General features: G+C 36.5%; 8 protein-coding genes across 11 annotated transcripts; 4 read left to right on the top strand and 4 right to left on the bottom strand.

Moving 5' to 3' along the window:
• The first annotated feature begins 6,942 nt into the window (after nt 1–6,942).
• LOC100261048 (uncharacterized) lies at nt 6,943–16,804 on the top strand. Its single transcript, XM_002284957.3, has 7 exons — nt 6,943–7,224; nt 7,422–7,557; nt 11,299–11,380; nt 11,827–12,002; nt 15,503–15,640; nt 15,729–15,868; nt 16,082–16,804. The coding sequence occupies exons 1-7, from the start codon at nt 7,107–7,109 to the stop codon at nt 16,336–16,338; spliced, it is 1,047 nt and encodes a 348-aa protein (XP_002284993.1). The 5' UTR covers nt 6,943–7,106; the 3' UTR covers nt 16,339–16,804.
• A 644-nt stretch (nt 16,805–17,448) lies between these two features.
• Nucleotides 17,449–20,646, bottom strand: LOC100266256 (3-ketoacyl-CoA synthase 11-like). The gene is made up of 2 exons (XM_002284950.5): nt 19,906–20,646; nt 17,449–19,326 (listed from the first exon to the last, which is right to left on the bottom strand). Exon 2 carries the CDS (start codon nt 19,318–19,320, stop codon nt 17,785–17,787), a length of 1,536 nt encoding a protein of 511 aa, XP_002284986.1. The 5' UTR covers nt 19,321–19,326; nt 19,906–20,646; the 3' UTR covers nt 17,449–17,784.
• A 667-nt stretch (nt 20,647–21,313) lies between these two features.
• Nucleotides 21,314–25,968, bottom strand: LOC100264696 (uncharacterized). 3 transcript variants are annotated; one of them, XM_002284948.5, is made up of 8 exons: nt 25,354–25,968; nt 24,592–24,729; nt 24,433–24,501; nt 24,256–24,327; nt 23,645–23,727; nt 23,432–23,563; nt 23,038–23,251; nt 21,314–21,569 (listed from the first exon to the last, which is right to left on the bottom strand). In XM_002284948.5, the coding sequence occupies exons 1-8, from the start codon at nt 25,771–25,773 to the stop codon at nt 21,525–21,527; spliced, it is 1,173 nt and encodes a 390-aa protein (XP_002284984.1). In that variant the 5' UTR covers nt 25,774–25,968; the 3' UTR covers nt 21,314–21,524. The 3 variants fall into 3 exon arrangements, with proteins under 3 accessions (XP_002284984.1, XP_010656393.1, XP_059596509.1); XM_010658091.3 differs by having other exon boundaries at nt 21,314–21,559; nt 25,354–25,911; XM_059740526.1 differs by lacking the exon at nt 21,314–21,569 and having other exon boundaries at nt 22,469–23,251; nt 25,354–25,912.
• Nucleotides 25,969–33,502: 7,534 nt separating this feature from the next.
• Nucleotides 33,503–37,040, bottom strand: LOC100252650 (pentatricopeptide repeat-containing protein At1g31430). Its single transcript, XM_002281683.5, has one exon. It carries the CDS (start codon nt 36,977–36,979, stop codon nt 34,991–34,993), a length of 1,989 nt encoding a protein of 662 aa, XP_002281719.2. The 5' UTR covers nt 36,980–37,040; the 3' UTR covers nt 33,503–34,990.
• A 609-nt stretch (nt 37,041–37,649) lies between these two features.
• LOC100243930 (GDP-fucose transporter 1) lies at nt 37,650–40,575 on the top strand. Of its 2 annotated transcripts, none has more exons than XM_002284941.5 (2): nt 37,650–39,264; nt 40,299–40,575. In XM_002284941.5, the coding sequence occupies exons 1-2, from the start codon at nt 38,235–38,237 to the stop codon at nt 40,322–40,324; spliced, it is 1,056 nt and encodes a 351-aa protein (XP_002284977.2). In that variant the 5' UTR covers nt 37,650–38,234; the 3' UTR covers nt 40,325–40,575. The 2 variants fall into 2 exon arrangements, with proteins under 2 accessions (XP_002284977.2, XP_019078673.1); XM_019223128.2 differs by having other exon boundaries at nt 40,142–40,575.
• Nucleotides 40,576–40,896: 321 nt separating this feature from the next.
• On the bottom strand, nt 40,897–43,398 carry LOC100257793 (pentatricopeptide repeat-containing protein At2g29760, chloroplastic). Its single transcript, XM_002281675.2, has one exon. It carries the CDS (start codon nt 43,173–43,175, stop codon nt 41,040–41,042), a length of 2,136 nt encoding a protein of 711 aa, XP_002281711.1. The 5' UTR covers nt 43,176–43,398; the 3' UTR covers nt 40,897–41,039.
• A 765-nt stretch (nt 43,399–44,163) lies between these two features.
• On the top strand, nt 44,164–45,799 carry LOC100262914 (uncharacterized). The gene has a single exon (XM_002281663.5). It carries the CDS (start codon nt 44,279–44,281, stop codon nt 45,464–45,466), a length of 1,188 nt encoding a protein of 395 aa, XP_002281699.1. The 5' UTR covers nt 44,164–44,278; the 3' UTR covers nt 45,467–45,799.
• A 2,126-nt stretch (nt 45,800–47,925) lies between these two features.
• Nucleotides 47,926–50,055, top strand: LOC100249084 (protein SLENDER RICE1-LIKE 1). Its single transcript, XM_002284916.5, has one exon. It carries the CDS (start codon nt 48,395–48,397, stop codon nt 49,991–49,993), a length of 1,599 nt encoding a protein of 532 aa, XP_002284952.1. The 5' UTR covers nt 47,926–48,394; the 3' UTR covers nt 49,994–50,055.
• The last annotated feature ends 5,652 nt before the right edge of the window (nt 50,056–55,707 follow it).

Below are 55,707 nucleotides of genomic sequence, written 5' to 3'. Positions count from 1 at the left end.
CCAACTTGCCTGTTAAGTGACACTTGTGTAGGATTCAATCAATGTACCTATCACTTTGCCTTGTATAAGTGGCAACTCACTTTCAGCTCGTTGAAGGGTAATTTTGAAATATGTATAAAATTATTATTTTATTACATGAAATGAATATTATTTTCTAAAACATGCACTCCCCATGAAAGTGACTCTTTTAGCTTCTGAATTCATCCATATTTTATACATAGTACATAGTACATATTTATATAATTCCCCTAATAACTTTTGTAATCGAGTACATGTTTATATAATTCCCCCAATAACTTCTGTAATTGAGTTTTCCTTTTTTCTTTTTTGTTACTTCATAATATAGCAGTCTTTCTTTCTTATTATCATCCGTAAAACAATGCTCTAGAAAATGTAAATTTTCAATTTTAGATTTTGCATTTTACTTTTTTTTTTAATAAAAAAACTAAGGATAAATTAAATCCACCTTGTCATGTATGACAAATATACCTACATCCTTCTCATTTTCTAAAATTACATTGATTTCTTTTATAAGTGATTATACAATGGCATATAATATCTAAAATTATCTCTCTTAAAGTTTGAAAATATAAAAATACAAAATGTTGCATTTTAATATAAAGTTATGTATGATACATGAGAACGAAGAGTGAGAATATTGTTCCCGTTTATATTTCTCCTCAAATAAGAATAAATTTGGTAATTCTAATTTTTTTGTATTTGAATCTACCAATGTAAGGTTTGAATAATTATGTATTTTTGTTTCAAAAGTTAGGTAAATGAGAATGAGAATGAGGATTTTTTTTCCTGCTAAATAATAAGACCTATTTGGTCATGTAATTTAAAAATAATATTATGTTTCTAAAAATAAAAAATTGTTTTTTGAATTTTATAAATTTATTCGGTTGTTATTTTCTATTTTTTTTTTTAATAAAGTGAAATAGAATACATGTTTTAGAGAATAAATAGAAGTTGCTTTTACCAATTGGAATTTTATCTAAATCATAATACACCTTTTAGAATTTTCAATTTTATTATGTTTGATATAATTCTAATTTTTAAGAATGATTTGGAATTCAAAAAATTGATTAATTAATTGTAAACTAAATAAAAAATTTAAGAATCTTCCATGGCTATGTTTAGTTGGCAGATTAGATAAAATAGATTAATATGTATATTCAAATATATCATAATATTTATATTCAAATATATCATATCCCATTAAATAGAAAAAGCATATCTTAGGATATGATTTTCAATTATATATGATATTATTTGATATCCTAAGATAACATATCTTATGAAATATGCTAAGTTATTATAATATTATAATTCATTTTTTATTAAAAAAAATATTTATTTTTAGTTTATTTATAATTATAAAATTATTTTCATTTTTAATAAAACTTGAATTAAATTTAGTTAATATTACATAGATTGAATTTATAATTTTTTTTTACAAAATCAAAATAGAAAAATTATTTTTTAAAACAATTTATCCATGCAAGTTTTTGGTTTTTTTTTTCTTTTTTAAAAACAACTTGTTGAACACCATTATTTTTATAAAATACAAAAAAAAAAAAAACTTAAAAACAAAGTTTCAAAAATAAATATGTGAAATAGATCCTTAGACTAAGAAAAATATAATATTTATTCAATAAATAAAAATTAATTATAAAAATTCATATAAACCTAATAAAAATAAAAGGGTAAACTATTAATTTTCACATATTTTATATCATTTGTTGTTCAAAGGAATCAAAATATCCCATGTAAAGATTAATTGAAATCTCACTTATGAATAGAATTTCATTACCATTGAAATATATATTTTTTTCCATTCCCTTCATCCAAATACGAGAATAGATGAGAAAATAAATGAAATATTAATTCTCACTCCTCATTCTCATATACCAAACATGATTTAAACTAAATAAAAAAAATGCAAATATATATATATATATATATATGAAACTAGTGATAGAATATCGAAAATCCCTAATCTTGATTAAGCTAATGAAATGAAAACCCTAAATTTAATTGAAAATACCTCTTTTGTATTTTTCCAATCTTTTCCCAGATTCACTAAACCCATAATTAGATTGTTGAATCTAAATCCTATATTTAGTTGTGTCCCCAATCCCACAAATGAAACCGTGGATAAGTGAAGCATATGATTTCAAAGGAAGCCAAATGGAAAATAATACACCAAATCATAAAAATCCATGCTCCCAATTCATTGTAGAAGTCTATCTAATGTGAAAAACTCTAGTTTTCACAAGGTAAGAAGATCGGTGTTACCATGATTTTCCTACTTGGTCATGATCAATCCAGACTTTACTCACTACACTAACAAATTTTTAGGAATGAAATTTACAAATCAACATTGCAAATATACAAAGAGAATTTGAAAACCATAAGAAAAGTACCACAAGAAAAAGGGCTTGTTGTTTGCATATCCACCATGATAGAAAAGGAAATGTAGATTTTGTGATCAAAATTAAAATAGGGTAATTTAGCCTAAAATTTAAAATATAATAACTAGTTAATTAGATTTTTATTTACTTTAGCAGTATTTTTAATAAAGGTCTAATGTCAAATTGAATCAACTAACTAGGAGAAAGTTTGTCATTAATATTAATTTTGGATGGCAGAGGAGGCATAAAGTGATTAATAAGGGAGAAACAACTCATCTCGAATCTTGTCACCTTAGTTGAGTGAAAATAGAGTAAACAGTTCAACCAAAATAAATTAGTTATTAAAAAACTAATGTATTAATATCATATCACGATGATGTTATGTCTATAAGAATATCATAACTATGATTGTTGCATTGTTATCACCATTGCTTTTTGAAGACATTCTATCATGATATTAATAATTTGTATAAAGCTTATTTCTATGATCCTTAGGAGTCAATCTATTTTATTAGCCAATGGTGCGAGTGAAAAAGATAAGTCTTAATTCCATTTTTTTCTTACTTTATTTTTTATGGTTCAATCTCTATATATTTTTTGCTTAATGTGCATGATTCCTAGTGCGAAACCAAAGTTTGGTTAATCTTGATTTTGATGATAACAAAATAAGGTTTAGAACTAATGATTATATTTTAAATGTGATTAGGCAAGATGATTTCCAAAGTGACAATCATAAAGACAAATCAAGCCAATGAGAAATCATGAAGAAGAAGACCACTTAAAAAAAAGTGTTTTTCAAGACCCAAACTTCATAAAATCTCTTTGTAAGGTTGTTGGTGCACTAGAATTTTCATGCATTATATTCTTTACTTATGCACCAAAATCATCCAAGAGTTATTTTGTTTTAAACATTTTAAAAATTGGATGATTTCATGTTTTCAACTAAAACCTTGTGTTAAATGTTTTTCAAACTTGTTTTAAAAGGTTTTAAGTTGAAAAAGTTGGTTATTGAGCCAAAAATGGTTCAACCGGTTGAACCGGATAAGGAACCGATCGAGCGCCAACTTAACCGATCGAGGTTGGGGTCGACCCCCTACTCAACCAGTCGAGGGTGTAAAAACTTTATCTTTCTTCCAGAACGGTTGTTCAACCGGTTGAGGTCTGGTCAAGGTTCAACGATCACCTACCAAGTATTAAATGCTAACGGCTAGTCAACCGATCGAACCCCTAACGACTAGTTTGACATTTTTTCTTCTATAAAAAGGCTCAAATCTTCATTGTTTCATAAGTTTAACTTTCCCAAACCTTTCTTGAATATATTTGAGCCTTGGAAGAGTGTTTTTGAGTGGACCATTGTTCTAAAACTTGCATATCCTTAGTGCACATTTCAATCCTAGTTTTCTTGTATCATTTGAGCTTAAAGTTTTTGTACTAGGATTTTATGAGATCATTTATTTGTAAATATTTGAGAGGAAGTTTCTCAAGTGTGGGGTATCACTTGAGGGATTGTTCAAGAGTGGGATATCTCTTAAGAAGTGTAAAGGGTGCTTGGAGCCAAAAGTTTAAAAGGGTGAATTGGAATCATAATTCAATTGTATTGCTTGAAGGTTTGGTTTGGAAGCCTTGAATTAGTGGAACCTCAAGCTTGAGATTGAAGCTAGAGGAAAGTGGATGTAGGCCGGATTGCGCCGAACCACTATAAAATCCTGTGTTTGCATTCTCTCTTCCCTACTCTTTTAATTTATATGCAATTATCTTTATATTGTTTATTATATATTTGCATATAATTATCTCTTACGTTCACATAGTTTAAATTTGCAAAAAGAGACCATCACCCTATTCACCCCCCCCTCTAAGGTGATTACCATAGGTTGGATTAACCTAATTTTTCTAACACCTATCATATTGTTTCTTGGTTGGGTGAAGGTGGTTTTTCACCTTATTGTCCATGTATTTGTCTCATTGGTTCTATTCCTTGTATCCTTGGCTTGATGAGGATTTAGTAAACTCGTTAGTTGTTCCATTAGGTGTGCCAAAACTTGGGAGTTATGTCAAAATCTTTCACCTTTCAATAAGGAGTTGTGTGATGTCGAAGGGAAACTATTGGTATGATATGTGAACATGCCAAATAATATCTAGTAATGTCGGTCTAGTTCTATAAGAGGTATTGATCGTTGTCCTTGAATATTTCAATTTTTTTTCATTGAGAGGGTGGTGCACCTAGGATAATGCTCATGTAACTTTATTTTCCTAGATGACTACTGTACATTCGTGTTGGAACTTTTTGCACATAAAAAGTTTTTTTTTATACATGAAATCAGGACTTTTATTCGACTAAGCTTGTATCAACACCAATAATATAAGACAATCATGAAGAAGTATAATTGGTTAGGAGAATAAGCTAGTTCCTTGAGGATTTCCCCTAAATCTAACACAAATTAGTTGAAAATTTTCAATCGAATTAATTGAGAGAAATTACATCAAACACATTATATAACATTGTTTAGACTACCCTGCATTGGCTAGACATCCCTTCAAAAAGGAAAGTCTCCTAAAGGCAATGTATTATACAATATTTTATAAATTGCGGTCTCTGAATTATGTAGCTTCAGCCCCTAGAATAAACCTTTATAATAATGATCAATTTTGCATTTGATAACTAGATATTTTTTTACATTAAGGTTAGCTTATTGCTCACTTTCTATTAATGTATGTCTTGGATATATCACAAAAGTGTTTTACTGAATTGATGCAACATGACCCATGTTAGGGGAGTTCTCCTATGTAATTCATTGAGTAATGATGTTAAAATAAATAGTTGAATAATGATAAGACACTTTTACAACTCGAAAATGACACTAATTTTAGCAAGTTCAAATTAAGTATAAATTGTGTCAAACAATAAACCTATTTAATAAATGTTTCATATTTAGTTTTAATTGCTTAATTCATCTAATTCGTTTAACTCATTTACTTAATCGTGTTAAAATAACTTATTTAACTCATGAATTTATTAATTTTATATATTTAAAATTATAAAAATTTAAAAACTTTTTAATTATAAAAATCACATGGTTTAAAAAATTAAATAACTAACTAAATTTTTATATATTTCATTATAAATATAAAAATATTTTATAAAAAATAAAAACAAACAAGTGTAAAATTAAAATTTTAATTTATTTTCTCCATTATAAATATATTATAATTAAAATTAAATAAGTTAATTAATTAAGATTTTAAAAATTAAATTTTGAAAACTAAAGCAACTAAAAAAGATTCAAAAATATTTATAAATTTAAAATTTTAAATAGGTTAAACTTGCTGCAATTGAATTAACATGTTTAATGGGTTATAATCATATTCATAAGGCTCAAGGGGTTAGAATCATGTTAACAGATCTAATGTTAGAATTGTGTTAAAGGACTGCATCACAATTCAATTTAACTCATTTATTAAATAAGTTATATCATATTATTTGTATAATATATATGTAATGTTTACGTCAATTTATTTTGACATGATTATTTAATGCATTTATATTCTGAGTAAATTTGCATTATTTCTTAACTTGATACAATCCAAATTGAACATGACACTACCCATTGCCATCCATCCATATCACCATTAAATTTATTTAAAACAAATTTTACTAGATAATATATATATTTTTTCTTATAACCAACTTTATATATTATTTTTTAACATTAATAACGACCTCCATTTAATCATCCTTATTTTTTTTTATACCTTTCATGGAATGACTTGAGTTGCCCATGAGTGTGTTAAGTATTATCATGGCTATGATACTATACACTCCACATCTATATGCTCATCTTTATGATTATTTCACCAATGAAATAATCTCAAATTTGTAAAAGTAATTCTTTTCATATTTGAATTTGAAAAATAACTCTCTTTTTTATTTTATTTTATTTTATTTAAATGTCTTTCAATATTTGTATTATTTTCATGTAAGTTTTGAAAGAAAATATTATTTTTACAAAAAAAGATGGAGAGATTTTTTTGCCAAAAGTGGATAATTTTTTAGACTAAAATATACGGAATGATAGGTTTATAAATTTAGGATTATTTCATCATTTTAATCAAATAGTCCCACCATTTAGCCCTCTCTTAAGGGTCTCACCTCCCAAAATTTCTCACGACTTAAAAGCCTAGCAAGCCATTTTTAGCCCATGATGATTTTTTTAAGATTATTTAATTAAAAAGATCATTGAAAACTCAGTTTTAAAAATTTAACCCTCTATAATTTTTTAACAATATTTTGACTAAAATGCCTTTATTCTTTTTTTATGACAATAATAATTTTTTTTAAAATCTTATATGTAAATATTTGAAATAATTAAAAAATTTATATAAAAAACATGAGTTATTGTTTTTTTAATGAATATGTAAATAACAATTCCATTTAGAAGCCCACCATCAATGGGCTACACTAGGCCAATAAGTTACGTTTGTACGGCCCAGTACCATGGCAAATGACGAAACAATCCACTAGTAATCCCCGTGTACACCAAAGACCAAAGCCCCCCCTACCTCTGTTGACGTTGATTGTCTGTAGATATAGCGAAATTAGGGTTTTTAAATCTTGATTTGTTGTACTCTTTTGCATATTGTGCAAACGTTTTCTGTTAGTTGGTTTTGGGAATTCTAGAATTTTCTAGAAACATGGAGAAGAAAAGGGTGGCTGTTCCTCTCGTGTGCCACGGCCATTCCCGACCGGTTGTGGATTTGTTTTACAGTCCCATCACCCCAGATGGGTTCTTTCTTATCAGCGCCAGCAAGGGTATGTGTGCATTTCTTATCAATGTCAATTTTCTATGTGAAGGGAAAAATTGTGAAATTTGATATGTATTTGCCTCATTTTTTGTTTACGAATTGATGGCTTTGGTTGATTGTTTTGTTGATATTGGAGTCAAATTATTGCTGGATTATATTACATTGCTCTTTATTGGGTATGCGATGTTCATTTATGATGTTCAGATTCTAGCCCCATGCTTAGAAATGGAGAGACTGGAGATTGGATTGGAACATTTGAAGGACACAAGGGTGCAGTATGGAGTTGCTGCTTGGATACGAATGCTTTACGTGCTGCATCTGGCTCAGCGGACTTCACTGCGTATGCATCTAAAACCCATTTTAGTAATTTATTTAATGCATTTGCATACTTTATATTATCCTGGGATGACTTGCTGGAAGATCTTCTCATAGGGGTTAAGAGAAAAAAACAGGTGTGGTATCAGGAAAGAAATCTGCATTTTGCCTTTTTTGAGAGGCATCAGGAATGAAATCTGTATGGAATGTGAATGTATTGGGAGCTGTTGAGAATTGTGTGGAGAACTTTATAATATGCTTATTTCTTATGGAGATTGTTTTCAAACTGTATGTCTCATTGTTTATGAAAATGCCTAATTTTTCCATGTTTATGTATTCTTTTTCTTAGTTTGTTCATTTTAGGTCTCTCCTTAGAAATCTCATGTCTCTCTCAGCCTTTTTGATCCTCTTCCAATTAGCAGGATGTTTGATAATGAATCTGTGGTAATTTTACAGATTGGAATCTGCTAGAGCTTGAACAGAACAGATATTGTGTCATGCAAGATTAAAATTATAAGGACTGCACTAATATTTTATAGTGGCTCAAAGCAGCAACGTAGCTCAAATCTCTGTTTATTTCAATTAAGTTGAGGGGCTAAATGGGTGTATGCAATTTTCCTGCTTCATTTCAGATTTCTTTTTCTTTTATGAGGTTTTGATTGTGGTCATAGCATGTATGCTTCCCATATATTTGGATTGAACCCTCTTTAGAATCTTGTTGCACAGCTGGTTTATCTGGAAAAGAAATTCAGACATGTTTAAGAAAGAGATGTTACTTAAGCAGTCTTGTGCTTGTGCTCTGGCTCCTGCTTTGTCTGTTTTCTACTTCATATGAAAATTTTGATTATCTCATTTGTCATAGGTTTATGGCTGTGTTTCCTTATTAATTTCTCATATGTTGTGTTTCCTTGTCCCAAGTTAGCAATTTATGAGATTGGCTCCTTGTAGATAAGCCTAAATGCTACTTTTCTGGTTTTAATCCTGTAGGAAGGTGATGTAGAGGATTGTAAGGACTTTAGACCCATTAGTCTGGTTGGAGATGTGTATAAGCTGCTGGAACCGGAAGTTTTTCCAATACACTTAGGAAAGTGGTCTCTAATACCCAATTTGCCTCTGTGGAGGGCAGGCAAATGAAGCCACTGAGATGTGTTGTTGTGCAAGTTGTACAATAAGAAAGTCTATGACCACATGAGCTGGAACTTCCTTCTATTAGTGATGGCAAGGATGGAATTTGGCTTGAGTAGGATTGATTAAATAAGTTTTGCATTTCGTCCATGAGGCTTTCAGTACTTGTACATGAGACTTCAATAGGATTTTTTTTGCATGTGAGGGGATTGAGGTAGGGTGACCCTTTGTTGGCACCTCAATATGCCTTTATTGCACTCCTCTCATCTGTGGAGCTAATCAGGAGGTAGTTTTGTATTTGAGGTGAATTCTTCTTTGGTTTGAGGTCATTTCAGGCTGGAATATTAGCTTGGGGAAAAGTAGTAGGGAAGGTTCCCTAGAGGCAGCCTTTGGCACCAATCTTGGGTTGTGGTGTGGGAGAATTACCATCCACTTACTTAGGCCTCCTTCTTGGTGCTTTGTATAAATCTACAGCAGTTTAGGATGCAGTGGAAGAGAGGTTCAGAAAAAGACTTGCCTTGTGGAAGGGTCCGCCTTTGTCTAAGGGTGGGAGGTTAATCCTTGTTAATCGCACACTTTCTAGCTTGCCTATTTATCATATTTATACTATTTCAAGAGTGGTGAGTTTGAGATTAGAAAAGGGTTTTTTTGTTTGTTTGTAGGCTGGTGACTTGGATAAAAAGCCTCATCTAGTGAATTTAGCTATTCTCTCTATGGAGAAATTTGAATTATGAGATTACAATATGGACACAACTCTGTGAAGTTACAGATAAGATACGGGGATTGGGCATTAGAAAGCTTTCGCTCATCAAGAAGGCTCTTCTTTGGAAGTGGTATTGGAGGTTTGTGAAAGTGCAGAACAACTTGTAGAGGAAAGTCATCTCAGGAACATTTGGTGAGGAGGTGGGGGGATGGTATTCTAGAGTTGGTAGAGATAGGTTTGGGTGGAAATCAAGAGTAGTTGGTAGTTCTTCCAAGCTAGGATTTTCTTAGCAATGGAAGGTGGGGGGAAGTTAGGTTCTAGTATGATGTATGTTGGAGGGATTTTCAATTGAACACCTACTTTCCTGAGTTGTTTACCTTAGTAATCTCTAAGGAGGCTTGGGGTGCAGATGTTTGGGTAGAGTTGGAGGGATCTAGGCATTGGAATCCTTGTTTTGTGAGGCATTTGCAGGAATAGGATGGGGAGAGTATGGTCTGGTTCCTTGATCAGATATAGAAGGTAGCTGTGACGAAGAATACAGAGGATGGGTGATCTCGGAGCACCAAGGATGGGGTGTTTTTTGTTAACACTGTTTATTAGCCTGTGGTCTCAACTGGAGGACAGGATCCCCCTAGGTAATTTGGGGAAATGCAACTTCCTTACAAGTGGGTTTCTTTGCTTGGGAAGTAGATTGGGGGACCAATAGATGAGAAGAGGATGACCATTAGTGAATTGCTGTTGCTTGTGTAAGAGTGAGGAAGAGTCAGACCATCACATCCAGCTCCATTGTAGTCTTGCTTGTGCTCTTTGGTATTTCTTGCTTTCTTTGTGGGCTTTCTTAAGTTCTTCCTTGGTCAGTCAAAAGAGGTTTTTATTAGGATGGTAGGACAAATTTGCTGGAAAGAATCAGAAAAAAGTTCAGAGAACAACTCCCTTTTTCTTGTTTTGGACTATTTGGAGGGAGCAACATGGGAGATCATTGGAAGACTTGGAACAGCTGGTTAAAGCTTTAAAAGAGTCATTACTTTATCCTCTTTTCTCGTGGTCAAAGAGGTCTTTGGATGCAGATCGTATGTTTTTGGCAGGTTTCATTGATCATTTTTGTCCTTACTAAGACTTCCATCATTGCTTTGTTGGTCTCCTATGAGTGCTCTTTATATGATTTTGATGTATGTGTGCTGTGCGCTCATTTGATTGGAGCTTCTTTTAATAAACTTTTTCTTGCCTACCAAAAAATTCTGGCTATGGAACTTACATCAGAATTTCCGTACTCTGGGTGATAAACTCATTAGAAGTGTGGGTAATGATAGTGGTATTCTTTTCCCAGCTTATAAAGGTCTGCTTCATCTATGTTAGAGTCATTTTTTGGCGAATGCTAAAAACATGTAATCAGTACCCACTTTCTCTCCCTGTTCCCTTTTTTCTGCTGAGGTGAATAAACTGCTGTTTTCAACCAGACTTTTCAAAACTGAGCTTCTTTGAGTAATTCATAATTTACTAGGTTCTTTTATATTTATAAAAAGCTTTATCCTTACCATTCCCTCATCCCCACTACCAAAAACACCATTTTACAGTTAATATTGTATACAACTGAGCTGGTGGTCTTCGGAGTTGGTTTGTTTGCCTACTAGGTGAATCTCTCTTTCTGAAAAGATGGATTATGGGGGATTATTTAGTTGAAATGCATGTAGTATTGCATCATGTGTTCTATTTTCTAAATGTTTTTTCCTTACTGTTAAAACTTGGTGTATGTGTGTTCCTCATTATGTGTTTTTTCCCCATTTTTGGTTGGGTATGAGGGTGAATTTTTTTGGGGGTGGTGGTGATGGTGGTTGGATTTGGTATTGGGTGGTGTTCATTAACATTTCAGAATGAACAAGTGGCATTTCATTGATTACCAATAGAGTTTGCTAACATTTCACATTTTTGTGCATGTAGGAAAATATGGGATGCTTTAACAGGGGATGAATTGCACTCATTTGAACACAAGCACATTGTTCGAGCTTGTGCTTTTTCAGAGGTAGACCTTTGGATACATACATACATATATATCTATCTATCTATCTATCTATCTATCTATATAATATATATGAAAATATAAAGAGAAAGGAGGAGGAATTAAGAACTTTAATATTAATCTACAGCACGTCACTAATTGCATTTCAACTATCTGAAGCATTCACCAAGTCAAATTTCTTGGAGTCTATCTCTATTTGATGTCCCAAGCCCCATGCTACATGCAATTTATCAAGTGTATATTTAGTGTTCATGCTATGATCCCCATAGTTCTGTCCATTGTTGCTGGTATCATTGTTTTTTAGGTGTAATGTTAATAACTTTTGCAGAAAAAGGATCATGCTGCATCTTCTTTCCTCATTACACTTTAAAAGGAAAAAAAAAAAAATTCCTTTTCCTCATTATTGCTTATTTGTGCTAATGGACCAATTTTTATTAATCTGGATACAGGATACACACTCTCTGCTTACTGGAGGAGTTGAGAAAATTCTTCGTATATTTGACTTGAATCGCCCAGATGCACCTCCTAGAGAAGTGGATAATTCTCCTGGTTCAGTCAGAACTGTTGCATGGCTCCATAGTGATCAAACAATATTAAGTTCGTGTACAGATATTGGGGGTGTAAGGTAGCATTTCTTATGAAATCACATGCTTTTACAGCTACAGTTGTCTTATGATTTCTTCATTTTATTTTTTAATATGAACTTTGTATGACTTGTTAGTGACCATTTAACATGGATTTTTGTCTGTGAGGCTTTCTAGTCATAAATTGAAACCATAATCAAACTATCCCATATATCCTGAATTCAAATAGCTTGACAATGTTTCCCATTTAATATGTCTTTTCTTTGGCAAGGGATAGAACTATTCTTTTTATGGATATTTCTGTAGGCAAGTTTGTTTCTTCCTTTCTGGATTCAAATTCTGTTTGAACTCTTGCCCTCCAATATTGAGCTTTCTCTCCATAACTGCTTTCTCGGTTAGGTATCAATTACTGGAAATTGTATTTAAGAGGATTGTTGCTGTATATGTTGCATGTATGTGTGTGGATCCTAGGATTACTGGAATATTTACAGCCTGTAAAATTTCACAGAAATATGTGACATTGTAATGGGATAATGAGTTGGAATAATTGATTAATCACAATTAGGAAGCAAAGTCAACTTAATCCCAAGTCCCAACTACTTGGTGCTGGCTGTTATTGTGGAGTATCTTGGTTTAATTAGATAACGTAATATATTTCTGAGATCTTAAGATGTGAACTGCAAATGCAGTGCTATTGTCCAAAAGGCTTTATATTTCTGGAGAAATGAAAACAATATCAATGAGAAGTTATCTAGTGAAAATGTGCACGTAGTAGAGATTAAATGATATAGAAGAAGGTAACAAAAACTGGGGGTTGACTAGTGAGAGAGTTGTTGGCTGCAATTTGAACAATTAAGTGTGGGTTAAACTTCATGGCTTTTTAATATTCAAAAGTAGTAAGATGTTGTTGATAGTTTTTTTTGGCCTTTGGTGCCTTGTATATATCTAGTATGCTTCTGTGCACCTTACATTACGTGCTTTTAAAACAATTGCTTTTTCCTATCAAAGAAAAATGAAAGTGTTGTTCCTTGTATACATTGTGTATACCTTTGCATACTCTACGTTAGGCATTTTTAATACAACTGCCTTTTACCTATCAAAAAAAAAAAAAGAAAAAAGAAAAAGAAAAATACTGTTGATAGTGGGTTCCTGCACTTCATGCTGAAAAGGTCGAGATGATGGAGAAAAGAGAGAAGAAGAAGATGAGGAGAGTTTAGTGAACCCCCTTTCATGTGTATGTGGGGAAAAGGGAAACCTTTTTCTCTTGAGGATGAGAATTTTCATGGACAAGAACAAATGCATGGGGTTGCCAGTAGGATGGAAACCATGCCCCTATGGATAATCTTGGTTGTAATAATAATCTTTGCTGAAAATTCACATTTTTGTTCTACTGAAATTTTGAAACTGGTTCATGTGGACGGGTCTTTTTTTGCTTTCAGTTTTGCAAAAAATGGGTTTTGGGGGTAAATGGATTGGGTGGATATGGTGGTGTATTTCCACGGCCAGATTCTCTGTTTTCATGAATAGTACTCCCTCTGATTTTTTCCCAAGTTCTAGAGGGCTGCGTCAAGGGGATCCTCTTTTGCCTTATTTATTTGTAATTGCAATGGAGGCTTTGAGTTGTCTTTTGAAGTGCACGATTGGGGATGGTTTTTTATCAGGTTGTTAGGTGAATGGTAGATTTGGAGCAGTAGTGCAAGTTTCTCCTTAGTCTTCATTGATGACATTTTGGTTTTTTGTAAGGCCTCGCAGGATCAAATAACTTATTTATGTTGGTTACTTATGTGGTTTGAGGCCATTTCAAGGTTGAGGATTAATTTGGAGAAAAGTGAGTTAATTTTGGTTGGATGGGTAGAGAATGTTGAGGATTAATTTAAAGAATGTTTAAACCAACGGGAGTTTGGGATGGAGTAGAAGAGTGGTTTCGTAAAAGGTTGTTTATGTGGAAGCGACAATATATTTCCAAAGAAGGGAGGGTAACTTTGCCTCGGAGTACTTTATCTTGTTTGTCTATTTATTTTATGTTTTTGTTCTGTATGCCTCGGGTTGTTTGATTGAGGTTAAAACGGATTAAGAGGAACTTTCTTTGGGGTGGTGGGGCTTTGGAGCGTAAACCTCATCTTGTTAAATGAGCGATTGTTTGTCATGCTAGGAGGAAAGGGGGCTTCAGGGTTAAAGTGGAGTTGGCATTTTGTGGTGGAGATAGGGGCCTTTGGAACTCAAGAGGGGGGTGGGTAACTCAGGAGGTCAAAGAGGGGTATGGGGTTGGGTTGTGGAAATCAATAAGGAAGGATTAGGATATTGTGAAATTTAGGTGTTCCTTTGTGGTGGGTAATGGGTGGAGGGTACTTTTTTTGAAGGATAGGTGGTGCGGGGATAACCTTCTGTGTGTGTTGTATCCTTCACTTTTTGCTTTGTTGATCTCTAAGGATGCATGGGTGGTGAATGTTTGGAATTCTTCCGTTGAAAGAGAGGGGGGGGGGGGGGGGGGGGGGGGGGTTGGAATTCTTGTTTCTTTAGATCTTTTAATGATTGGGAGGTGGATTGTGTGGCGAGATTTCTAACTTGTTTATAGGGGCAACGAGTTTGTCAAGATATGGATGTTCTTTGTTATGGACAGTGACAAAAAGTGGCAAGTTTGTAGTTAAGTCTTTTTATCATGTTTTGGAACCAGATTTGATTGGATCTTTTCCAATGAATGGAATTTGGATTTTGTGGGTCCGACCAAAAGTTAGTTTTTTTGCCTAGGAGGCAGTGTGGGGTAAAGTTCTAACTTTGGATCAATTGTAGAGATGAGGTTGGTCTTTGGCAAATTGATGTTTTCTGTGTCTTCGACATGCAGAATCTATTGATCACTTGCTGCTCCATTGTGAAAAGACAAGGGTTTTATGGGAGCTGATATTTGTACTTTTTGGGGTGTTTTGGGTGCTTTCTTCGTTAGTTAAAGATACATTGCTGGGTTGGCATGGTTCTTTTGTGGGTACAAAGCGAAGGAAGGTTTGGCAAGCAATCCCTTTGTGTTTGTTTTGAATGGTGTGGAAGACCAGGAACAATATTGCTTTCTGTAATGAGGTTTTTTCTATTCAAAAGCTGAAAAGGGAGTCTGTTTGTTTTTTGTGGTCTGAAGCTAAGGTGTTTGTCGATGAATACCCACTGACTTTAGTCAGAATTTTTGAATGGTTGGGTACGGGTTGAGTTTGTTCTAGTTCTTTTTGTAGTCTTGTGGTTGAGCCTTGGTGGCGAAGGGCAGTTTATTCTCTTGTATACTTGGGGTCGTTTTCTGGTGGTTCTTTTCTTTAATTTAATTTAATTATTTATTTATAAAAAAACGAAGTTTTGAAACTGGTTTGCTACTATTTTAATTCTTATGCTCTGTCTAAGCCATTTTTCTAAGGATGCTTGGATGCCTGTAATTATCAGATCTCATTCTTTTTTAAAACACATGCATTAAAAAAGTTGCATGTTGAATTTCCTTGGGGTTTGCATAATGGGTCAATGATAGTTTGAAGCTTTATTAATATGTTACTGGTGATTTGTACAGATTATGGGACGTAAGAAGTGGTAAAATAGTCCAGACACTTGAGACTAACTCTTCTGTAACCAGTGCTGAAGTGAGTCAAGATGGCCGTTATATCATAACTGCTGATGGGTCCAGTGTTAAATTTTGGGATGCTAATCAGTAAGTTAAAAGCAATATAGAGCATTTTCTCTTTCCAGAATTAATGCATGTGTTTATATATTGCTTTTTGTTTTTTTTCCCCTTCCAGTTTTGGGTTGGTGAAAAGCTACAAGATGCCTTGTACTGTAGAATCAGCATCATTGGAACCAAAAAATGGGGATAAGTTCATTGCTGGGGGAGAAGATATGTGGATTCGCTTATTTGATTTTCATACTGGGGAAGAGATCGGTAAGTGCAGCTTAATAATGAAAGGAAAAAAATTAGAAAAAATCTTTGGGCAGGCATAAATGCTCAAATTCGTTTTATTGAGGCAACCTGCCACATTCTTGAATATATATATATGCTTAGGGTAGATCACATAATCTATCTGGTTCCAAGAACATGCTCGTTTATTTGATTTTCAAGTGTATGTTTCATATTAATTTCAATATTTGGGTGCAGCATGCAACAAAGGTCACCATGGTCCTGTTCATTGTGTACGTTTCTCACCTGGAGGAGAATCATATGCCTCTGGATCTGAGGATGGAACCATTAGAATTTGGCAGACAGGCCCTCTGACACATGATAACAATGAGATGTTCAGGGCAAATGGATTGACTGGAAAAGTGAAGGTGGCTGCAGAAGAGGTTTCATGCAAGATCGAGGGTTTTCACATTGCAGATGAAGGGAAAGCTGGAGAGGAGGCAGGGACTGCATGAGGGTTGCTAATTATGTTTCCCCTTGCTTTGCCTATAGCATAATGCTGTCTTTTCTTGGACAATTACTCCATTACAGAGAAATAGACCATCAGATTTTGTATACAATTTCTAATGACCTAGAGCCTGGAGGGTGACATTCAGATCAACAGTGTTGGATGAGGACTCAGCTCAATTTGAATTCCCATCCTGGACGGTTTCTTAATTCTCCATTGAGCAACCTTGATAATCTGATTTTGTGAAATTTCGAATTACCGTTTGCATTGAGTGCACTACCCTGTCTGAAAGCAGCCCTCTTCCAAATAATTTATTTGATTATAGACAATGTTATGTACTTAAAGTCTCTTTAATTTTTTTTGGAACATGTCACATGTCTTCTGACTTAGCATTGTTTTATATGTATTCTACCCTGTATTGAAAATTTAATTCTATGCTAGTTCACTGCATCAGCTGGCAGAAGATTGTTAGATCCTATAGTCTCATAGCTCCATCATAGGTGGTTGATATGTCACTTTGCAACAATGCACAGCCTAATGTTCTCCCCTGAAGTAGCATAATATCAGTCTCACCACAGGGTAGGCCCATGTGTTCCATAGGGGCATAGCTGGCTCATGGCTGTGGCCCTTGGGTGCAGCCTGGCTTAATAATGTAATTCCCAAAAGTAGTATGTGATGCCAGCAGGTGATTCCACTTGAATTGCTCCAGCTGCTCCACATGCACATGCTTCTCAAGGATTCAATATGAAGCAGTAAATATTCCATGTTAAGAAAAAGTTGGCAGACACAAGTTCTTTACAAATTTTATTTGAACAGAAGTTATTTAATGAACTTCCCTGAGATGACAAAAAATCATGATCCCTGTATGGCATGCATCGCCTTGCCTGCCTCTTGTTCTCATCCATCAATTTGATGTTGTTAATCTCCTTAATGTCCTCACCATTAGGAAACAGGGGTGGACTAATGAGGCAGTGCTGAAATAATAATAGGAATAAATTAATAAATAAAATCTCAAAATAGTTTATCCGTGATGTTCTGGGTGATTATAATGCAAGGAAGCAAAAATAGTGTCCCAGTGTAAGTAGCAAAATGATCCCAACGACAGAGGCAGGAGAAATGCAAAACACCGTTCCAAAAGAATATCACTAGACAAATAGTTCAAATTCCAAATTGAATCACATTAATCCCTAGTAACGAAGACAGAACCTCACAGCAATTACTAAAACTCTTCGATGCAAATAATCCATCTCCCCAACAAGAAGCTATCTTCCATCTGCTTCAAGACCACAATTGAAAGAAAAGCAAAAGGCTAACAACCACCCTCCTCATGGTGGCCAAAACACAGTCCAATCCGAAAAATAGAAAGAATCAAAGATTTTACCATTCAAATGTCTTGCCCACATCTCGAATTACAGCTGCAAAAGAATGGGGAACAAAAATACCATTTCTGGCTTTAGAGGGCTGATACCTTTGGAACATTCACTGGAAACATGTCAATTTCATCCATCCATGGGTTCTTCTCCTGTGCTGGGTTTATGGTCCTTAAAGCCTTCCACACTGCACTATTGCACTTGAACCCAGATCCAAATGCTATCTGCCATGTTCTATCCCCCTTCTTAATTCTGCCCTTGGCTTCAGTATAGGCTAATTCGTACCAAAGAGAACTGCTCGAGGTGTTGCCAAATCGATAAAGTGTCATCCTTGATGGCTCCATATGCCAGTCAGAGAGGTGCAAGTTCTTCTCTAATTCATCCAGAACAGCTCTTCCCCCAGCATGAATGCAGAAGTGCTCAAAAGCTAGTTTGAAATCTGGAATATAAGGCTTGAGTTTCATCTTGAAAAGTTTCCTCCCAATTAATGTAGCAAAGAAGAGCAACTGTTCAGACATTGGCAGAACAAGAGGGCCTAAGGTAGTGATGTTGGTCTTTAAAGCATCGCCTGCAACTCCCATAAGATCCTTAGACAAAGAAACACCAACCTTTCCTTCGGCATCTTCTTCTTGGGTAACACAGGCAAAGCACTTATCATCAGCACCCTTGTGGGTTCGGACAGTATGCACCAATCGGTATTTAGACCTTCTTCTGTCAGAGCTTTTATTTGAAAGCAGCACAGCAGCTCCTCCCATCCTGAATAAACAATTGGAAACAAGCATGGACCTCTGGTTCCCAAAATACCAGTTCAAAGTGATGTTCTCCATGCTGATAACCAATGCATAAGAGTTGGGATGGACCTGAAGAAGGTCTTTAGCGAGATCGATTGAGATTAAACCAGCACTGCAACCCATCCCACCCAAATTATAGCTAATTATATTACCTCTAAGCTTGTAATGGTTGATGACCATAGCAGAAAGGGATGGAGTTGGATTGAACAAGCTACAATTCACGACCAGAATTCCAATGTCTTTAGGCTTCAAAGATGTCTTTGCAAAAAGCTGATCGAGGGCACCAAACATTACAGTCGCGGCTTCTTTTCTAGCTTCTTGCATTGATGGGTTTGGAGGGATATTGAGAACAGCCTCAGGAAGGTAAGTTGACTCCCCAAGGCCAGATTTCTCAAGGATCTTCCGCTGGAACTCAAGGCTCGATTCTGTAAATGAACCAGTCATCTGAGACTGATCCATAAAAATCTTCCTCGTGCATTTCCGAGATTCTTCAGGCTTGTAGCAGGCAAAATCCACAAGATACACTGGGCGAGGACGCGTGAGAAAGTAAAGGGTCGAGAGGAAAACAAGAAGAGTTGAACAAAGAATCACGGAGATGAGGTTGAATCGAAGATGGTCCCAAAGATCATGTAGATCTTGGAGAGAAAATGTCGAGAGCTGAGCGGCAATTACAACGACAAGAGGGGAAAGAAAGAGGTACATTCCATGGGTGATCAAGTAATGGTAACCAAGCTTTACGTACTTCAATTTAACAGACTTTTTGAAATCAGGGAGATTTCGTGATGATGATGGTGAGATCAATGGCGTGTCTACCTTCGCTTCTGACATTTTCCCCTGTCAAAAATTAAAGGCTTGGGTGAGATTAAATGCTAAGAAACAACACTGGAGTTTATTATTGAAAATGGCAGCAGATGTAAGATAGATATGTACTTGTCAACGTAAGGCTCTGAAAACCTAGTTTTCTCCGATTTAAGGTTGCAGACTATTTATGATAGGAAAGATACAGGAAATAGATTAAGGCAACCCAGGTCCAGAAAACCTCAAACATACAGTATGACCAAAAGGATAAAGAAACCTATTTTTCCCATTTCAATCCCTTCAAAATCTTTGTTGTAATCCTTCATAGATCAAACCAACTAAATAAAACCAACAGATCTAAATTCCCATCAACAGCAACACGTTTTTAATACATTCAAAAATTAATTATGGAAAAATACCGACAATATAATCAAATCCATCTCGAAATTCAAACCAGAAACAGATCTTTCGTAGACGAAAAGAAATCAATTGCAGATAAACAACAAACCCAAATCAAAATCCGCCCAAAAAACTAGCCATTTCTCAAGCGCTTGAAAGAAACCATAAACAGAAACAAAAAACCAAGACGGCAAAACCCAGATCGAAAACACCAACCTCTAACGCCACAACCCTCCACCGATCGTTCCAAAGTTCAATCGCGCCGGAGGAGCCAAAGAGAAGGAACGAGACGCAGAGAGCACTATAAATATATCTATAGATAGAAACACAAAAAAAGGGGAACCACAATAAACCAAATTTTCAATTGCGAGTGCCCCGAAGTGGGAATATATTTATATAAATATGAAGAGAAGAAAATGCGAAGCCATGGATTGTAACAGCAAAGACAACGCGTTTGAAGGGGAGAGATTGGGGTTGGCGCCTACTGGCTTTGAAACTTCATTGGAGGTTGACTGTGTGGACTGTACAGCGTGTCCTTTTCTGCGTGGCGGCTTTCTGTTTTGCCATTATAAACGGTCCTGATTGTATTCCTCCTCCTTTTGGCTTCTTTCAGGGAACTTCGTGTCTTGGCGACACCTTTCACGTGTAGTGAAGAAATTTTCTATCTACGATCTCTCGTCCGCCACATGGACACGCTCTCTGCTCAATGTTTGCGTAGATGCTCCGCAAATTTAGGATTATATCTTTGCTTATATCTTAAAAGTATTTAGTATGGAAAAGGTTTATCTTTTGAACTCGTTTTCCATGGAGTATCTTCTTCTTAATTCGATTTTGAGAGTTTGGATTATTAGTTTTTTGAATGGTTGGCATCGAAATGTGGGGTTCTAGAATTCAGACGAAAACTTGGCTGCTTGTGCAATTTGAATTCTAACTCTTGCAATTCAAGTTATCTACTTTACACTCTTGTGTTGTCTGTTCATGTTTGTGTCTTTTATTTGGTTTTAGAATCCAAAGAGTGAATGAAAAATTACTTTTTTGAGGGTCCCCTTTCCTTTTTTGAAAGAAGGTTCTGTGCCAACCAGCTGGGTATCCTGAGTAGTGAAGTGAAAGACATGGCTCTTTTCCGATCTTCTCTTTGTTCCAAATGAAATGAAAATGCAGGACTATCAAAGTCGTTTATTCAGAATTCTTTCACTGAACTTTTGTTCATTGTACGTCTAGCAAATTCCAAATGTCATAACTCGTAGGTGGCCTTAACTGGTGATGATAAAATATAAATAGGCATTGCTTTCTGGACTTATACAAGAGTTTGCAATAGCATTTCTGCTGAATTCATGGGAAGATTCCTGTGAAAAACATTTAGTTAGGCCGATACCGAGACGTGTCCAAGTGGAGCTCTTCTTGAACACAAAGAACAGAAAGACGAGCTTCCAACAGTCTTTTCAGTCTAAACTGGTTGGCAATCAACTATTAGAGCATTAATATGGCTTGATTCAAGAATAGTTGACTGGCTTCATACAATGAAAGCGGAGCATTTTAAAGTTCTGTTATTAAGATTTTCCTCTTCATTATTGGTAGAAATCAGACAGCAACTACCAAGGGGCACAGCAGGGATGTGTGAAAAAAAAAAGCGAAGTAGAGAACCATTTTAAACTTCGGTTAAGGTTCATTACAATTTTCTGTAATCTCTTGGATGAATAGATGAGCTTTCAAAAAATTATGAGGTTCTATATTTCATTACATTCCAACCAGACAAACTTTGCTCATAACTTCCAAGGAGTCAAGTCTGTCCAACAGCTATTGATGCTAGCCAAAGAGAGACTTTATTCAATGCACTAGTCCAGTGAAAACTCCTCCAGCCATATGAGTACTTCATTCCGCTTCAATGCAATTAACAACAAAGTAAATATTCAGTGACTAAAATGAAAATAATTAAAAGGTAAGGCAAAGAATGTGGATTAGCAATAGGGAAGAATAGTTTAAGCAGGGGCTTTCACAACATCATAGCAGTCATCAATATATATATGGTCATTCACTTCATTTGAGGGGTGGCTAGGTGTGCTTGCTATCACACTGAGTTCCATATACGGCTAAATTTCATAGGTAAAAAAATTGATGTCCTTAAATTGTATCAATACCTTTAAGCTCATATTTGGTACAAGAAGATGAAGAGTGGTCCACTCTTTCATTTGAGTGGTGGGTAGGTGTGCTTGGTTGGTACCAACATGAGCTCTATATACAGCTAAATTTCGTATGTAAAAAAATCAATGTGCTTAAATGGTACCAATGCCTTTAAGGCCATGTTTGATACGGGGTATAAAAAGTGGAAATAGACATGTCATTCCTTTTCACATCTATTCCTATGCTTGGACAACTTAAAATAACAATAGGAATGGAACAAAAAAATGATTCTACTAGGAATGAAATCCTACTCATTCCACTCATAAGTGGGATTTTAATTAATTTTTAATAGGCGACATTTTGATTCATTTGGTATTGGAAATGATATAAAACATCTTAAAATTACTATTTTACCTCTACATTTCTATTAGGTTTTTATAGTTAATTTTTATTCATTAAGTAAATATTTTTTTTTAATCTTATTATTTAGTTAGGAAAAAAAACTTCGGAATGATGCTTTCTAAAATAAAAATAAAAATTTATTTTCAAATATGTATAAAAGTATTATTATCAATTTTTTTTTCCATTCATATTTTCATTATTACCAAACATTGAAATGGAAACAAATAATCATTCCATTCTTATATTGCTAAGCGCATCCAAATAGAAGAATTGGAATCATTAAATTCATTCATCTTCAAGGATCCCACATATCAAACATGCCCTTAGTGATACTGATATATGAACCACCATATGAGACTGAGACATAGCCAAATCAAATTTTGTCACATAAGGAGTCTAGTCTGAATGACCACAACCTTTGCTTTTTTAAAAAGGATTTTCTTACTACTCTGTTTGGTTACCAAGAGGTGAAGGAAAAAGAGGAAGAGCTAGAATTTCGCTGCTACAACCCCACTCATTGTTCCCAAAGTTTTTTTTCTTCACCCATGTCTTTTTATCAAAGAAAAGGATTGCACAAGGTTTTCTAATTTAAAGTTCTATTCAAACATGGTTCCAAGTTAATCTAGCTTTAATGGCTAATCTCAAACCAAGGTTGCAATCTGTAGAAACCTAGTTTTGCAGGTAGTTTTGCTTCTTTGTTCTATGTCTGTGTCTATATTAGCTAAAGGGTTGACCATATATCCTGAGGGGAAAAAGAAAGGAAAAAAACACCAAGTTAGAGAAACAGTGGAAGGCATTGGGATAATTGAGAATCATATAACATACCATTATAGAACTCCATGTTCGGCCTGGATCGTTGTAGCGAGCAAGCAAACAACCCATTTTAGGTTTAAGACCATCTCTAATAAGATTAGAGCGGAGTGTTTTCTCTTTCTCTTGAACGATATCGTCCATAGGTTTTCCACTGAACTTTGACACTGCAGCAATGCCTCCTTCCACCTTCCTCAAGCTAATGGCTTCTTGGTTGGGATCTGGTAGACTGATCAACATATATACTTATTGCTTAATTGTTCACACTATGCAAGTTCTCAAGTGGTTTTATTGCTTTCTGCCATTATTAATTTCTCAGCTGGAGTCAGTTGTGTGTTTAATTTGAAATTGAAGAATTTATGTTCAGCAATATCAGTTTCAGTATATTTGGACTCGAAAAGAGCCTCACCTGCTCATCTCTTTCTCTAGAGGAAGAACTATTTGGATGGATACTTTGGACTTGTCAGCATCAAATGCTTGAGTGAAGACAGGGGTGGTCATTGGAATCTTTTCCATTGTTGAGTTCTTTCCAAAAATATATCTAAACAGATTGAATCTCTCAAAACCATCTGAGGGAAAAACAAAAGAGACACAACAGAATTGGATTCAGAAGAATGCTCACCCAGCAACATCATTAAAGCCAGTTGATCCTGACAACTTGTCTCCATCAGTTTCCACAACTATAAATGGGCTGTACTTTCTTACCTGTTGTTTCATTTGAGAATATGATCAAGTTCATACACAATTCATTAACTAATGAATTTGAAAGAAAATACTAGTAGGATGAATTATTATCCAGTAGTCACAATAGCTATTGCCAAAATAAACAAAAAGGGAAACATTTCTATGAACTCAGAGTCCAATATCCTACACTTAGGTAGATGGAGAAAGATTGTAAGATTCAGCCTCAGTTGTCATCTTTTAATAGCTTGAAAGTCAAATACCCTGGTCTTCTTTAATATCTGTTCCGAGTGTTCGTCTGGATGGCTGGGAATCAGTTTTTGTGCTAAATAATTGAGTCAATTAGACTCAGTATAAAAATTTAAGAACAGAAAGGTGGTGATCATATAGGAGTATGATCATGAAAAAGCCTGTAAATCTTATAGAAACAAATAAGATGGTTTTTGTTTCCCTGTGTCATTCAGACAGGCTCCTGAAGAATTGGACAATTTTTGCTCTGGAAGCAGATTGGTACAGAGGGAAAAAAAAAAAAAAAAACCAAACCAAACCAACCTCATAATCTGCAGTCCTTTTCAGTATCTGATATTTGGGTGTTTCTAGGTCTGGAGTCTTGTAAATCCGCAACTGCAGAGAATTACAATCTACATATAAGAGGGATCACTTGCATTGAGTACACATAATTTTGACAATTTAATGACATTTTTTTTTTCGAAAATATGAAACTAGTACCTGCTTTATTACATCCAATAATCCTTCTAGAGAAAAATAGTCATTTTTCTGTAGAGAATCCCAAAAGTCCTGCAGACAAAAGAATGAAGTTACTAGTATTGTTATTTAATGCCTGTTCCATCTTTAGTTCCTTCTTGTGGCAGGACAACTGGACCTTACCAAATGGCTGCAAAACTTTCCAGTGGCTGGGTTGACACCCATAATAGAGGTTCCTGTGAACACCAATTCTGGTTTCCATGGCAGAAGAATGAAACTCATTACCATAGTCCACCTTGTAGTTATTTCATAGGGCCCTGTCTATAGCAACTCAAGCAGTCAAGAAACTATCCAAAAGAAATTAAGTTCATTAAAAATAAAAATTATACAAATGAAATACCTATGTTCCATCATAAATGGAAACAGAACTAGAAACCAAGAGAAAGGAGTAAGAAAGAGCACAAACTCCACTGGTCTTATGCTTATTTTCTTTTCCTTTTTCTTTTGTCCTTACAATTTAACATGAAACAGATTCCTCTTGGGCAATCAAAATTTCTTTACTACCAAATAGAAATGGTTAGATTGATCCTTTCCGACGACAAATTGAATCATTTAACAGGTAGGAAACCGATGCAAAAGCACATGAAATGACAAAATTTACCCAAAAAATCTCAATAGGAACATGAGAATCAATGATCATATAAAAACAATAACACACGAAAGAAATAAAATACACAACCCAATACGCAAAATCACACTTATTTCAGCAAATGCAAAACAATGCTGTGACAGAAATACACCAAATGGTTTCTCTAATTATACAAAATATAGAGATGTCTGAAATACTGATATAAGCCCTTCATTTGGGGTATTGAAAACCATCCCATTTGGTGAATACACAAATTGGTTCATCTTCTTAAGAGCTCTAACTGTAAAGAACTATACCTGTTTCACCCAATGCAACTGAAAATGTGGCCGAAAGAGATTCTTCAAGAGGCCTATGTTGAAGAGATACCCACCAATGCTGTCATGCTTAGTGATTGGGTCCCGGAACTTCACCTGATCGTCATACGCCGTTCGATCAATTCCTTGGTCGTCAAAGAGATGAGGGAGATCATCGTACAAGAAATTCACCAACTGTTTCATGTCAATCGTTGATGTTGGCTGGCTTTGATCTACTATGCTTAGTCTAAGTGCCCACTTCAAATGTGTCTGTGTTCTAACGGCTAGGCTTCTGTTATTTCCGACATATTTGGGTGGCGGGAGAGAAATTCCGGAGGGTTTGGCGGTGGTAAGTCGGCGGAAACAGACGGTCCGGCCTTGGGGTGGCCGGGAAATCTGGTGGCACAAGTGGGTGCTGGCCATGTGTGGGAGTGGCGGTCTTTTGGTGCACTGTACATAGGCCTTGCTGGGATCGGCTGGGAATACCGGATACCATATAAACCTTAGCCAGAAGGCGATTGGTTTACATTGGTTGAAGCTGCAAGGGGAAACTCAAAATTTTAGTGGCCCAAACAACTTCAGCCACTCAATTTCTTTCTAGTGGGTAAATGAGAAGGTCATTCACTGCAAACTTTTAAAAAAATAAAAAGAAATTTTTTTTGCCATGATGATCTCCTATAAATCTTAATTTACGGTTAACGATATGAAGACAAGAGTATTGGAAAGACTTCCTATTTACCGATAAATATACATAGCATAAAAGACAAGATATGAAAAGTTATTGCAAAGCTATATGTAAACATAAGTACTAGAAACTATATGTAAACATAGGTACTAGAAACTAACCAAAAAGTGTATAGCCGTGTTTCAAATAGAAACACAAATCAGTTTAAGGTGTTGCTCGAGTAATGTCTTAGATGAAATTATCACCATTTTTTTTATTTTTTTATTTTATGATGCTCTAAGCTTGGGGTTCCATCCTAAATGTCAATTTTGGTATGATGTGTGAGAAATTGTAGACGAGGCCAAAGGCATTAACACAACTTATTGATTATAAAGCTAATATTTGGTTTGAAACTAGCCTAAGTACTAAAAAGTATTGATAACTTGACGGTAGAGTTGTCCAATGGGTCGTATAGTCCATTTTGGCCTATGGCCCGATATACCAAAAGGTTGAGATGGGTCAACACAACCCAATTATTGTAGTGAGTTGTGCTAAGCCTAAGGAGACATCCCATCATGCCATCGTGCCAACTTGTCATACTGACTCATCATGTCGGCCTGTCGTACTAGCCTACTTGATCATTTCAAATATCACTTTTTACTTTTATTATTTATTACATATCAAATGTCTATAATACTCTTCTTAACAACTATATAACATTAGTTTGAAGGGTAAAAAAGTAAATCAATAGTTATTTTTATTTATTTTTTCATGTCAAATGTCTATATTACTCCTCCCAACAATGACTAGTTTAAAAGATACATAAATAAATCATTCACTATTAATATTTTTTTTTATATAAAATATCTATGATACCCCTCTCATCAACTATATAATTTTCACATTTTTTTTCTCCATATTTTTTCATGTAATTTGTTGAAATATTGAATAAAATATATTTTTTTATATTTCATTTCCTTTTATATTCCATTATTTTAAATTTATTGTTATTTTGATTAAAAAAAAAAACAAATTCAAGTGTAATTTTTTTTTTACTATTTTTAAAAACAAAAAATTAACATTTCTACAAATTTTACAATTACAAATTCTATAAATATAAACATAAAAAATAAAAAGTATAATTATTAGATGTGTATAAAAAATAAAAATTATAATTATTAGAAGTGGTTTAATAATAATAAGAAATTTCATTTAATAATGAAAAAAAATTAAGACAAAATAACTTAAAAATTTAAATTAAAAATTTTAATAAAGTGAATGGCCCATGAGTCATGGGCATTAAGTATAGCACAACACGATTGACCCACAAACTTATGGGTTATATTAGGCTACCTATTTGGTTTGCATGAGTCAACTCGATCAAACACGATTTTTAAGTAAGTCATACTAGTCCAACATGTTGGCCTGTAATGACCCACTAAACATTGGGTCTTACTAGCCTAACATGACCCATTGGATAACTCTACTTGATGGTAGAGAGAAGCATTGATACAAAGGATCCATCACTTAATCGAAAGGATTCTATTGAAGAGAGTGATTTAGAAACTTCCTTTACATATTTCATATTGGCTTTGATGAAGAGATTACAAATATGTTTCCTTGTTGAATGGCTTCGACACCAAGGAAATGGTGGAGTGGACCTAGATCCTTAAGAGAAAATGGCCAACTGATGTGATAAATTGCTGAACTGATAGAGTTGAATTAATGGCGACAATCATATCAGCAAAGTACATTAACAAAAAAATGATCAACATGCCATGATGGTAGATGAAGAGGGAGGGAGGCCGTAGATTTAGGATTTACAAACCTTGAGAGATGAAAAACCTATGGAATTCATTATATTAGGATTAGGGAACTTAAGGGAGATTGTAAATTGCATTTTTGAATTTACAAATATGATGAGAATGTTGATCATCAATGAAACTTGAATGCTGAGTCATATAAGCATCATCTTCAATGTGGCCTTAAAGAAACATGTCGTTGATATCAATTTGGCATAGAGACTAGTCATGGGTGACAACAAAAGTGAAAATAAGTCAAATTGTTATAGGTTTGATGACCAAGCCCAAGGTGGCATGAAAGTCCATTCAAGAAGTTGATGGTGATAACATCATTGGAGGTCTACTTTTTTTTTTCACAAGTGTAGGAGAATCGACTAGGGTCATAGAGTTCTATAATATGGTTTTGTTGGTCATTATTTCTAGGAAGTTAAAGAGAGCAACTTGATGGGGGATAGTGGCTCATTCAAGCAGGAGGTTATAATACTCTATAAATGTAGGGAGGTATTCAAAAGACTTCTTGATTGTATATTTTATTTGCATGTATATGTACATCAAGTAAGAGACAAAATACGAAAAGCTATTGCAAGACTCTAAATAATCATAGGAATCAGAAAATTGTATTGTTAAGTTTTCAAATAAAAATACAAATTAGATTCCAATGATTAAGGTGTTGACAGAGTATTCTTCATTTTTTAAATGACAAAGTATATGAGAAGAAATCATATCAAATGCATGGATATACCAAAATCAAAGTCATCTCTTCAATTCAATGAAAAAGTTCAAAGGAGACAACTTGATCTTGAAGTCATTTTTGGCCTTTTCCTTCTTCAATTCTAATTTCTCATCCATCCTCCATAAAAAAACCTCAATTAAAAACTCACATCCTTTATCAAAATTGAATTTTACTATTAAAAATTTCAATGAAATTGAAAATCCTCCAAACAAAATTGACTTTTAAGGATACAATTTGTATTGCGTCAAGTGGTCGATCTCATGGTAAAAAAATTGTTGTAAATTTGTCAAAAATCTAATAAATGAAAAACCACATTCTCTTAAAAGATGAATTTTCAAATTAATGCAGTTCAAGTTAATATAGATTGTAAAAGCTCTTTATCATCATTTTTGAATTATTACAAGAAAGCAAAAAAAGCAAATAAAAAAGAAAAGGAAAACAACAAAGAATAAAGTCAACTTGAGAAATTAAACTCCAAACCCAAACATATCATGTATAGGAAAACTTATGTCATCATTTACAAGTAGTTTCGTCATCTAACCAAGTCAACCTATGAAATAGTATCTAACATTTTATTAAGTCATTTATAAGAATTTTGGGTCTAATTGGGATTTAGGCAAATAAAATATAAATTTTGGACATATGTTGAAATCATTGTTCAAGATAATGTATTTTTTAAAATTAGTTTAAAACTATATTTTGAAAATACCATTTCTATATAAATCAAAAACCACAATTTCAAGACAAAATTTTCAAGTGTGTATTGAAACAATAGGTTTAAAATGTGGTTTTTACTAAAATGATATTTTCAAAAGGGTGTGTCAAACAAATTTTAAGAAAATTTAAATGATGAAGCATGAAAAAAAAATTGATCATTTTGAACCCAAACTCGTATAAACCCCACATAATATATGACTCATCATCCTTACCCTTATAACAGTACCATAAATTTCAGATAAGGAACAAGTAGTAGAATTCCATAATTCGGATAATAATTTCCCTTCTAGAAAGTAGAAGACCATCCCTTATTTTTCTATTGAAAGCCAGGTGTACGAAGGATGTCAAGGTTAGTTCAAACTAGGCGGCTCACAATTATGTGGGTAGGTAGGGATATGACTTGGGTTGGGTTGGAATTATTGGGTTGGCTCACAAGTGTATGGGTAAGGTTACAACTTGGACAAGATGGATGAGTTCATACTAAACTTGTCTTTCAATTTAATCCAATTTGGATAAATGAGTTAGAAGACTAATTCACACTAAATTTGTCCATCAATATATCCGATCGACACCAAATCCCACTCTAAGTCCAAGGGCAACAAGGGTTCTTATGGTTCCTATGTGTTATTTTGACGAAAATTGAGAGAGGTGGAATAATTTCATTTTCATACATTTCAGAAAATTACATTTGGTGTTAACTTTATATAAAAAAAAAATCCTAACTATAGAAAAGGTAACTAATTACTAGGCTATATCAAATCCCATAATTTATGGGATACTCTAATAAAATAGAAAACTAACTAAATTAACTTAATTCTAGGAATTATGGCTGTTATAAACAAACTCTCCTAAACTTGCATAATTACTATACACTGCAAAATGCAAGTCATTAATTTACAACCATAATTCACGTTTTCCCACATATTTAAAAAACAACAAAGACCTAAAATGGGGTTTCCAATAAATAAAATAATTATTTTCAAATAATAAAATATAAAGTATATTAATAAAATAGGTGTTAAATCCAAATATGTCTTAAAAGTGATAAAATATATCATAGTTATTAATTTAACATATATGATAACTCCAAATTTAATTTTCAGTATTCAAAGATACTTTAACTATTAAACAAAAATGATATATTTATTAATTAAATATTTAAGATCTGACTTTGATCATCTCATTTGAAAATCAATTGATATTCAAGGAGGATATGTCAAACCTTTTATGGTATTTGACATCATACCTTACAAACCATTCTAAAATTCATCATTTGGGTGATCCATCTTCAAACTTAAGAGCATTATTGTTGCACCTCAATAGAATATAATTAAAAAAAAAAGAAATCATAAAGTTTTTTCTTTATCATTTTAATATTTTAAATACAATAATGAATAATATAACTAAAAAATAATAATAAATCACAATCTTTGACTTTGAGTTTTGATGGATTGCTCACACTTTCAACCTGTATTATTCTTTAATATTTTAAATTAAAAAATTTCTAACCTAAATCTGAATCTAAGATATTCAATCTTCCTAACTCGGTCCTGATCATTTGGCCATGGATTGGACCCACCAAGTTGCAACCCTAACATGGGGGCTCCAATTGGACTCAGTCTACACATTTGCAGTGTCAATTTTGACTTCATCATAGAGGTGGGTTTCTGATCTAGCAAATTAAGAGGGATGGCATGCTACAATTGATGTTCTTTCCACCTTCAATTGCTAGGAAATATACTACCGGTGTTAGTATTGGTCCAGTAGGTGATTAGAGATGTAATGGAATATATAGAGCGTCGGTTCAATATTTATATTACTCCAATCTCGTGATGGTTTTTTTGTACATATCCTTAGTTCCCCTTTCTGAAATACTTTTCCATTGCCTTTACACTGCATCAGAATAAATATCAGAAGTAGCTTTCTATCAGCATATCAATGCACACACACACCCCACATGAAAAAGCTAGCTTGTCCACAAATTCCAACTGTTAGCCATGCAATTGTGTTCCAAGAGGTGCCAACTAGGCCTCCCATGGCACGTATTTTCGCGTGCCTACACACTTCTCGAGCACTATGACACACCTCTCCACGAGCCAACCTGCACCTTGGACCAAGCCTGCAGGTTCCGCCTTTATTTTCTTTCGTCTCTATCGCACTTGCACCAAACCCTACAACTTTTTCTCCCTATAAGTTCATCCTAGGAGCACTCAGTTTCTCAACAACCAAGCTCCTTTCTGAATATTTCCTCTCAATTGTCGCTTCTTCTTCAACTTTGATCCGCCCATTAACCGCTAGTGAAAATGTCCAGTATTTCAATGGCGATCGACTCACAGTCCATGATGCACGATGGTCATGTTCGTGGAGAGCACGATAAGCATGGGCATGTTTACTGTACAAATGACAATGGAGGCTGCTACTATGCCCTCACTGCACCCAGAGAAGGCGACGGAGACGACGACGACGGTGATGGCGGTTATGATTTCGCCCCAGCTGCGTGAAGGGAGAATCGGTAGCTGATTAAAACTCTAGCTCGGGAGTTTGTAATTTAGTCGATGGGCAGCTCTTCGTTGGTGGATGATATATATTCCAACAAGACTGCTGCTAATGAGGTGTAGTGTGATGATAAATTAAGTAATGATCAATATTAATATTATGATCATAGAATGCCTTTTGTACTAAACAAATATGCTTCTGGGTGGATGTGGTGACCTGAGCCTGATAAACATGAAAATTTGTGATGGGGATAGCTAATAATACTTTAATCATCATCATCATAATTGTAATAGTAAGATGCCATCATTGCATCCCCTGATGATGTATGCACTTTAATGATTGGGCTCCATTAATCCGAACAGCTTGAATGTATGATGATGGATGCAATACAATATGACTACACCGGCCCATGATAGAGGAAACTCTAGAAAATCAAATGGTTGTTGATTAATTAAAGAAAAAGTCTTCTTAAAACACTGATTAACAATGAATGATTTCGGAGTTTTGTTGTCTGTATGGTATCATCACAGTATTTATTCGTAGTACGAGGTTTTGGTCCGCATGAATAGTACGAAGATTGGATTAATTATGTTCATGCACATCACCTCTGAGTTAATTAAAGCAAGCATACATCATTCTTTCATTCCTTTTCCGGTCTTCTTTATTCTTGTAAATTTATAAGATTGAAAACAAGTTGAACTTTTTGGGTCATTGTTGATCATGCAATTATCTCATCTTGAGCATTATCTTCTTCAACTTCTTCTTAATTCTTTCCTCTTTCTTTTTGTTTCATCTTCATTTCTAACCTATACGATCACTGAATAAATTTGCAAGTTGTATAGCTCTATGACAAGTAAGGTTGTCTTAGATCTAAGTAAGGATTTCCGATTAATATTGGGCTATAGCTAGAATTAGAAAAAGTTTCTCCACAATTGAATATAAATTAAGTCATGTTACTAGTCCCCATTTTCAGTCAGTTGCAATTTTACCCATCACGATCAGCAACATGTATTAGGTAAACCGAGAAATATAATGGTAGGTCCTACTCTTATTTTCTTGGGTTTTCACAATATATACTAATACAAATGTATGTATTCTACTGTTATATTTCTTCAAATTTTTGGTCAGTACTTAGGTGTAATTAACAGGGCTAACTAAGCCAATTACAGTAGTTAGTTTCAGAAGCCAGCTTTTAAGCCAGACTTAACACCAAGTTGACCTTTCGCCAAGCGTCTCCTGCTGGTTGCCTCATGAGCAACCCCAGAAGTCCAGATACCACATTGAAGGAAAAAAACGAAAGTGACCATAACTTGGAAAGTTGGGCTCCACAAGGGCGCCCTTTGTTGGAACCACTTATGCCCTGTCATATCATCACTCACATGAATGAGTACTATTTAGAGATTCCTGGGCTGAAATTTAGCGGAATGGTCTATGGCCTATGGAGAAGTAGAACCCACTTCAAAAGGCATTCACTAGCTTTCCAGATTTAGCTGTCTCTCCACCTGGCAAAAAGCCTCTCATTTTCCATTGACCCAAGGTGGTGTTGTCACTTGCGGTTTTTCCTACATGTCTGCTGACTTATCATTTGGTATCCTAGGTGGCGGAATCATGTGGCACCACGTTTCAGTGGCATTGGGCCATGCACAACCTTCATGCATCACTCCACAGATCCCCACGTGTATACCTTACGCCAGCGCCTTCTCTACCTTCTATATAATCACCGTCTTCGAATTCCTTTCTAATTCAACCCAAATACCCCAACCTCCACAAAGTCCTAGCCCTGTCAAAGGAAACCCACCTCCAATTCTGCTCTTCTTCTTTCTTTGTTCCAGAACTCCATATAGAAAATGTTTCCCATTTCCAAAAAGGTCATTGGCTCATGGTGGAAGACGCATACAGATGGAGATGATGATGGCGATGATGGATACGATTACGCCCCAGCTGCGCGTACAGAAGGAGATGGAGATGATGACGATGGGGATTATGACTACGCCCCGGCCGCATCCATGGAAAGTGTTGATAAGATGATGGTGGTTATGACTTCAAAGGCTTCTCCAAATTAAACCCTAGGAATGGTGTGCTTTTACCCCAAATTTTGTAGGTGACCATCACAGGATCCAACGCCATGTATTATTGAGCCTGGATGCTGATGCATGGAAATCACATTATAATGGTGGGTCTAGTTTTCTAGAGTCATTTTAGAAGATATGTTACATTGGTAACGAGATAAGGTTGCAATCCTTATGTGACCAGTGACATAATGCTTAGAGCTTTGTTTTTTCAATTCGGTAGTGGAGTAAATAAACAATAGCTTTACTGCTTATATTTTAGAATAATGTTGTTATCATATTAATAGTTCTCGTAGTGTATGTTTTCTTGGAGGAGAATGTTTGCCTGCTGGTAGTATTCCTTTTATGAGTAAAGTATGAGGTATAGCCAAGGAGCAGTTTGACGATTAGTATATGTTATAATGCCTAATGGGACCCAAAAAATCCCACTTAAGGGCATTCAGTGATTTTTTATATATGTTACCAAGATATGATCATAAATACAAAATGCAAAGGCCGAGTGCCTTAAAGAGTGTTTTAGCCACAGCTCAAATGCCTTGAGTAATTCTACCCTTCCTCATTCTTGGACCTCACATCAAATGCAGACAGCCAGGAGTATCAGCCACCCCTCGTCTTTGGTAATTCTACCCTGGTTAATATTGTGACTCTTCCATGCTGCGTCTCAGGGTCCTCTTCAATATATACCTCCAGCCTGCTAGCTTCATTCATGGTTTTATCTGCAGATGATCATAACCTTATCTTTTTATGCACAAACAATTCCTTGAAGCTTCAGCATTGGAATCAAAATATTTTGTTCCATTTCTGTGAGCCACTTCTACAGATTGTGTGGGTTGGTCACAAAGTAGCGCCCAAACCTTTGGAATGTTCCAAAAATCAGGCTGAGGCGTTGGAACTAGCTGAAGAATGTCTTACTCTTCTCAAAATCTTCAACATCTTCAAACAAGCACCCTAAACGCCACAAAATCAAGCAAAAATCCTTTTACGGCCTCTCCTCGTTGCAAGAAAATTTTCTTAGATAGCTGGATCCACTGCTGAGAAACTCTTTGTTTTCTACCTACTTATTCAATAGCAAAAGCAATGTGTGATGTCGAGAAAAATTGCAGATCTTCCACATCTTCCGATTTGAGCTGGAAAAATTCGCAAAAAAAAGCTCCATTCATCACAAAAGTACAGGAACTGGGATTTCTCCCTCCATTTCATTTTCATCTAAACCCAACAACGGCTTAGCTATACTATCCAGCATAGAATAAATCTCCCTCATTTCTGGGTGAGATGCATCTCCAACCAGAAATTCATGGACAATGCCATTAACCTCAACTGAACTACACCCAGGTACCTTCTTTACGCCCAAATCTTTCATCTTTCTTCTCACTTTCGTTACATCTTCCCACCTGTCTGCAGAAGCATAGATATTGGCAAGAAGCGTATGAACACTGGAATCACCTGATTCAATACCCACAAGCCGTTTAGCCACTCTTTCACCCATCTCAACGTTGCCGTGGGTTCTGCAAGCGCTAAGCAAAGCACCATAAAGTGGAACTATAACCTCATTGTTTACATTTGGACTCTTCTCTATCAACTCCTCTGCTTCATCTAACTGCCCAGCACGACCAAGGAGGTCAATCAGACACCCATAGTGTTCTAACTTAGGCTCAATTTGATAAACTGCGGTCATGGATCTAAAATGTTTCCGACCTTCCTCCACCAATCCTCCATGACTACAAGCACTTAAAACACCAATGAAGGTGATATCATCAGGTTTAACACCAGTTTGTACCATTTCTGCGAATAACTCAAGTGCTTTGCTTGTCTTGCCATTCATAGCCAGCCCACAAATGATTGAGGTCCATGAAGCTGTATCCTTTTCTTTTAAACCATTGAAAATCTCCAGTGATTTCTCTATGAACCCACATTTTGCATACATTTCAATGAGAGCTGTACCAACAACTGCATCTATCATAATTTTATTTTCATCTATGTATCCATGGATCCATTTCCCTTGCTCCAGAGTTCCCAACTGAGCACAACCAGTGAGAAGAGCAACCAATGTGAACCGATCAGGACTGACCCTTTTGATTTGCATCTCTCGAAAGAGGGCTACTGCATCATCAAAACGGTTAAACTGCACATACCCATTAATCATAGCCGTCCAAAGAACAACATCTCTGACTGGACTTCTCTCGAAGAGTTCTCTGGCTTCATCAAGCTGACCACAATTTACATATCCAGACACCATACTAGTCCAACAAATCACAGTTTTGATTGGCATGTCATTGAAAATTTCTCGGGCAATACTCAAATGCCCACACTTACAGTACATGTCTACCAATGCATTCCCTATTTTAATAGTGAATCCAAGTTGCTCTCTAACATAACGATGAATTTCCTTCCCAAGTTCCAACATTTTCAACGCTATACAAGCTGAAAGAGTGCTCACAACAGTAGCTTCATTAGGCCTCAAACTACTCTGCTGTTGCATACGCCGAAAAACATCAACCGCATCCTCATATCTCCTACACTTCACATACCCAGAAATCAAAACATTCCAAGAAACCACATCTCTCTGAGGCATTTCCTCAAACACCTGCCTCAAATTCTGAACCCTACCCACTTCAGCATACATGTCCATGAGTGAGTTACAAACGTAAGTATCAAACTCAAGTCCACTCTTCACCACAAACCCATAAACCTTTTCACCCTCCCGAACCTCCCCTAAACATCCAATAGCCTTAAAAACAAACGGGTACGTAAAATTATCAGGAGACAACCCCTCCTCTCTCAATTGTCTAAAGAGCAAAACAGCTTTCCTGAAACTACCATTCTTCGTAAATGCTTTGATCACGAGATTGTATATGAACAAACCTGGGATATCAATGTAATTGAAGATTCTCTCCGCGTAGTGCAAATTTCCAATCGATGGGTCTGTGCAGCAGACCATGAACTTGTTGAGGGTGTCGCCGCTTTGGTGGAATCCAGTTCGGAGGATCTGGGTTTGGATTTGTTTGAGGTGTTGCATGGATTTGCAGTTCTTGAGAAGGAATATGCATGATTTCTTGGTGAAGTGTGAGGAGGTAGATAAGTGGAGTGGCTTTGAGAGGAAATGGAGGGAAGTGAACTTGAATAACTGAAATTTAGTTTGGGAGAGCATGTGGGTAGACAAATCCTCAAGGCTTTTGACCCCTCTCAGTCATCGATTATGATATATATGTCAAATTTATATTAAGTTATGAAAAAAAATTAGAAAAGTAAATAATTTAAAGTCTAAAATTAAAATTATTTTTAACAAAAAAAAAAAAAAAAACAAACACCCGTGATTCCAATTTCCAACAACGTGAGGGACTTGCTCTCTACACGTATTCTAGAGGATGGGTACGTGTCATTTTCACTTCAAAAAAGAGCTTTGGGAAATGATTTAAGTATATAGAATTCAAATTATTTTTAAATTACTCAAGTTGACTTTGACTTTTAAAAATAAAGAATAAAATTCTAATTTTAATATTTATTTAGAATTTTGATTAAATTTTAAATTTAATTTAATTTATACTTAATTCTAATTAATAGAATTTTTATGGAATCCTAAATTCCTAATATCATGAAATATAAGGACATATATGGATTATTTTAATAAAAGATATTAGCTTATCATGAAGGGGTGGTCAAAGTATTATTATATTATACAGGAATTTTGAATTTTCCGCTGCTATTCAGGACTTGGTCGCCTTCTAGACCAAATGATCAGAACCGTCCATCACCCCAACTGCTATCGAAGCAGTGTCCCAACAAAACTCTTCCGTCGAATTACTGGACCCACTTGAATTATTTGCGTGTCAGGGTCCCTGTGTCCCCATGAAACGACGTCGTTCTGAACCACCCATCTTCAAACCGACAACCTTGTGGACTTTTGGCCACGCAGATCTCGCTGGGAAAATCGTCTTCCTCACGCTTCAAATCCACAGCGTCCATTCCAAAATGCATATCGTCTCTGACTCTCATAATCCAAGCCCATTTCACCTGTGAAGCTGTTTTCATCTCTCACTCTGCCAGAGGTCTCTTCCAATCCCAATCTCTTTGTACTTTCTTTAAGATCCCAAACTTCTCTGCATCCCATTGATCGGTCTATCCATTTCTTCTAGGGTTTTGAATCCGTCGCTATAATTTCTATTGTATCAGTAATTTGTTTCCATTTCTGCTAAATCTAGCCAAATTAAGTGGATCAACAGAATCTTGAGGACCCACGTTTTAGTTTTTGCAATGACTGGTTTTGATGCTTCGTTTCCTTTCTATTTCGCTGCATTTGTCAATGCTCTCCATATGGTTCTTTGAATTGGTGAGTGTCCACTCAATTTAGCATTGAATTTGAAAAAAAAAAAAACAAAACAGAAAAAAAAAAAACCTAGAAAACGATGTCTTCGACTAGATTTGATTCGTCGAAGCAGTACTATGCCACGAGCAGTCTCGTAGTGGGTTACGCGCTGTGTTCAAGCTTGCTTGCTGTGATAAACAAGATTGCCATTACTCAATTCAACTATCCTGGCCTTCTGACTGCATTACAGTATCTGACTTCAGCGTTAGGTGTTTGGGTTTTGGGAAAATTGGGGTTTTTGCATCATGATCCGTTCACATTGGAGATCGCAAAGAAATTCTTACCGGCTGCAATTGTTTTCTACCTTGCGATCTTTACGAACACAAATTTGCTTCGCCATGCCAATGTTGATACTTTTATTGTATTTCGGTCTTTGACGCCCCTTCTGGTTGCTATAGCAGATACGACATTTAGGAAACAGCCATGTCCGTCAAAGTTAACTTTCATGTCGCTATTGATCATTTTGGGTGGTGCTGTTGGGTATGTAGCCACGGATTCAGGTTTTACTTTAACCGCGTATTCATGGGCATTTGCATATTTGGTGACAATTACATCGGAGATGGTCTATATCAAGCATATGGTCACAAATCTTGGTTTGAACACTTGGGGTTTTGTGTTTTACAACAATTTGCTGTCTTTGATGATGGCACCGGTGTTCTGGGTTCTTACGGGAGAGTATGCTGATGTGTTTGCTGCTATGAGATCGGCTTCTGGGAACTGGATGGATTCCAGTGCACTTTTTGCAGTTTCATTGTCTTGTGTGTTTGGATTGCTTATAAGCTTCTTCGGGTTTGCAGCTAGGAAGGCAATCTCTGCCACAGCATTTACAGTGACTGGTGTGGTTAATAAGTTTCTTACAGTTGCTATCAATGTGTTGATTTGGGATAAGCATGCTAGTCCATTTGGGTTGGTTTGCCTCCTCCTCACAATTGTGGGGGGTGTTCTTTATCAGCAGTCAGTTACTGGAGCTGGCAGTGCTCCTTCACAGCGTGATCCCGCTGTGTCTAAACAAACTGACGGTGAGAATGATGGTGATTTTGATGATGAGAATCAAGCAAAAGGAATATCGGGTAAACTTGCTGCAGTATGAAATTTATTTCGTATCTATATTGTCATTAATGAAGAGGCAAGTTTATTTGTATGAAGTTTTATTTCTAGCATTAGCAATTTTAGAAAATTTCATCCCTGTATTAGATCTTCCTCAGATATTGTCTTTTGGAGAGTATTGATTCTATGAGTTGGTTTGGTTGGGCTTTGGTTCTTTTTTACCTATTCACTGGTGTTGTTTCACATTGCTTTAAAGTAGTAGTTGTGGTTGTTCTTTTCAGTTTGTATGCTTGGCTACAGCTTCACTAAAATTGAGGAATATGATCACAGGTGGCCAGAATCTAGGATTAAGACTATGGGACAGTATTTGATAGTGTAATGTGCTTAATAAATTCTGAATTCCAATACTGATAATAAAATATATCTATTCATGTTGTTTTCTTTCCTTGGATGAATCTATACATAGTTGAGTTCTGAAATTGAGTGTATCTCCTGCTTCATTAGTGGCGCAATGTGCTTTGACAATTTTTCCTCATTATGATTTGATAAACTACTTGTTAGGACACCATAGAATCCTTAACTTCTATTCTCTTCATGTCATTAGTGCCTTAGTTGAAATGATAGCACCCATATACTCAGAATGCTATCTCTGTTTAGCAACTTATCTTTGCAGATTTCTTGATATCTGTCATAAATTATTTCCATCCAATGTAAAATATAACTCCATGTATATGATTTTGCTTTCCACCCAAATACATTTCCCCTGCTTTATTGTCATTCTTAAATCTTTATGATTTTTGTCTACTAGTTCCCTTCATGATCACAATGTACTTAAACCAAGTCTTATTAAATTATGTATAGGTAGCATTTATCTGTCGTGAAACTATCATTTTGTTGCAGTGACACCATAATGTGGATGGATTCACATGGCCCCATGCAGAAAGGATTTGATTTTCATTTGATGTTGGATGACCCTTTTAACTATTATGGAAGGCTTCAATTTATCAAGCATATTCTGTTTTAACTTTCTTTGAATCCATGCCTCTCAAAATGTCAGGTACATCAAAGTGTGCAAAGTTTTAACTGCAGCAACTCTTGATGCTGGCTGAGTTTTTGGACTCATTTGCTTAGTCTGTGAGGATGGAAGAGAAAACAGCAAAATTTTCAATTAGACAATGCTGTGTGCTGAGTCAATCTCTTTTTTTTTTTTTTTTTTTTTTTTTTTTTATTTTTATTTTTATGGCCAGATGTAAAATGAAGTAGAAATTTCGAACAAAAAAGTATGGCATTTATGAACGGGCTGTCTAGTGAATTCCTCTGCTTTCTGAGATTAAGCCTGGTGTGGTGGTGGGCCAAAATGGGCAGTATAGTTTGCTGCTTGATGGCTAATTTCAGGACAATAATATGAAGCCTTGTGGTGGGAGTCCTTATTCTTGGAAACCCAAAACTTCAGCGGCTGCTTTTGCAAGGAACTTTTAGACGAGGCTCGGTAGAGGGCTGAAGTAGATAAAGGAATTGAAGATGAGGCCAATCATACAAATGAAATGGCTAACATTCTAAACAGCCTCCATAATACATCTGCAAAATCAGCACCTTGGATCTTGTCTTTTGCTCCTTGGTCAGTTTTTCCCAATATTTTTAAGACATTGGTGGAGTTATATAGAAAGCGAATTTGAATCAAGTAAAGAAACTTGAATCAGGATAATTCGATACGCATGCACAAATATTCTGAAAGCTCGCATTACAATATGGGCAAAAACTCAAAAAACTTTTCACTGTACAGGGTGTGGTGCTTACATCACCAGAAGTCCCTGCATGAACAAGATCCCTTCGTGAAATGATGAAACCGGTTCCTATCTCGTACAATAATCTCCCTATTGTACACTTCGGAGATGAACTTCATTGCAGAGTGGCAATCACTACACACACGAAGGTTTTTCACAACTCGGATTGGTGTTCCAGGTGTTGTACTTAAGAGCCCGAATGCAATTGCTAGCTTCTCACTATGGAGGCTAAGCTCATTCTCCTTTTCCTTTTCATCCATGTCAAACAACACTTCTGATTTATCAGGAACATAACCAGCTGACTTTAACCTGCGCATCATATCATCCAAGGTTTCATAAATTTCTGAGGATTGTGGATGCGAGACATCACCCTTGACGAACTCATGCACAACACCACCAACCTCTATCGCACTGCATCCTGGGGGCTTCTTAATGTTTCTTTCTACCATGAGTTCCCTCATTTTTTTAGCTGCTTCCCAGTTCTTCATTGAGCTGTATATGTTTGATAAAAGCACATAGGTTCCTCCATTTTTTGGGTCTAGCTCTATAAGTTGTTGGGCTGCTCTTTCTGCCACCACGAGATTGCCATGAATTCTGCAGGCGCTAAGAAGGCCTACCAAAACAAAATAATCTGGCGCCATTGGCATGTTCTGTATCAAATCCTCTGCTTCAGCTATTCGACCAGCCCGCCCTAGCATGTCAACCATACAACCATAATGCTCAATGCTAGGCTGAATGCCATATTTATTAGGCATGGAATTAAAATATGCAATTCCTTCATTCACCAATCCTGCATGACTGCAAGCAGCCAAAACCCCAACGAAGGTGATTGCATCTGGTTTCACCTCACTCATCTGCATCTCATGGAAAAGTTCCAAAGCTTTCAACCCTTGTCCGCACATCGCAAGACCAACAATCAAGGCTGTCCAAGTCATAACATCTTTTTCAGGCATCTCTTGGAAGACTCTCATTGCACTTTCTATACTTCCACATTTTGCATACATGTCCACAAGTGCCGTTCCCAAGGCAACATCCACCTCAATTTTCTCCTTCTCAATATAAACATGCAACCACTTGCCAAGCTCAAGAGCACCCAGATGAGTGCAAGCGATCAATAAGCTTGCCATAGTCACCTTATCCCCTTTAACACCGCTGAGTTGCATCTCATTGAAGAGTGACAAAGCCTCCTCATAATCACTATCCTCAACATGTCCATTAATCATGATGTTCCAACAAAACAAGTTCTTTTCAGGCATCTTATTGAATAAATCCCGGGCAAGTGGGTAGCAGCCGCACTTGCAATAAACATCCATGAGAGCAGAGGTTAGGACCGTGTGGAACCCGATTCCAGTCTCATCAATATACTTGTGCACCTGCTTGGCCGTTTCCAAATCTCTTGATCTCGCACATGCTGTTAACACATTCACCAAAGTAATCTCATTCGGCTTCACACTCGCAATTTCCATTCTCCTGAACAGCTTGATGGCTTCATGGGGCAGATCCCATTGCGCATAAGCCCCAATCATGGTTGCCCAAGAAACCACACTTTTGTTAACCATTTTATCAAACACTTTTCGGGCTGAAACCAAACATCCACAATTCGAGTACATGTTCATCAATGTGTTTTGAATATAAGCGTCAGACGCGAACCCCAATTTTGTAGAGTGACAATGCAGCTGTTTTCCTTCACACAAAACCCCACATGATTTAAACAAAGAAGGGAATGTGAACCTGTCGGGGTCCAACCCCTGGAGCATCATTAGTTGATAGAAAAGAATAGCTTGGCGGGGCAAATTCTTGTTGGTGTAACCCCGGATTATGGAGTTACAGGTGAAGGTGGTGGGATTGGGGATTTGGTTGAAGACGAGACGGGCGTAAGGGAGGCTTCCAGAGTCGTGGAGGGCACAAAAGGCGACGATTTTACTGGCAGAGAAGGGGTCAACGAAGAGGCAAGTCCTGAGCATTTGGGCATGGATTTGCTTGAGCTGGGACATGGTGGTGCATTTTTCCAGTGATAGCAGACATGGGTGTAGTTGAATTTGGCTGTTAATATTGTTGTTGTTAGCGGTGGTTGCAGCGTTCCTCAAAGGAAGAGGATATTCCGTGGGTAAGGGTGGTCTAGGGTGGTGGAGGGATAAAGGAGTAGCCATCTCCGCCTTGTTCCTGGTTTTCCCCTCACAATAGCTTTTAAATGTCAACAGTTTGCTTTGCTTCGATCAAATTCTTTGAAATTTTAGGACGAATGAATGGATATGGAACAAAGAATGAATGCACTAAAATTTAAATCTAGAAATTTCTCAGGGGGTCGAGCCTCTTCATTTTTTGGCGACGCAGAGTGCCGGTGACTAAATATCTTATCATTATACTGTGAGTCTCAGCTTTCTGAAACTTTTAACTTGAAAATTTCTTCATATGGAAATAAGAAAATATTATTTTTTTAAAAAATATTTGCAATAAAAATTATTTTTTAACTTAAGAAATTATTTTATATTTAATAAAAACCATGGTATTAATGATCTCATTTTAGAAAAGAAGAAAGGATGACAAAAGATTAGCGAGAAAATGATTCTTAGGTGCCTTCATATTTTTATTTTTGTGAGTGAAGGTGGTTGAGGTGAAAGGAGGCGTCTCTTATTCAAAGCAAAATAATTGATCAACACCTCATCTTATCATAACATCAATAATAAGAGAGCTTAGTTTAACAGCGATTTTCATTTTGCTCTACCCCTGACCGACTCTGAAATGACAGAATTGAAAATACATCAAACCACTACATTACGTAGCCAATGCCATGACCCAGCCCTCCCGGAATCATCATCAGCTTGACCTAGTCGCGTAGTCGCGCATGCCCCTTGCCCTCACCACACAACTAACATAATGTTAACTTTTATATACAACTTCTCGCCTGCTTTAACTTAATTATTTGTAACGCTGTCTGTGTATTCATCCATTTCTGATATTTCTGCATTTTATATGCACTAGGAATCAATCAAATATGTCAACCCTCCATCGAAATCCACTCACATACCTTCTCCGTTGTCCATTTCTCCCGACCATGACGACCCATCCACATTGGATGCTTCGTCGGAACATTTATTTTCTGAGTACATGTATTTGTCTTGTCTATCATTGTTTTTAAAAAAACTGTAATCACAATCCATTATTTATCCAAATACTTCACAAACCGCCAACTGAACTGCAACTATATAAGTGGGACAAACTTGATTGTTCTACAATCCAACTCTGCTGTGACATGGACAATCACCGGCCCACTGTCGGCTTCTCCTGCCTTCCATCAGAGCTTCTTCAGAGCATTTTCCTCCGCCTCGCTCTGCCGGATATCGTCCGTCTTAGATCAATCAACAAGTCCATTGCCTCCATTGTATCTGACAAAGACTTTGTTCGTGACTGCAACACTCAGTTCTTATCCGCCAATTGGCTTTTCATTTACAGCAAGGGATGGCGTCGTGACTCGGTTCTTCACGGCTTCACCGATCAGTCTGATCACTGGTTCAAGATTCCGATTGCCGGATTATTGATGCCGGTGATTCATGCAACTGAAGATCTCTATTTTCTGGCTGCATCGGGGAATTTTTTCTTGTTTGTGTCCAACACTCGCAAGGAACTCCTTTCGGTAAACCTTATGAAAAGGACCGTTAAGAAAATCCCTCCAAGCCCATTGGGCCCACGTGGTACTTCTTCGTGGCGGCGGTCCGGCATGAAATTAGTGGCTGGGCCGCCTGGTTCGGACTCTTTCCGGTTTTTATTTGCTGAGTTGGTGGAGAACCGTCCGATCATGTTCGAATACAACTCGGATGATGACAAGTGGCAAAGCATGGAAGCAGAAGAAAACCATGGGGATTTGCCGCGTGTCTTTGAAGGAGCGGGTCCCTTGATTTTCTTAAGCGTGGTTAATGGAACGAATGAAAGCGTGGTGCTAGCCATCGGATCCCAAGGCAACAACACACCAGTGGTTCTAAGGCCAAGGTTTAGTGGAGGAGCAATTGAGCAGCGGCAAGTGGCCGTTGGATTTAGTTGGGGGAATGGGATCAATCGGTTACAAGTGTACGGTGATGGATACATGATGATTGTCAGATCAGATGACGTGGATGATGGTAATACAAAGGAGAGGGTGTTGAAGGAGATAGAAATGTGGGGGTTGAGCCCGAATGGAAGACGGTGGGAGCGTATTTCAAAGCTCCCAGGGGCTACAATGGAGCAAATAAAGAGAGCGTATGGAGTGATAATGGGGTGTGTAGAGGAAAGGAACGGGACAATCAGGGCCCTACTGATGTCTAATTACCGAGGCTTATGGCACATAATTTGGCTATCTTATGATATAGGAAGGGATGATTGGACGTTGCTCCCCCTCCCTGATTTCGATATGAAGGGTTTGAACATGGCCGGAATCACCTTCTCCTCTGGGCTCACCTTGGTCTGACTCTGATTAATTGGCATCTCTACAACTTGACTCTGAATGTTTCATTCTCCCTTAAAAGTGTGGGCTGAAAAGGTCGTATGGGTTTGACTTTAGCCCAACACATTAGGAATATGGGCTTACACAGGGGACATGAGGGTGGTTTTATTCCACAATGCATAGGCCCATAACTAAGGGAGGAAAACGTGAGGAAGGTGCCTTGTTCAAATTCATAAAACGTGGACGCTTCTAACTCAAGTGTTATAAAAGGTGATATGGTATTTCACTGAATTTTGTTTATTATGGTAAGAGTAATAATATTTTCTGTCATCTCGATTTGTATTTTGTGATGATTAAGAATCCATCTAATGAGTGATGTTATCTGTCCTACTTAATGATGAGAGATTAGCTGTGGCCTCCGAGTATGATCTCGACGGCCCAATACTTGAGAGACAAGCAAGGCAGGGTGGTAGCTCCATTACAGGAGGACATTAGCTGTGCTTTTGAATACATTTATCTTATTAAGGCTAGAGATGAACAAACAAAATAAAAAAAAGGTGATAAGAAGATACGCAAAGCCCAAAAAAAGCACGTAAAACCCGAAACGTCGCAGACCTTTGAACCAATGTCCTGTAAGGTCTTTCACGGATCCTCGTCTGGAGATATTATAAGCATGAAATCTCCACATATTTAGTAAATAGTATCTTGTAAAACTAAACTGACAGAGACAAGGCCTATCTCGCTCTTTTCTCACAGGTGCAATAACGTGATGGTGTCAGCTAAAAGAACGGAATGGACACACAATAGAGGTGTCTGTCCCAAACACAACATGTTCTCTTAGGGAATGCTGGTCCCAACTCCCTCCACTCCCCCCACAAATTTATATTAGGCATTTGATTCCCACATCGCCCCCCTAGGGTCCTCTCCATAGGAACACATATCTCACCGTTCACCATTGAATTCGAGCTTTTTGGGCTCTGTGATGGTCCCATATCCTGTATCATCATCCCACTGGACCACCTTCCACACCGTCCGTTTTAGGAAACACATCGATCTATTTTTCTTCCATCCTGGTAAAATTTTCCCCCTCCTGGCCTTTCATTCTCATCTTCAATTTCTCCATGGTCCCTCCCTCACTCCCATCCCATTCTCCATAAATTACCTTTGCCACTCCACTGGCCCCTACCTCTACCTCAATAATTGCCCTTACTTTTAACTTCTTTGGCTTCCTCAATCATGGGATGAGCCTTGATTACATAAATCATCTATCTCATTCCACTCTTAATCTTCATTCATTGTACCTTTCTTATGCTAATGCCCCAAATAACAGACGTAGTCTTATTTTAACAGAAAATGCAGGCCTGTGATCGAGCTTTAATTCCTTAGAATGCAGGCACTGTCATGATAGGTGCACTTGAATTAATGAGCTCACCCACTGACAAAGAAACCTCATATTTATATACCGAGATGGGGAGACAATAGTGAATAAGACCATTAGATTTGTGTCTGAAAATTGACTCATTGGACTATTAAATGGATGCGTTCTGAGTCTTCCTTGCATTGCCCTTGAGTCTTGGGTATATGGGAAGTGGTGAGAGACATGGTGCCCCATTAATTTAATCAACCCAACTTGCAAATATCATCATAAAAAAAGAAAACCCTTCACTGTCTCAATGATGCTAAACACATATACTTTAATCTAAGGTTGCTTCATCTGATGTCGAACCCCAATATTCAATTCACAAACACGTGTTGCTGTAACCGACCGACACATGTCTCTGTGCCGAATATTCGCCCTTTCCATGGAACCACTCCCCATCAAGGAACTTACAAGTCACAATGTGCATTCAGTTTGCGCTGGTTAGGTTTCATAAATCGTACGGCATCTGCATCACCAAGTTGGCGATGGAGATGAATCCCTCCGAGTGGGCCCTCCAAATCAATGGGTCTTTTTCTCACAGATCACAACCCCTCCGTCAAGATCGGATGGCCTTCAATGCCCATTTCCCGAATTTTGTTTATGGATGGGATATCCAAACGAGCCCTTGGCGAACAAGTAAGATAGGCACTACTGTGAAAGAGAAAATAACAAGTTGATTTATTAAACAAATCAATTCATTTCAATCATTTTTAATCTTAAATCAATTTGAGTCATTCAATGTTGTTAAACGTCGTTTTCGGTTTAAGATTTAAAATCCATTTACATTCATGCCCCATTTTCATATTTGGTATAACCCCCTTTCACTTTTCCTATTTTCAGTTAGCTCTCCAACTTACGAAAATCCTCCTCATTTGATTTGAAAGAGTAAAAATAAAAATAACTAATCTTGGGTAAATTCACCAGAATTAGATGGAAGAGATCAATTGGTTGGTAAGGAGTAGTTGAGATCATAAGATGTAAGGTGTGGCATTCCATGAATTCAATTAAACACCCTACATGCCTAGGAGAAGTCTTGCTATTGAATTGATGTTAAGTGTGGAGGAAGGTGTGCAGTCCCATTCTTGTAAAATTTGGGTACATGGTTTTTCATGAGATTCTGCCAGAAAAGAATGGATGAGAAAAGTTAGAGAGGGATGAGAAAGAAATAAGGGGAAAAAGTAGGGATGTGATTGCAAAACAAGTTTTTGACGATGGATGGGTAGAGTTTGATGGTCATGACTCATGAGTCATACATGATCCATGTCATCTCAGGGCCCTACGTCCTTTCTCTCTCATTCTCAAAATCAATATTGGCTTTCCCCTTTACCAATCACACACTCCCTCTCTCTTTCTCTCTACGGAAGGAACCCATTTTCCCCTCTCCTTCGCCTATCACTTCTCACTCCCCAAGTCTACTCACTCTTTCTCTCTCTCTCTCTAGAATCAGGTATGATTCCCACAATCCATAAAGCAAATACTTGCTATCTGATTTGAATTGGAAAACCCATCCCCCCACGCAGCATCACTCCCATATGGGGCCTTACGACTCTGCCATCTCTACCGGCAGCACCACCAGCTCCCCCTCTTCTGCCGCCAAACCGTCTGACATCGATGGACTTCTCGCCGGCGCCGGCTACAAGGTCCGCTCTACGGAGCTCCATCAAGTCGCCCAGCGTCTGGAGCGACTGGAGACGGTGATGGTCAACGCTCCGTCGGAGATCTCACAGCTGGCCTCCGATGTTCTTCACTGCAACCCCTCCGATATCGCCTCCTGGGTGGACTCGATGCTCTTCGAGTTCAATCCGCCCGTGTCAATACCTTCTGATCTATCGGATTTTTCTGATCTCACTTATATTGACAGCGTGGTGAGCCCCGCCATAAATCAGACGGTTTGCAACAATTCGTGGGTGGAACATCATACACCTCAGCAGCAGCAGCAAGAACTCACTCATCAGTTGACGGTGGTTACAGCGATGGAAGAAGATTCCGGTATCAGATTGGTGCACATGATGATGACGTGTGCTGAGTCAGTCCAACGTGGCGATCTACCCTTGGCTGGATCGCTAATTGAAGAGATGCAGGCTTTGCTGACTCGTGTAAACACTGGCTGCGGCATCGGGAAAGTCGCTCGCTACTTCATTGACGCACTCAACCGCCGTGTATTCACACCGCAGGCCCCCTGCGCCACTGGCTGGTCTAACGAGAACGAGATTTTATATCATCACTTCTACGAGGCTTGTCCGTACCTGAAATTCGCTCACTTCACGGCTAATCAAGCCATCTTAGAAGCTTTCGACGGCCACGATTGCGTCCACGTCGTTGACTTCAACCTAATGCACGGCTTACAATGGCCGGCTCTTATTCAAGCCCTAGCCCTGCGTCCCGGTGGGCCTCCTTTACTCCGTTTGACAGGCATTGGTCCCCCATCGCCTGACGGCCGCGACTCGCTCCGAGAAATCGGTCTCCGGCTCGCTGAGTTAGCCCGGTCCGTCAACGTCCGCTTCGCTTTTCGTGGTGTGGCAGCTTCGCGGCTGGAAGATGTGAAGCCGTGGATGCTACAGGTGAGCCCAAAGGAAGCCGTAGCTATAAACTCAATCATGCAGCTTCACCGGCTTCTCGGATCCGGTCCGACCCGGGTGTCTGCCATAGAAACGGTGCTTGGGTGGATCCGAAGCTTGAACCCGAAAATCGTGACAGTGGTTGAACAGGAAGCGAATCATAACCAATCAGAGTTCTTGGATCGGTTCACCGAGGCCCTGTACTACTACTCCACAATGTTCGATTCCCTAGAGGCTTGCTCTCTCCAGCCGGAGAAAGCCGTAGCCGAGATTTACATCCAGAAAGAGATATGCAACGTGTTGTGTTGCGAAGGGTCGGCTCGAGTGGAAAGGCACGAGCCGTTGGCTAAGTGGAGGAATCGGCTTGGAGCAGCAGGGTTCAGGCCGTTGAACCTGGGATCCAATGCGTTCAAACAAGCCAGTATGCTGCTGACGCTGTTCTCGGCTGAGGGGTACTGTGTTGAGGAGCATGACGGGTGTTTGACGCTAGGCTGGCACAGCCGCCCTCTCATAGCGGCTTCGGCTTGGCAACCCCTCCTAGACACAGTTATAAATCATAATAATCTCCTCTAAAACTTGTAATTGGATTTTGGTTGCATAGTCTATTCCTTCAATGAAATCAATTATTTCATAAACATCCCCTTCCTCCTCTCCACAGTCAAAGGAACTACCCATACTAGCTTTCTCTATTTCAATTATAATCCATACCAATTCTTATTAATTTCTCATTTGAAAAAAAAAAAAAAAAGCCAAACTTTGGATGGATCCATGATCTCAGATGACCCTTATTAAAATGAAAATGAAGCGGAGATTAGGCATTCCAGCCGAATCCAAAAAGCAAATTCCAATGCAGAAGCAACCATTTGATGCAAGGCTATTACAAAATGCTAAATGAGGAATTGCTTTGAGAGGTAGAGCTAATTATTTCGCAGCATCACTCTAATGCAGCTTTGGATTGCTGCCTGTGACCAACTGCCCACTACTTAGCCACCCAAGTTGGCCTATTTCAAATTCAATGCTACAAAGTAAAGTGAGCATTTACTAAAAACAGTAGGAAGCCGTCCACCCCATTTCCCGGCCTTTGCAATGGTGGGTACTGGACCAAGTCCCATTCAATTTAACCCTTTTAGCCTTGCAATAATTGCCGTGTCGCCTGCCCAACCCTTCTATTAGAAGAACAATCACATTTCAAATGGTACCCCATTTAAGGCAAAACAACTTTTGCCCACCACACCCGCTCTTTCACCTTTTTTCTCTCACCTGGCCTCCATACACTGAATATACATAAGTGTATACCCTCGTTTCTTTCCCTTGGACTCGATTTCATAACAAAGGGTGATGAATCATCATTTCTGGTATTAATTTTTATTTTTTTCTCAAAGTAAATGATTCTTTCATACACTCTGAGATAGTTCTATGCATGAAATGAAATGTATGGAAGAAAATGAAAGGGGGGCATTAAGCAAACGGGACCCAAGAGCGTAATAATGATGGGAGTGAAAGTATGGTCACATGAGGGGTCTGTCCACCTCTGCAAACTGTGCCTGACCCTCACCTGTCCTCCCTTTTCAGCTGGCTCGCTGGCTGACTTACAGTTTTTAGGTTTCATCTTTGCATTTTGGTTATCCTCTCAATGTAACCATTTGCCATGTCGACGACATACATTCATCACAACCCAAAAAAATAAATAAATAAAAATAAAGAAAATAAAAGAAGATTCTTCATATATTCACTTTAACTGGTGGTGGGTACAACGCAAGATTAAAAATTATGTATACAGTGTGGGAGTGTGGTTAGGAAAAAGACCTAAAAGCAGAGGGTGAGGGTGGGGAATATGTGGGAGGTTTATTGAGTGAATCACGTGAAGGAGTTAAGGGGTGGGGGGAAGGAAGAGAGGACGTAGTGAGGTGTTTGGGCACACCCAGTACCCACACTTGCATGATGGCCAGGGACCACACATGCCCTGCAACCCAGCACCTTCACGTGTCAATTTTCTCCCACGTGTCGACATTGATATCACCCTTCCTCTCACTCTCTTAGTTTTGGTACTGATTGAGACTCCTCTTCAACTAGAGCGCCCTCACTATTCACTATTTATCGGAAGTCTTTCCTCTCCATTAATTCAATGCCTCTCATCTTCTCCAGTCATATCGATATTTATTTTTCTACTGTGTGTGAACCTTCGTATTGATCAGGACATTAAAAGGTGCAATGTGCTTCAAAGTCTTGTGTTGATTTATCAGTTTAGATTAAAAAAATTATTTTATTTATGCATTGAGTTTGAAATATTTTCCTTCCAAATATTTGATTGGTATCATTCAATTTAAAGCTACTTTAAAATTGATTCTTCTATGAATTATATGCATATTTGAAGTAATTAGAATTTGAATAATATAATTATAAGACGTATATTTTGAAGAAAATACAAAAAATGAAGTTATGAACTCAAAAAAGATATAAAATGTTCAAACGTTTTGAAAGGCATTCAACCGTTGACCTATAGGACAATCAAACATCCTGACCTATAGGACAATCAAACACCCTCCCTAGTACTCGAACAACCCCCAACAATCAAATGTTAGTCTTTTATGTTTACGTGGTCAAGTCTATTTCACATATTCTAAATCCATTCTTCATATTTTTAAGGGTATTTTTGTAAAACTAAGTTTAAAATTGTTCTTCAAAATTATTTATTAGGTTTCATAGATATATGATTTTATTGAGTTGTAATGGGGAAATGACACACAAGAATATAGTCATCCCTATAACCTAAATTCTCCATCTCTCAAGCTTTCAAGAGCTATCTTGAAAGAATTCTTCAACAAAAAAATAATGTTTGATCCACTAGTTTCAACACATGGTTGAAAGTGTTCATTAAAGAGCACGAGGTGCTACGTCGAGTATTTAAAGTCCTATAAAGGTTTTGTCTAGTATAAGACCTATAAGTAGGTGTATCCGAGTCAAGTAATTTTGTATACATTTTTTCTTTCATAGTTATTAGATTTGTTTGTGGCCATTTAATCTATAATTTTTTACATCTACATGGTTTCTAGGAAACTTTATAGGTGGCCTTTCCACATAACATATATTATATTTGTATGTGATTGAATGATTTTTAATCATTATTGATACAAATTAAAATTTGGATGAAAATTAAATACTAGTGATATCTATCTTGGACAACCTATTCACCCTTTTCCACCCCTCTTGGCAGTTTTATCAATTAAGACATGATCTTATAAGTGTTATTACAATTTTCATTTTCTCTTAGATAACTCATGATCCATAAAACCACAAAGAGTTAGAACATGTATAAATTGTCCATCGGTCTTTATTGAAATAACTACCTTAACTAAATGGTTTAAATGAATTTTTTAAAATATATATATAAGGTGAAAAGGTAAGCAACGCAATGGAGTAGGGGGTTTTATTTATAAGAATGGTAGGGCAATCGGTGAATTAAAGATCAAGCCAAAATGAGATAAATTAGATAATAAGGGAAGTGAGACAAATGTTAAAACCCTTCATTGTATTTCTAATTGTGTGAGTTTTAATGAGTTTTGTAGGAGTGCAACCTATAAATATGTTAAAGAGACATGGAACAGTAACTCACAAGGAGCACTTTTACTTTGAAGTTATCCAAATTACAAATATTAATTACTAAATTTGAAAGTATTGAAATAAGTGAAGATAAGACATTATCTAAGTTATATACTAAACTCAATGATATAGTAAATTCTTGCTTTAACTTAAGAGAAAGAATTTCCAAATCAAAGATAGTAAGAAAAATATTAAGATTTCTTCTTAAAAGATTTAGACTTAAAGTGACTACCATTAAATGATTTTTGAAACATATCTTGTGTTAAATAGAAATTTGGCTTGAATAAAGTCAAATTTAATGTTGTCACATTGAAGACCCTAAATTAATTTGATGAAATAATTAGGTTAATGAATTGATGATCTTGGGAAGGGTGTAATTGTTTTTAACTATGAAGTTGATTTTCAATTATTATACATGTCGTATTCTTTATGAGATTGAAAAATCATTGACTTTTTTTTTTTCAATTACATTGATTTGATTCATTTTATAATTTGTAAACTTTCACTTTTATCTAGGCATAGTGAGTTAATTTTTTTTATTGAACTATTTTCTATGAATCATAATTCTTGAAGATTTAACATAAATTTCAAAGTGATTTGAGAATAATTTAGGTGATGTTCTCAAGGTTGTCACATTATGGGTTGTTGTGTAGGTTAATTTTGACATTTCTTGTGTAAGATACACGCTTGGCATGCTTGAAATGATGGAAAAGAGCATAAAATATGTATGCAAATTTTGCTTTAGACATTCAAATGTTCAATAAAGGATGCCATTCAAATCATTCACTTTGTTGAGGAATGTTCAAATGTTTTATATGGGATGTTCCAACGTCCTTTATGAAAACATCATACCACAACTTTAAATCCCTTTCATGCTCTTATTTTTCCCATTTTGCGTTCCTATGTTCATTATTTTAACTTCTTATGCGTGTTCTCAAGGTTATCACATTATGGGTTGTTATGTAGGTTAATTTTAACGTTTCTTATGTAAGATACATGCTTGGCATGCTTGAAATGATGGAAAAGAGCATAAAATATGTATGCAAAATTTGCTTTAGACATTCAAATGCTCAATAAAGGATGTCATTCAAATCATTCACTTTGTTGAGGAATGTTCCAATGTTTCATATGGGATGTTCCAACTTCATTTATGAAAACATCATACCACAACTTTAAATCCCTTTCGTGTTCTTATTTTTCCCATTTTGCGTTCATATGCTTATTCTTTTAACTTCTTATGTGTGTTCTTTAGTGGCTTTGCACAATTCTACATATTTGACTTTGTAGAGGATTTCAATACGAAGTCCAAAACACTTTTGACCATACATTTTTCTAGGCTAATTCCTATTTATTTTGTTTTCCTTCTTTTTCCTTATAGCCTATAGTAAAGGTTCCAATAGTAGGTAACCATCTCGTTCTAGGTTTCCTTGCTCTAAGACACTTGCCCATCTCTTATACGATTGATAACTTACTTTTACATTGCTTCCAATCTGTAGAGCATAATGCTACTTTCAATGAGCGATTCTTCAAGTAGCATGTTGAGGTTAAGTGTCAAATTATCTTTATTTATTTATTTATTTCAAGGATACTCTTATTCCCTACATTTTTCATAATTAGGGTTGAGAACCTCTTGTTTCTATTTGAGAGGTTGCATACCATCACTACATATAGATGTTCTATGCTAACATCTATGAGTACATGCTTGGGGTATAATTTAGTGTTTTAATAAATGAATTAGCCTTTATAGTAACCTCATGTTTGATCTGTTGAGTGTTAGACATTTGATCATACTGAGACATTGCTCTACACAAGGTACCTAATGTTTCGAACCCCTTATCAACTAAGTATGAGGTTGTTGCTCATACACTTTATAGAAAGGCTTGTCTCTTACATATTTACGTCTCTTTTAGAGATGTCATTAAGCCAACATGACTAATTGATGCATTCAAGTGCAGTTTATTCTATCCAACTTCTCATTACACCTAGATTTATCGTTCGACTACTTGTTTCATCCATTATCTCCTTATTAGGAGGGAAATTAATATTAGGAGATTTATCCTTGATGTTATGGGATCCTACACCTTTAATTCATTCGTAGTTGGTTTACTTTTTCTCATTATCATTTCTTGGATCCTTCATAAGTAAGGGCTCGACTTCTAGCATGAGCTCTCTCTCCTCCATTAGCTAGCACCTATCCATAGGATCTCTTGGTCCAATCATGTGAGTCATATTGCCCAATTCACAACCAAGGAAGATGGGGAGGATGATGTTAGAGTTGTAGAGTAGGACCTAGATGATGTTGAACCATCTAAGAGTCATAGTCATGCATCACAAAGTTGTGGTAGAGGTTATGGATATGGAACAACTCTCTTATAAGCCAAAGCTAGTTCAGGGGTCGATCATTCTAATGATTTAATGCTACTTTCTAATGATCCTTTCATACTTAATCTTTTCCAACATACTGTTCAATCAATTGTCATAATATTTGTGAGCATTGCCCCTACTAACTCATGCTTAGGATTGGTTAGACTTGGATCCATAGCGTGGACAAATGACTTACTATATTGAAGTTATGGATCACATCTTAACCAAGATCGAGCTCACACATATTTTCTCCTCCTAATATAGACAGATAGGCATCTTATTTTGTTACTATTTGGTTGTTTCTTATCTTTTTTCCATTTAAG

This window comes from Vitis vinifera, chromosome 11, assembly GCF_030704535.1.
Source record: "Vitis vinifera cultivar Pinot Noir 40024 chromosome 11, ASM3070453v1".
Classification (NCBI taxonomy): Eukaryota; Viridiplantae; Streptophyta; class Magnoliopsida; order Vitales; family Vitaceae; genus Vitis; species Vitis vinifera.
This window is presented reverse-complemented; position numbering and strand designations above follow the sequence as displayed.

Bases quoted from the DNA above. Each gene is read 5' to 3' on its own strand.
- LOC100261048 (XM_002284957.3), top strand. From the start codon at position 7,107: ATGGAGAAGAAAAGGGTGGCTGTTCCTCTCGTGTGCCACGGCCATTCC. The intron at 11,381-11,826 runs GTAGACCTTTGG...ATCTGGATACAG, and splicing joins GAGCTTGTGCTTTTTCAGAG to GATACACACTCTCTGCTTAC. The intron at 15,869-16,081 runs GTAAGTGCAGCT...ATTTGGGTGCAG, and splicing joins TCATACTGGGGAAGAGATCG to CATGCAACAAAGGTCACCAT.
- LOC100266256 (XM_002284950.5), bottom strand. From the start codon at position 19,320: ATGTCAGAAGCGAAGGTAGACACGCCATTGATCTCACCATCATCATCA.
- LOC100264696 (XM_059740526.1), bottom strand. From the start codon at position 25,773: ATGGCCAGCACCCACTTGTGCCACCAGATTTCCCGGCCACCCCAAGGC. The intron at 24,328-24,432 runs GTACTAGTTTCA...AATTCTCTGCAG, and splicing joins TATTGGATGTAATAAAGCAG to TTGCGGATTTACAAGACTCC. The intron at 23,564-23,644 runs GTGAGCATTCTT...CAATCTGTTTAG, and splicing joins GGCTTTAATGATGTTGCTGG to ATATATTTTTGGAAAGAACT.
- LOC100252650 (XM_002281683.5), bottom strand. From the start codon at position 36,979: ATGCTCTCCCAAACTAAATTTCAGTTATTCAAGTTCACTTCCCTCCAT.
- LOC100243930 (XM_002284941.5), top strand. From the start codon at position 38,235: ATGTCTTCGACTAGATTTGATTCGTCGAAGCAGTACTATGCCACGAGC. The intron at 39,265-40,298 runs GTAAACTTGCTG...TCAAAATGTCAG, and splicing joins TCAAGCAAAAGGAATATCGG to GTACATCAAAGTGTGCAAAG.
- LOC100257793 (XM_002281675.2), bottom strand. From the start codon at position 43,175: ATGGCTACTCCTTTATCCCTCCACCACCCTAGACCACCCTTACCCACG.
- LOC100262914 (XM_002281663.5), top strand. From the start codon at position 44,279: ATGGACAATCACCGGCCCACTGTCGGCTTCTCCTGCCTTCCATCAGAG.
- LOC100249084 (XM_002284916.5), top strand. From the start codon at position 48,395: ATGGGGCCTTACGACTCTGCCATCTCTACCGGCAGCACCACCAGCTCC.